Source organism: Prosopis cineraria, unplaced genomic scaffold (genome assembly GCF_029017545.1).
Source record: "Prosopis cineraria cultivar Desert tree isolate PC_DT_omini unplaced genomic scaffold, ASM2901754v1 PC417, whole genome shotgun sequence".
Lineage (NCBI taxonomy): Eukaryota > Viridiplantae > Streptophyta > Magnoliopsida > Fabales > Fabaceae > Prosopis > Prosopis cineraria.
In genome coordinates, this window is record NW_026555742.1 from 1 (window position 1) to 51,463 (window position 51,463).

General features: G+C 31.7%; 5 protein-coding genes and 4 pseudogenes across 6 annotated transcripts; 8 read left to right on the top strand and 1 right to left on the bottom strand.

The window, feature by feature from the left end:
• The first annotated feature begins 192 nt into the window (after positions 1 to 192).
• Positions 193 to 2,980, top strand: LOC129297016 (aspartic proteinase-like; annotated as a pseudogene).
• Positions 2,981 to 6,978: 3,998 nt separating this feature from the next.
• LOC129297018 (mitogen-activated protein kinase kinase kinase 18-like) lies at positions 6,979 to 8,333 on the top strand. Its single transcript, XM_054935409.1, has one exon. The coding sequence runs from the start codon at positions 7,041 to 7,043 to the stop codon at positions 8,331 to 8,333; it is 1,293 nt and encodes a 430-aa protein (XP_054791384.1). The 5' UTR covers positions 6,979 to 7,040.
• Positions 8,334 to 16,145: 7,812 nt separating this feature from the next.
• Positions 16,146 to 17,519, top strand: LOC129297019 (S-type anion channel SLAH1-like; annotated as a pseudogene).
• Positions 16,807 to 20,869, bottom strand: LOC129297015 (uncharacterized). Of its 2 annotated transcripts, XM_054935407.1 has the most exons (3): positions 20,696 to 20,869; positions 20,245 to 20,491; positions 16,807 to 18,959 (listed from the first exon to the last, which is right to left on the bottom strand). In XM_054935407.1, the coding sequence occupies exons 1-3, from the start codon at positions 20,777 to 20,779 to the stop codon at positions 18,562 to 18,564; spliced, it is 729 nt and encodes a 242-aa protein (XP_054791382.1). In that variant the 5' UTR covers positions 20,780 to 20,869; the 3' UTR covers positions 16,807 to 18,561. The 2 variants fall into 2 exon arrangements, with proteins under 2 accessions (XP_054791382.1, XP_054791383.1); XM_054935408.1 differs by having other exon boundaries at positions 20,245 to 20,869.
• Positions 20,870 to 23,104: 2,235 nt separating this feature from the next.
• Positions 23,105 to 24,502, top strand: LOC129297014 (probable F-box protein At4g22030). Its single transcript, XM_054935406.1, has one exon. It carries the CDS (start codon positions 23,124 to 23,126, stop codon positions 24,381 to 24,383), a length of 1,260 nt encoding a protein of 419 aa, XP_054791381.1. The 5' UTR covers positions 23,105 to 23,123; the 3' UTR covers positions 24,384 to 24,502.
• A 4,090-nt stretch (positions 24,503 to 28,592) lies between these two features.
• Positions 28,593 to 30,003, top strand: LOC129297011 (probable F-box protein At4g22030). The gene has a single exon (XM_054935404.1). The coding sequence runs from the start codon at positions 28,637 to 28,639 to the stop codon at positions 29,888 to 29,890; it is 1,254 nt and encodes a 417-aa protein (XP_054791379.1). The 5' UTR covers positions 28,593 to 28,636; the 3' UTR covers positions 29,891 to 30,003.
• A 7,126-nt stretch (positions 30,004 to 37,129) lies between these two features.
• On the top strand, positions 37,130 to 38,600 carry LOC129297013 (probable F-box protein At4g22030). Its single transcript, XM_054935405.1, has one exon. It carries the CDS (start codon positions 37,171 to 37,173, stop codon positions 38,449 to 38,451), a length of 1,281 nt encoding a protein of 426 aa, XP_054791380.1. The 5' UTR covers positions 37,130 to 37,170; the 3' UTR covers positions 38,452 to 38,600.
• A 3,746-nt stretch (positions 38,601 to 42,346) lies between these two features.
• On the top strand, positions 42,347 to 43,845 carry LOC129297012 (probable F-box protein At4g22030; annotated as a pseudogene).
• Positions 43,846 to 50,257: 6,412 nt separating this feature from the next.
• On the top strand, positions 50,258 to 51,396 carry LOC129297020 (probable F-box protein At4g22030; annotated as a pseudogene).
• The last annotated feature ends 67 nt before the right edge of the window (positions 51,397 to 51,463 follow it).

Here is a 51,463-nt window from a genome sequence, read left to right on the forward strand (position 1 = left end):
CATTAATCGGGAGGCCTCATCCAGGTTCTATTAATTTATGAGACCAATTTACAGAGTGGCCTGACTATATATATATATATATATATATATCCAGAAACGGAATAAGTGGAAAACAAAACACATCAGATGATCAGATGCAAAAATCAAAGGTATTGCACACATTGCTTCAATTCTAGTTCTTTGTATTCCGGCATGGTTGTAACTTGGTTTGGACACATAACATCTGTTTATTTTGTTTTTATAATTTGGGCCACTGACATTTTTGAAACTTTACAAGGGCTTGTCGCGAATTTTCTCCTTGCAGGGACTTCTGCTTCAATTCGATATGGTAGTGGATCCATATATGGTTTCTTCAGTTATGACAATGTCCCCAAGTGCTGACGTAATTGTAAAGAACCAGGTAATGCCTTTATAAGTACTTTCACTCTTATGTTTTCTCTGCTTTAATGAATTTTTCATCGTACTTTAATTATTACCTTGATAAAGTTAACCTTTTGCTTCCAATCAGGAATTCATTGAAGCAACTCAGAGCCTGGCCTTGCATTTGTGGCGGCCAAGTTCGATGGTTTAGTAGGACTTGGTTTCCAAGAGATATCTGTTGGAAATTCTGTTCCTCTGTGGTGGGTTTCAACACTCGAACTCTTTGCCGAAGTGCAATGGCCTAAAATTGAAACCTGGTTCTTGAAATGCATGCTTATGAAACACTTATTTGTTTCAGGTACAATATGATCAATCAAGGTCTGATGGAGGAGCCATTAGTTTCGTTCTGGCTCAATCGAAACACAGCGGATGAGAGAGGGGGCGAGATTGTCTTTGGTGGCGTTGATCCTGCTCACTTCCAGGGTGAGCACACGTTATGTTCCTGTGACGCGAAAAGGCTATTGGCAGGTTAATCATTAGCCCTTCTCTCTCTCTCTCTCTCTCTCTCTCTCTCTCTCTCTCTCTCTGTGTGTTATTATCTCTTATCATGTTTCTATACTCTTCTTTCGATCTCTTGTTGATTGTAATTTTTCTGTATTATTAACAGTTTGACATGGTGATGTGCTGATTGCTGGTAAACCAATTGGTATGTTTAGAAAATGAATCAGTACAAGTACATATTTGCTCATAGTAGTGCTTCCTTACATGGCTTGTGGTATCATAATTGATGGTTCTGACTTTGAACATATTGTGAATCACAGGAGATTGTGCTAATGGCTGTGCTGCAATAGCAGATTCAGGGACTTCTTTGATCACAGGTCCCACGGATGACCAACTGCTCGTATAATTGTTCGTTTTCATCACTTCATTTTAGAACTTAGTATTCCCTATGAAGTGTCGATGTGTTCAGAAAAAGTTATTCAAGGTCTTACACTTGTTGAAACTCATGTACCTTAATGAACTTCAGTGGACAACGTTTGTGAATATTTGGTTTCTATTATCAAAAAAGTGGTTTGTTCTCGTAGGATGCAATTAATGCTATAAATGAGGCTATTGGAGCTAATGGAGATGAAGTTGCAAGCCAAGAATGCATGACTGTTGTTAATCTCCATGGACCAACAATCCTGGACTTGCTTTTAGCTAAAGTAAGATCCCATTCTGATTTATTCATTCATAGCGTAGTCTACCAAAAAGAAAGTTCTTCATCTCGCAGAGAATGAACTTTGTTATGGTTTTATCTTTTCCTCATGTAGGCACAGTCAAATAAGATATGCTCCCAAATTGGATTGTGTGCATTTGATGGGACTCGTGGAGTTAGGTAAATCTCAAAGTTAGTACACTTTAGGGAAGTAGTATCATTTAATATGATTCATATTATATTGAAGAGTCTATATATTGTGTTCAGCATGGGTATTGAGAGAGTTGTGGATAAGAATGTAAGAAAATCTTCTGGTGATGCTACTTGTTCTGCTTGTGAGATGGCTGTTGTTTGGATGGAAAACCAGCTGAGGCACAATCAGACACAATATCAGATACTAAGCAACGTCAATAAGGTGAATATGACTTAAGTGATGAGTCTCATGATATCTGTAGGATCATGTGATGATGACTTCATTTTTATTTTAGTGTGATAATTTTTTTTTTTTTGAAAAGTTGAATGAATTTAAATTTGGATTGAGTTCTCTGCCTTGTGTGATATTGCAGGCTTGTGGTAAACTGGGAGAAGCACTTGTTGACTGTGAAAAGATACCTTCAATGCCTACTATTTCCTTCACTATTGGTGGAAAAACTTTTGACCTTTCCCCAATGAAGTAATAATATATTCTCAATCCTTTTATACTCAAAACTAAAATATTTTACTGTCAATTCTCATTCATCACTACAAGATGGAAGAGACTCATCATATTTGTTTTCCTAATAAGAAAATGAAACATCAGGAAATAAATCAGAATGAGGTTGACCAAATTTCTAATCTCATAGCCTCCAATTTCTTGCCATACCAAAATTTATCTGTTGTACTTACAAATCTCTATTTTACATGTGTTTATTTGTGTGGTGTATTCAGTATATTCTCAAGGATGAAGAAGGTTCTCAAGTTCAATGCATCAGTGGCTTTTCTGCTTGGATGTGCCTCCTCCTCGGGGCCCTATCTGGTACATACCCCATAACTATACCTCCGTCCATTCTGTCAATTTTGTCTTCAGAAGATTACTCCCAAAAAAAAAAAAATTATGAAATTGAAAACATATGAACATGATTCTGATATTAAGAATTTGATCAGATTCTGACATGATGATTGGTGTCTGCATAATGCAGGATCCTTGGGGATGTTTTCATGGGCCCCTATCACACAGTGTTTGATCTTGGTAACTTGAGAGTGGGATTTGCCAGAGCTGCATGAAGAATATATATAGATATACGTACATACTTGTCATGTTCATTTGGTATTGGTTTATGTGTGTATCTCAACCATATATGTGTAATTACTGATTAATATTCATTGAATACAAGGAACATCATTATTTTAAAAATTAATAAAAGATACAACCACTTTGAGTTAGGATTACTTGTCAGGACCTTAACTAGCCCTTTTGATTTTATTTATAATTTACTTTCAACTTATTTTCATCAGAATGGAATCAAAAAAAACTTTAAAATACATACTTTAATAACCAATATTTTTTCTCACATTTAATGGGTTAAAAAAGAAAACTTATGATAAAAAGTTAATGAGATGTCTTATAAATAAATAAATAAAACCTTCTCTCTGATCTTTGTTGAGGAAGTTAATGGCAATGCTTTGAAATCTGAGCAAATTTTGGGATATTCCCTTTTTCTAATAGAAGATTCTGAACCAAAAAAAAAAAAAAGCAGGTCTTAGAAACAAATGACTTTAAATAACATTGCATCGTCCATCGATAATGGCTAAAAATAGGACAAACTCTAAATATGATGGTTGTAACTAAAGAGGACCTTGTTCCCAATAGTCTGCAAGAACAAGGTGTAGCTGAAAACAGGAAAAGCACTTGATCTGAATTTACCCAACTTAGTTTGATTCCTTAGACTGCTCAACTTAGTTTGATTCCTTAGACTTCGAACTGTGTCCATCTTTTTTTCTTTCCAAGTCTAGCTGGCATGGCGATGAAATTAAAAGTTCAAGAATAGTTACTAAGCTTGCTGGATAAGTCATTGAGTGGGAAAGCAAGATCGTGTTTCTGGAGAATCATCAGATGACGATGAGCGATGATAATATATAAAATTATAAGTTACTTTTGAAGATCCAAATTAAAATTTAATTAAAAGAAAAAAAGGTGGATGCTGCATTTGCTTGCATGTTACAGCACGCTTCCTTGGTTACGGATTCATGAATGGATTACTCATCAGAAAAAGTAAAAAGGAAAAACAAATAAAAGAAACTATAATAAGCCACTTTGCCTTTGCGGGAGGCACGTGATGGCATTTTCTTTGGATTCTACTTTCAACGTCCACGTTCTCTCACTCAAGCACAGTACATATTGTCAAAACATTCAATTTACGGCCAAAAAAAAAAATCTAGCTAGCTTCCATAAAATGTTGAAGATTGTGACATCTTCCCCATTTTCTATCCCTAATTATCATGTTCAAATTTCAAAACGCTGGATGGCTTATTAGCTTCCTTCTCATGGTCTTCATTAATTACTTAAATTTTACATCTTCTCATGGATTAAGCACACTCCTTCTATCCCTCATTATAAAACATTTCTAACTATCTCACTAAAATTAAAAAAATATAATTAAATTATTAACTACATCTAGAAATAGAATAAATTTTTAATTTTATCTCTATTCATCAAATGAATAATTTTTAAATTTGTATTATATTCTTTCTCATAATTAATGAGTTTAACTAAGAGTAATATTAAAACAACGTAATTAATATACCCAATCAAGTATCTTATATTAAAATAAAAGAATTTTTTTAAAAAAATATCCTATAACAGAGGCTGAAAATAGTACTTGAGTGCAGATACATGTAAAAGTGGGCATTGTGTGAAAGAGGTTAATTAGTTGGGTTTGCTCGCTTCCAACTATGCTCCAACTGTCATAAGCTTCTTTACACTCATCACAAGGCCACTCCAACTATTCCTGCCTTCCCTTTCTTCAACATTTCCTTCCGTATCGCCTCATCCAATTCCACTACACAATATCAATCCCTACTTCAAATACAATGCATAGTTGAGACATATTGCCTCTGGTTACTATTTAAGTGCAGAAAAAGGAGTAGTAGGTAGGTGTAAGCCTTCTATTTTCTTTCACTGCTTCTCTTCATTTTTGTCTTTCTCATATAATCCATTTACAATGTGAATCATCCCTTAAAATTTGGTAAATGATTGAAAAGTAAGTCTTATTATCATAAAAAAAAAAAAACACGTGATTTATAAAAGTAGCCCCTAGAACTATCTAACTTTCAGCGTGCTAAGAACAGTTGAAAATTCAACATTTTGAATTAGAAGTGCATTCCTTTCATTGTTAATGAGCCAAAAAACTAGGATAAAATTAAAGCATAGTAATTTGGCCAAGTGATAAGGCTAACTCAAATAAATTCAAATAATTTTAGAGTTGAGGTTTGAAGTTTAGAGGATTTTTTTTTATTCCAGGCTTATTTGAACCACCAAGCTCAAATTTTAATAAACTTAACTAGATACTCGAATTTTTATTATTATTTATAAAATAAGATAAAAATTAAAAATATTACTTTTTAAAAAATTAAAATTAAAATTACATAAAAAATAATAAAATAATATTTAATAATTCAAGTATTTAAGTTAGCCTAAATAAATTCTAAAGCTTGAGGGGTTAAGATAAAGCTTTGTTATATAAGTTTTTTTATATGTTAAAATATTTTAAACTTAATTCAAATAAATTTAACCTAACTTGAGCTTGATTTAGATAAATCCAACCCTGTTCAAAATGCCAGTTGTACATAAAATATATGCAAATCCTTTGAACTAAACTCGTAGTCACAAATTGACATGTTCCTGTGCACCTACGTACGCACCATTTTATCCATCCAGAGTACGGAAATAATTAGGCAGTCAAAAGTCAAACACAGTTTAATTTATCACTGCACTCTTGCCTAATTCTATCTAGTGAATTGAATCCTCCCTCTCTTTTACTCTTATCAATGCCAATCATCTACGTTGCTTTCCTTCCTAACAACATTCTCTTCATTTGAACTTCTTTCACACAAAAAAAGAAAAATAATAAATAAATAAAAAATTCTCTTCTTATCGCCATCAGGATTCAAGTTCATTATTGCAAGTACACAGCCATTATATTATCAGAAAATGACAGTTAAGTCTTAAAAAAAATAATACCAATTAATAATATAATCAAAGAAAAATATAATCTTATTTTTCTGTACTTTGTTTATATTTTGTTGTTGATTCCTATACTTTTTTTTTGATATTTTTAATTATTATATTTTTATTTTTTATTATTTTAGATCCTTCCATGAACAAAGTATGAGAATTTCGAAAAAATTTAAAACAATAAAAAATAAAAGTATAGAAAATAAAAACACAAAAAAGAAGAAGCACAAGGATGAATAGCTCCTGAAAGTTATCTTTTTCAGAAACTCCATTTTTGGGAAGAAAAAAAAAATCACTCAAATACCTCCATTTTTTCAGAAACTCTGTTTAGACTCTCTGAAATTCTATCATGGCAGAAACTATTTGAAGCTCCATCTATTGGATAATCAATTATTTTAAAATCTATTTAATAATTAGTTTTTTATAACCGACTTTACTTAACTGAAATCCAAATACACGCATGGCAAACGAAATATACTCGCCGGATAGGGACACTGAATCCTCTTATCTTCCCTAAAAGCCATATAAATTTAATTTCCCATGCTTCCCCATATATAGGTGTGTATATTAGAGGAATTAATACGCTATTAAATCTTCTGGTACATTGCATGAACTTGTTCTCATGAGCCATCCCCTGATGCATCAGCACATGCCTCCATGTGCACCATTCTCCTATATATTTATATATGACTCTAGTTTTAAACCCAAAGTCAACTTAAAAAAAATGAACACAATAAACTACATTAATCTATTAAATTTGATTATAATTTAAGCGAGTCAAATCATTTTTTTTAAAGTTTCTAAGGGTACTTTAACTTAACTAGGCGCGTCTAATTTGAAAACAATTCATTTTAATTGGGTAGTACGGTTCTAATTAATTAAAAATTGCGAGGCTATGTGCCTTGGGAACAAATTAATTTATCTGACTTCTTGTGTGCATCGCCGGCTGATTAACGAAGTTCCTAGCCCCACACACTCTTGTTTTGACACGTGGATCTCACCCAGCACAGGAGTGTGAGAAGATGTGAACACAACCAAAAACTAAAGACTCTAGAATCTTAAATCTCACAACTCGCGTACTACATATTCCTTTGCTTGAAGCCAACCGTACCAAACCAAACTTTTCAAGTTTTAACCTTTGCATGTATAAATATGGGTAACGCAGAATGGTAGCTCCTAACAAACAAACCCACCTTCTCATTTCACATTTTATAGTCCAAACCATTTTTAGAGCTCCAAATTAAACTCTAAGCTTTAGAGCTCTCTTCTATGGACTGGTCTAGGGGTCCCACCGTCGGCCGGGGTGCCACCGCCACTGTTTCAATTGCCCGTGATTGCCGGTCCGGTCGCTTGTTCGCTGTCAAGTCGGCGGAGCTGAACCGATCGGAGTTGCTTCAAAGGGAACAGAAAATTCTGTCCACATTGAAATCTGCTCACATTGTAGCGTACCAAGGTTTTGACATTACGTCGGAGAGAAACGTACTTTGGTACAATCTGTTCATGGAGTATGCACCTTATGGTACGCTAGCCGACATGACTCGCCGGCGAGACGGACTAGATGAGGCAGTGGTTCGAACCTATGCGCGCCAAATCTTGCTGGGGCTTGACCATCTTCATTCAAATGGCATAGTGCATTGTGATATTAAAGGTAAGAATGTTTTGATCACGGAGGAAGGGGCTAAAATCGCAGACTTGGGTTGTGCTCGGAGGGGCGCTGATGCGGTGGATTGCGGCGGGTTGGTTGCCGGTACACCGTTGTTCATGGCGCCAGAGGTGGCGCGTGGGGAGCAACAGGGTTTCGCTGCCGACGTGTGGTCTCTGGGGTGTACTGTGTTGGAGATGATCACCGGGAAGGCTCCCTGGCCAGATGTAGCCGACCCGCTAAGTGCGGTTTATCGGATCGGGTTCTCAGGCGATGTGCCAGAGATTCCAGGGTTCATGTCGGAGAAAGGGAGGGACTTCGTGAGCAAGTGTCTGAAGAGAGACCCGAATGAGAGGTGGTCCGTGGCCGAGCTCCTCAGGCACGCGTTTGTGGAAGAATCAACTTCATCTAAATCATCCATGGAAGAATTTGAAAGCTCTAAGCTGGATACTCCGACGAGTGTAATAGATGGATCCATTTGGGATTCGTGGGAGACCACCCAAGACCCGACCCGTGTTCGTTCCAGCAATCCTGGCAGAGACCGGATCCGTAGGTTGTGTGCAGAAGCTACGACGTCGTTTGATTGCAATGAGCCCAACTGGGGATGGGATGATGAAGAGTGGGTCACAGTGAGAAATAGCAATGAGACAAGTGAGAATTACAATGTTGACCTAGGACATGAGGGAAGTTTAGTGCACTGTTATGAACCCAAAACGGTAATTACAATTGGGTTGTGGCTATGTAATAATGTGAATTGTAAGGTTTGTTGTAATGGCAGCAACTACATTAGTTGTAACAAAGGATTAATGTTAGGCTATGATGATTGGTCATATGTAAGGATGATTGTTCTCAAGAGGGAAATTGAATCTCAAAATAAGGAAAGAATTTTTCACGGTTTGCTTCTGTCTCTCACTCTATAGTGGCATTATGGGTTATAATGGTTTCACATGTGGCCAACATAATAGCTAAGTAGGTCAAATTTCGAGGCGATATATATACACAGACACACATGATTACTTGGGAAAACTAGGCTGTCTTTGTAAAATCACAAGCGGATTTGGCTTTCTTTTTTGGTTCACGAGAAACTAGATGAGATGAAGACTTTGGAGCACGTCCCTGATTGGAATTACTTGATGGATTTGTTTCATGTGTTTCATAGGTAATTTGATTTTCACCAAATTCAATACAAAGAGAGATTGTTAGCAATTCTGAATGGGAAAGTAATAATTTCCTGAATCTTTTCATCTTCAAATCCTTTCCAAACAAATTAAACTTGCCTTCCAAATTTGCGGATGAACGTGGAATAATCAAGTATGAGACATGTTGAAGAGTAGGGAAGATGTGTCTTCCAAATAAAATACATGCATATACCCATATAACTTCAATGATCCCAAACTTTCTAAAGATAATGAGGCATGGTATTAAAATTGTGTGATCATTACCGCTGTATAATAATGAGGCATGATCCCATTACTGCTGCAGAACTAATGGTATCTTTGAAGGAATTAAAATATGTTAGAATGACACGTTTGATAAAATTAAACATTCATTCTTACTTTTTTAAAGCTTTCATAATCATTTAATATGAATTCTTTGATAACAAACCCTTATTAAAATTATCAGAAAAATCAGGAAATTTGTCATAAGAGGCTGAATAATTGCATTTGATTATGTTTTTAAAAAAGTTAATAAATACATTAATTGGCTTGCACATCCAACCTCAAATGATAATTTAGATATTAAGATTTTTTACATCTCACCCAATGTGAGAATTTTTTGTACTCTAATATAATTTGATTTGCTTTTGTTTTGCAGGAATTTTTCCATTAACTTATATTCAAAAAAAAAAATTGTGTGTTTGGAGAGGTACTCCATTCGATTTTGAAAAAGGAACAAATAATTATCTTATCAATATTAAAAAATGATTTTAAAAATTAAGTACATTTATCTATCCCTCTATGACAATTTTGTTTGAATCATACTCAAGTATAGAATATAAACACATCTTTCAATAAAAATTCATCTCTTGATTCATCAAAGATTATCATTTTTCACTAAATCTAACTCCTGTTGGTAAAATGATTATTATTTTTAAATGTGTCAAAAATTGAAAATAATATAAACTTCTACCATATACTATATTTCATTATTCTTAATTACCATTCACAATTTAATCATTGGTATAATTAAAATAATATAATTCATGCAAAGATAATTAGATAATAAGCTCTTTATTTCTTATAATTTAAACTGAAACAAGTTTCCTAATTAAAATTATCTTATATTCAAAACCAGAGGAAGCATATGCCTACCTTAAAAATTATATGTAGCTTTGCTTGTGTTGTTATGTTATCTACTAGAAAGTAGAAACTGGAATCTAGCATCATAAAATTTCCTAAATCACAAAAATTGTAATTATTATGAGCCCATAACAAGAAACGTTGTATGCAAGTAAAAGAGAGAAGGAAAGAAACTTTGCCAAAGGTGAAAATCAAAAGACATTATTGGCTCCACAAAAGCAAGGGATAATGGCAATTAAAAATCTCATAAGATCATTAATTACAATTAGAGATTTTGAATTATTGATATTTTAATAATAAACTATGATTTTTACTTGGAATTAAAAATATATATGAGTTTATAAAATTTTCCTCACTTGAAAAATACAAAAAAAAAAGATGTTATTGAAATTATTATAATGAGTTGGGACTATTGTTAATTTTAGTTAAAAAAATCACGATCCATACTTGAGAATATGTTGTTTCTCAACATAAAATTAAAATTCACTTGTGAAACTCTCAAAAGATGCTTATGAATATACGATAATCACTTAAAAATTTATCAAAGTTATTGCTGAATATAAAGTCAATTATTTGTAAATTTTTGTCTATCAATATATAGGCAAACTACTTGAAAAATTAAAAATAGATTGAAATTAATATCATAGGTTGGAACCATTGTTAATCTCAATTGAAAAAACTAGAATTTCGAGTGTTATGAATTGGAACTACTTAAATTACTATTACGAGTTGGGATTGCTATTAATCTCATTCGCAAGAGTGAATTCTTGTTTTTTCAACTAAGATTACTAATAATCTCAACTCATGATAGAAATTTTAGCACTCAAATGTTATTTTATAAACTCACATATTTTTATTACCAAGTAATAACTATAATTCATTATTAAAATATCAATAATTTGATGTTCTTAATTGTAATAAATGAATTGGTGGGGTCCTTAATTGTCCTTTTCCCCAAAAGGAAACCAAAGTGTCTTATGGTTAGGCAAATGCATAATGCATCGACCATGGAGATATTTTTGTCTCAAATCAAGAGGCGCTTAGTGAATCCAACGAAAATAATAATAAAAAAAAAACAAAGGCGCTAAAATTCTTTTAAGTTTTAACACCAAAAGTCATTTAGTACTTTGAAATTTTTTTATATTTATATTTAAAAAATTTCAATTATGTTTTAAAAAAATTAAATTAATGACAATTAGATCTTTAATAATTTTTTAAAAAAATAAGTTGTAAATATGAATTCAATAATTATAAACAGAAATCCTAGTTATAATCTAAGTTTATATTTAAAACTTAAATATTTTATTTATAATTAAAATTAAAAAGCTTGATTCTATAATTTTTTAAATTGATATTTACAAGTTATTTTTTAAAAAAAATTTATTGAGGAGCTAGTTATTATTATTTTTTTTTTTGGAGAATTAACTATCATTCTCATTCATCATCATCATAATGAGCTTACCTAAAGTCACTAACCTGACTTTTCCCTCCATAGTTAATGCAAACTAAGAAAAAAAGAGAGAGAAAAAGTTTGGTATTTATATAGCCTTAAAAAAACACCATATGTTTCATTTATCAACTAAATAATTAATTAATATGTTTCCCTATTTACTTTTTTGCCTCCACTCCCACCGAACTTCCAATTCCTCCTATCAGCTCCCCCCTACCGCCAAAAGGAAACAGTTCGTGAAAAACTTTTAATGGACGCCACGTGGATGGTGGTTTACACAGCACAGTACTCCCTCAGTTTTTTGTTTACAGTAGAAACTATTGCTTTTGGTTTTTTTTAATAAAAAAATCATTTTTTGGCAAACATTTATTGTAAACTTCTTAAATTTTTATTTAAAATTTTATCATTCATACTGATAAAAAAATAATTAATAAATATTTGATTAGCATAATTAATAAAAAATATTATAATCTAATTCTTTTATTTTTAGGTATAATTAATATAATTAATTAATTTTTTAAACTGTATGATATAATTTTTTTATAAATAAAAACAAAGGGAGTATATATTTTGATTGTTCACATATACTTTGGACGATCTTTATTATAAGGCACATTTATTTAACTATCTTGCTTAAATTAAAAAGATGTGGAATAGTTATTAATTTGGACTAAAAATAGAATATACTTTTAATTTTGCCCTATTTAAATGAAGAATTTTTTAATTTACATTACATTTTTCTTATAATTAATAAATTTAAATAGAAATAATATTAAAAATATAATTAATATTTCATCAAGTGTCTTGTGTTAAGGACCAATGAATTTTTCTAAAAAGTGCCTTATAATAGGACCTGGAAGGAGTACTTATGAGTACGATCATGCACTAAATGTGAGTATTTTTTCAAATGATAATGATGGTGTATATATTTTTTAAGATTGTCTAAATTTTTATTCCTTTTATTCTAAAAAATTGAAAAATATTTTTAATTTAGTAATTTAAGAAAATCAATTATTTAATTAGCTAAATTTTAAATAAAAAATAAACACTTCTAAACAATAAATATACAAATAAACAGATAAATTCCCTATGTTGATCCCTCTAATTAACTATTGCCAATAATTCAGACGAAACCCAAAAAATTTTAAGGTAAAGCTTAGAGAAATTGTAACTTTTTTACACAAAATGTTCTTGCTGTAATGTATACAGATAACTGAGTTAGGAAGAGAATGATTGAGTTGTTTCCCTTGGATTCGTTGGGTATATCTTATCTATTTATAATGGTATATATAGGACTAATGTCTTATAAATTAGGTATTAGGCTTACTTTTTTTTTAAAAAAGAATGTAAAGTATTTTTAATTAAATATTATCCTTCAATAAAGTAATTACTCATTTCAAACTAACCCTATCTTTTCATCTTTACTCCTAAACACCCTATAATAAATATAAAGTTATTATTAATAGGGATATTTTTGAAAAGAAAATAATGATTACTCTCGAAAGATTAAAAATACTTTACATTTTTTAATATTCAACTTCTTAAAAAATATTTTATACTTTTAATTGGAATGAATATTTCACATTTCTATTTATTTTTTTAACCCACCTGCCCTCTATATATATTTTTTTAAAAAGGCACTAGCATGATTATAATTCCCATCTTATCCAGACCCTTATTTGCTTTTATTTTATCTGCCCGCCCAATTAGGCGATGGTGACAGTGAGAGGAGGAAAAAAAACAAAACAGAGAGAGGGAGAGCACATCATCACCTAACTTGGTCCACTTCAGCTTTCAGAATGAAGTCAATGAACATTTCCCTTCTGACTCATTACTGAAAGCATAGATCACCAAACTTCACTTGGGCTTTCAAAATGAAGTCAATGGATTTCCCCCGACTCAATGCTTTCTCATAAAGACAACTGCAGCTAATTCTGTTCAGAGTGAATGCAATATTTTGGTTTGATTAAAAGCATTCTATGAAGGTATGGGGCAAAAATGCCTAAGTTTTCTGCACAAGATATTTCTATCTTTTAATTAGAGTAACGTCATCTCAAAATTTTTTAAAAATGTGCAATATTTTCTCACAAATAAAGTTAAAAACGTTAATCGTTAAAAATAAAGTTTGACCGAAGATTTTTTTGACCCTTCTTCTTCTTTTTTTGCTTCTTCCAAAAAATTGCTTTTTAGATCAAGGAACAACAACTTTGTGGTCATGTTGAATTTTTTAAAAACATATATATGGAGGGAAAATTAAGGAATTAATTTATCCTAAGGTACAACTCCCATTTAGCGGGTAAATTAGATATTTTTTCTACTATAAATCAAAGAATGAACCAAGATAAGCAATTGACATAAAATCTTAAAAAGGTGAAGGCGAAGGGGCTATACAGCCTACAGAACAAAGAGGTGATGAAAGGCATCACGACAGGGTTCACAGACGAAAGAGGCATACTTTATCATCCTTCTCGGCTGCTCTCAATTTTAGAAGTCTTAAAAGGTTAGGTGAGTTCAATCATAAAAAAGAGTTTAGGTGAGTTCAGTGTTAAAGGTTTATTAAAGCATAGGCAAGCCTTAAATGTTTACTTATCCTAATGGGATATGAGTTGCATCTTTGTCAACTTGACCAATTTTCATTGGCCATTTTATTAATATGAACAAAATTTTGATTGAATTATATTTATGTCAGAGACTTCATCTTTAAAATTTATTTTTGGCAAATGTTCTATGTAATTTTTTTTTCATTTTTTAAAAACAAAATTGCTGATACACCTGTGAGGAAAATGTCCTGAACAGTTAGTTTGACATCAAAAGAAGGGTAAGTCAACAGAATAATTAACAGTTGCTTGAATGCAATATGAGTCAGTTTTGGCAATATGTGAATTAGAGGCCAAGACAACTAATTAGCAGCCTCTGAAGGACATGAAAGATCCGATATACCCTATTAGCTAACTTACGAAGTGGAATCCACAACCAGAAAACCTGTGCTGAGTTAGGAAAAGCAGAAAAAGATATCATGATCATCAGCATTTTTTGGCCACTGCATGTGGAAAGAGGTTGAAGAAAAAAGGACTATATATATATATAAATGATGAATGAATTGAATGAATGAAAATATAGATTAGTGAAGTGCTACAAAAACATCACTGCTTCTTTTGCTCTCTACCCCCTTCAACCATCCATTTTGTCCACTACTCTTTTTTTTTTTTTTTGATACACTTGTCCACTACTTCTTTGGTTCAACATTCATTCTGATTTTTCCCCCTTAATAATATAGAACTGATATCTCAGTAATTTAATGTTTTAAAAAAAATATGTCAGAAGGAATAAAACTCATCTGTAGGTCAAAGTCTCACTTCTCTTCCTTTCCTCCACTCATGGTAGAAGATTCAAATTGAAAAATTAGGTAAGACAGTTATCAAGTATAATTTATACATAATATATATATATATATATATATAGTAAAGCAAACACATTTCATGTTCTTTCTGATGCTTGAGCTAGAAAGATAAAAATGGATGTGTGCCAAAAGAGCATCCAAACTGCTTACAACTTGAATTGATGGTCATCGTCAAATAAACTTTAACCATGTGCTATACTTTGGCATCTAAATCTATAATATTCATCCAGCCATGGGGATTCTTGATTCTTTGTCCCCAGAAACTTTAGATCCGACAAGGAGATATGAGATATCAAGATATAATTACCACAAAAGTTCTCGCACGCTCGAGGGAGGGTACTATTACTATCCTTTCGGATTTGTTCTACACTTCTAGTACAGCTAAAACATGGTTGATTGAAAGTACAAGGTAGAGAATGGATCATGGAGGTTTATACTATACAATAGTGGAAGCCATAAGATTATATGTATGCAAGGGGGTTCAAACTAATTAAGTGACATGTACTGTGAGTCCAAGTGTGAGCTAATTATAAAGTGAAATCAATAGCATAATAACAAAGAATTTGGATTCCAAAGTTAGATTATACTCATTCATGTTTTGTATCATTACCTATTACCTCTTATACTTCAAAGATACTTTGGGCCTGTTTAGTTTTTATTTTCATTTTTTTATTTTTAAAACTGTTTTGCAATTTTTAAAATTGTTTTTTAAAACAAAACAAAAAAAATGTTTGGTTGTGTTAAATTAAAAATAGTTTTAGAATTAAGAAATTGGTAGATTGTAAAGGTCATTAATAGTTAATGATGATGACTTATAATAATTATCAGTCAAGATAATTATAGTTTTCAATAATCAAATGTAATGCATTTTGAAAATAAGAAAAATAAAATGAAAATAGTTTGAGATATTCCTCTTTTTTTAAAAAAATAAAATATAAACATTTTTTTTATTTAAAGCACTCTTCTAAACAAGTTTTTTTAATATTTTTTATTTTTAAACACAAAAAAGTGAAAATAGAAAACAAACAAGCCCTTTAGAGCTTCTTTGTTTTATGTTTTTAAAACCGTTTCCCATTTTTTTAAAAAATAAAAATAACATTTTTTTGGATATGTGTTTTGGATTTAACTATTTTAAAAAATATTCTCATTTTTGTGTTTTAAAAAAATGAAATATTTTAAATTTATTTTCATTTTATTTTTTCTGTTTTTAAATATACTACATTTGACTATTGAAAAATATTATTAGTTGGACTAATTTTTATTATAAATCACTGTCATTAATCACTTGCAATAATCACTATTAGCTTATTTTTAAATTAACATAATCAAATAAATTTTTATTTTGTTTTGTTTTGACAAATAATTCTGAAAATTGTATTACTTTTTTTTAAAAAAATAGGAATAGAAATCAAACAGGCTCAGACTGACTTTCTTTCTTTCCTTTCACTTTGCCTTATTTCTAACATCAAGTGGTCCAAATCCATCGTTATTTTATGTTGGCTGAAATTGACTGGGAAATATTTGCTTCAATGTTATTGCCCCCCAAAGTACTCAGGATCCTCTTATAGCTTCACACCTACATATGATGAAATCACCACACCCATTTGTGACAGAGATTAGGGTATGGACTACCAAGACAGAACCTAAGAATCACCCAAAAACCGCGGATGAATCTCACAAAAGTAATCACTTACACAAGCTCCTAGAACTGAGAGATTCAAACATCGTACAGCATGAGCGATATTCAGATTTGGGTTCCACCACATAACTTTTCCAGCCTTTCAAAGACTCTAGAAATTTCATTTAAATCTATCACGGAATCTAGGTCCTAAATGTGATTTCTTAATAGGTATTGTCTTTTATTATCCTAATCAAACGTGGCAGGGGACTTAACGCAACCTTATGCAGGCTACTTCTCCATATGCATATTCCCTTGATGCACAAGCTTTATTATGGAAGAGTTTGAGTGAACACAAGAGGGACTCACAAGCTCTCTGGCATGCATTTAATGTACTACCTTCCTTTGCTTTTATCCTGTTATGGGGTCTCTGTATTCACTGCAGCTTCTCTATCTTTTCTTTACATTCTCAGGTGCTCCTTTCACTTTGATCTGGTGAAGACCGAGTTCTTACATCACATAGGAGGGAATTACATGAATGCTCCTTGGATTTGTTGGCTTCTCATTCTTTAATCTGCACCCATGACTGTTCCTAGATCTTTCTATTAAGTTCTTTGATGGACACTTTCAGTTCCAATATTGGTGCTTGATGTGAAATTCTAGGGACAATGGCTTACAACTGATAAACGGTTTCTGTCGGTGGTAGCGAACCCAGTACGCCAGATATTAGTCAAAGGAAACTGCTCAAGTCATGGCGCAGAGATGGGTTGGAAAGACAGTGCAATCTCAATGTTCCTACTTGGATATGCATATTAGCTGATTCTGTTTGTAACACTGTATCAGCATCTAAACAGTAGCAATCGGTTTCCCACAGCGCTGAGGCCATGTTACTTTCTGTTCTTTGCAGCTCCAAGCATGGCAAATCTAGCCTGGAAGTCATTCTCAGGGTGTTTTCTTACCCATCTAAGATGCTGTTTTTCTTATCTTTGTTCCTCTTTGTGTCTATGGTAGGTTCCCAGCTGACTCAAATTCCATATTTGAATTGAAAATTATTTGTTTGTTCTTCCTGTAGCATTGTAACATGGCAATCTCTCTGGTTTAAAACAGGGTTGCAGGCCAACTCTCTTCAAGAAATCAATGAGAAGGTGGATTTACTCATATTAACCTTCATTGGTCTAGCCTCTGTTGAATATGCTCGAGGTAAAAGTTAGCACAGCTTCCGGGTTAATGTTGCCAACATGCGTGCTTTCAGTGTTGGTTTTCATTGGCTTGATGCTGATCACCGCACTCAAAATTGAGAGGCTGCTTTGTAAAAATGCTTCAATTATCTGTTGCTAATAATAATAAAAAAAAGTAAGAAATCTCAAGCCTAATCTTCTGCTCACTCACATAAAAGTAGTAAAATAACAAATTAAGAAGCAAAACAATGAAATAACTCTGATAAGAAAAAAGGGAATGACATCATGAGCTTCGAATTGACCGATATTAAGCAATAATTTTGTTCTTCTCGTTGTAAGGAAAATAAATGGAAGGGAGCCAATGCATGGTTAAAAGCTAGCCCAGGTACATTAGTCGACTTCCATTCTTTTCTTGTTTTTCTTAATCCTCTAAACCAAACACTCCAAAAAATTAAAATAAATGAATGGGAAAAGAATGCAGCACCGCTCTGATATAAACAATTTTCAATTATTTTCCTTAGATTAATTCATAATTCGGCTAAAAAATATTAAAGCGAGTATTTGAACTTATCTTTAATCATATGATAAAAAAGATTAAGATGGTTGTACCTGTTTAACACAAAAATTGAACTGTCAGGAAGAGAGCACCCTCCTAAGAGGGGAGCCCAACAAAAAGGCAATGACAAGTGCAGAAGAGTTAAGGGGAAAATGGATCCCTTGAAGTACTTCCCTCCCAAATGATGAGAAAGATAGAGAGGGAGCAAGGTGGACTCGTGGGCAGAGGCAAGACCCATTGGCATATTGCTATCTCCCTTTCTCTCTCATTATTTCACCTGGATCCTTACTTCAGAGAATCCAAGTTTGATCTCTGGCATAACATGTATATACCACCAAGCACTAGTTCTAGTCACTTCCCTCCTTTCAACATGAAGTGGTGAAACATGAGTAATAAAATTTTCGATTAAAAAAAAATCACCTATACATCTGGCAAAAAACAAAAATTTACAGAGACAGTACAGGACAGCACTATATTTATCTTATCAATTTAAAAAAAAATCACAGTTTACCAGGGCAAAATTGATCCAAATTCTCTCCACCTCATCAAAAAAGCTAAAATTTGAAAGCCTATTCCTCAAGGAACATCTTAAAAAGGATTTATGGCAGGCAATTGGAAAACCACCTCCATCCTGCAAAAATGTTTCTTACATATTCTTCTTACTAGCTGAGCGTGACAATTTCTGGTAGTCCAATGATTGCAGTTGGCCACGCAGGTCTTGCTTTTCCTTGAGTACACGATCGTATTCAACAAGGAATCCCTCAGATTGTTTCCTTAGAGCAACTGCATTGACTTTTGCAGTACTTACACTTTTAATTTTGGCCTGAAGTTCAAATTCCAGCTGATTTAGTTCTTCGCTCAATCTGGCCTTTTCTTTTTCCAAGGCTTTGATTTCTTCAGCCTTACGAGCTTTAAATTCTTGGGCTTCTTTCTTCAATTCTTCGGATTCTTTCTTCATAGCCTCCATGTTATTTCTTCGGATTTGGAGTTCTTTTATGTAATGGTGTAGTCTGTCTACCATAAGTGCAAGAAAAAGGACAGCACCTGCAAAATAACAAAGCAAAATGATGCTCAAATGCCAACAAGACACTGTCTAAACAATCGATTACTAAGAAACAACAGGCCCTGAAACTAAAATTAGTATTTTGGCTTAAATGCATATGTTAATTATCAGATATTCTTGCTTAGACGCACACTTTTGCTGGGTATTTTGATGGGTTTTGTAGTGAATTTAACTTGGAAAATAAAAGAAAACGAGTGTGCTAGGACTTCAGATAATAAAATGCAAAAATATGTGATTTTTGGCCCAATTGTATTGAATCTCTGCAGATTTTATGTCCTAACGTAAGTTACAATACGTTTACAGGGTATTAGGAAGATGGAATTGAAGTATTTGGAGATTGAACGATATGAATAGTGCTTGGACAATTTTGAAACCCTCTGGTATTTTGACCTTAACTTTCAACTCAAGCCCAATTGAGGTGATTTAACATGTATTCAAAACTAAGACCGGCTAGAGCAACCATGTTTGAAATTAGGCTCTATGCATTTGCACATAAACTGTTGACCGGCTAGAGCAACCATGTGAGAATAAATTAGAGTAATAAAGCGGAAGGGTCAAGAAGTGGGAAAGCTACTACAGAGGTGACACCATGAAGACATTAAATTTCCCAAAGAACAGAGCCTAACAGAATGTTAAGCCTAGTTTATTGACAAATACTGGGCATATTGGACCTCATGTTTAGTTTCCTCCTTGTTTCCCCCCTTCATCACTTCCTTTCGAGAGCAGAAAGACCACTCTACTGCACGCAGAGCAAAGTGAAATCATTGTGAACAAACATCACCAGCGTTACCAGAACTACCAACCAATAATTTAAGAAAACAACTCACGAGACATGTCTTTGAAGTGATTGATTTAAACCATAGCGAAAAATGAGCCACAGCTGAAACTTAACACATTGAATAAGCCAATAATGAAGCAAACGCACATAATGTTAGAAATGATTACACCCATCAAGCCTCACATTTCACTCAATGTCGTCTACTCCCTAAGCCCCATTTTGATGAAAGTCAATATCAAGTTATTACCCTAAAGATTATCCGTATCATCATGTCAAAGTACAATTTTATTTTGCCAACCTCATCCCTCGAACTGTACTAAAATGATCAATGCAAGATTTCCAGGATAAGTATTCTATGGGTTCAAACAAAATCGTACTTTCGGAAAATAGAGTGATACAAGTCATTACGAGCATCATATTGATGTCAACACCGTGTTTTAAGAATGATTCAGTGGAAATTGACACAGAAGAATTCAAGGAAGAAATACCCATAAGAGTTGCTTCAACAAGGTGCTTAGCCACAATAACCTGATAAGTGGGATTGATGGCGCCGTCCTCAATCCTTCGTTTCTGAATCTTCAGAATGCTGTGGACACTAGATAACAGCATCACAAGAACCGTCCCTCCCATGGTCTTCGCCATCACGGGTCCCCGACCGCGCTTGACCCGATCCAAGCCCATGATCACCAGCTTCCTCAAGGGGGTTTTAAAAAGGATCATCATTATCGCCACCGCCTCCAAGAATATGACAGTGAACAATGATTGGATCATCTCTTGTGGCAACAATATTCAGAGAGATTGATTGACGCGTGGCAATATAGGGTCAATGAGAGAGGTATTGTTTTGCAGGACCCAAAAGGGTAATAAAGAGTCACATTCACAGAATCAAAATGGGAGCTTGGAAGAAGAAATTGACAAAGGGATGATGGAGGAAGATACCGGAGAAACTTTCAAAGCTGAAGAATTGAAGATGGAAGGCGAAAGCTGGTGTTTTCTCTCGCGACTTCTCGGAGCCATTTCCATCAGACCATCACGACGGTCCACGGCGGGTTGCGATGAGGTGCCACCGCCGCTGGCTATTTTATCCTATTTTTGTATGCTTTCCAAATAAGTTCATCCCATGGTCCTTTTTAGCAATTTCCCCTTGTTTTTATAAATTTACTACTTTAATTTACTTTGATAATAATTATTAATAATTTAATGATCAGTTAACTCAATTATTATATATTTTTCAAAATATAATTTTTTAGAAATGATAACTTTAAAATTATTTTTATTTTAGATTTTATACCATTAAAATACTTTCAAGTGATCAAGTCATTTGGAGCTTTGTTATAATTAATTTTTCATATGAAATAACACAAATAATTTTTTTTTACAACAACGCAAATGTTCTTATACTCATTCCTTTTGACCACTGGCCAGCAATAATTGACCAACAACTTGTTGATCAATCAAAGTATATAATTTTTTTTAAAATACATGCATACATACATACATATACATATATATATATATATATATTAAAATATTAACAATTTGATATTTACATGTCAAGCATTGTGAAGTTACAAGTAAAAGTTCTTGAATTCATAAACAAATATCTAAAAAATAAATACATTAATATTTTCAAGTCCATCTATTTATTTAGACGTCAATCTTGTAGATTTATAAGTAAGTTAACAAATTAATTTTTTTCAAATAATTAATATTTAAATTTACAAGTGGGACTATATCATGTCACAAGATCTCTTATATTTAAGAGAATGATAAGTAAATAGTTTCTAAATTTTGAAGAACCAATGAAAAATTTATATAAAATCACTTATTTATTTATTTATGAGGTTGACCTGTAAATATTAATGTATTAATCTTTTTAGAGAGTTATCTGTAAACTTAAAATTTTGACTTGTAAATATGCAAAGTTTGATTTGTAAATATTATATTATTAATATTGTAAGAGGTTGGGTTGTAAATTTAAGAAGTTTATCACTTGTCTCTCTTAAAAATTTAGTAAATTTGTAATGTTTGACTTATAAATATTAAGTTTTAAATATTTATTTAGTCAAAAAATGTTAATATTTAAATAATTTTCTAAAAAATTATTGTTTGACTAGTCGATGGTCGTTGGCGATCAGTCAACATCAAACTAAAGGTTTGAGCTCAAGAATATTTTTATCGTTTTACATAAAAAAATTAATTACAATCAAATTTTAAGAGAATTAAAAGTTTTTTTATAAATTGATGAGATTTATTTGTAATTAATAAGTTTCTTAACATGGGGAGTTATTTGCAAGTTGCCCAAAATCTTTAACATTGAGCCAAACCCAATTCAGACGTTCATGGAACCAGTCAGACATGGCCCAACCCATAAGATGGCAAGGTAAGTGGCTCATGACAATGATGAACGCTAGGCGATACTGTTTGGATCAATACTTGTGGCTCGAGCGAGTATATTTTAAATTTAACATGAGTATCATAAATAAAAAAAATTAATTATTTAATTTTTTTATAATTTTAACTTAATTATAACTCAATTTTTAAAATTTGACTTGTTATAATTTAATTCTTAAAATTTTAATTTAACTGTAATTTAATATCTAAACTTTAACTCTTACAATTTAGTTTGTATAGTTTTAACCACTTGAATATTAGTTCATATATCTTAAGAAATAAAATTATAAAGATTAAAATTATTTTAAAATTTATTACTGATATTTCAAATTACTAAACCATTTTAAACATATAAATATTATAAATATTAAAAGTTTAAGATATTTTTAATATTTATAATTTTATTTTTAAAAATGTAGAGATCAATATTTAAATGGTTAAAACTATAAATATTAAATTGTAAGAGGTAAAGTTTAGAAACTGAACTACAACCAGGTTAAAATTATAAAAATTTAATTATAATGAGTAAAAATTTAAAAATTAAGTTATAATTGAATTAAAAATATAGGAACCAAAAAATTATTATTTTTTCATAAATAATTTGTAAGAATTTTTTTAGATGAATAGTGCTTTGCGGAACAATGTAACATTTTATGATACATGCATATAAATTTATATACAGTTTGCTATCACCACAGAATTTAAATATATAGAACAAGTCTATGTTGAAAAGTCTCAAAAGCGCATGCTTTGCTTGAAGCTGATTGGGTTAAACTGTTGAAGTCTCGAGGCTCCATATTCATACCGTTAAAGCAGACAGAGAGGCTGAAAAGTCAGCCACAGGCCAAGTCCACTTGTCTAACTTTTCCTTCATCTCTCTATCTCTATTTATATGTCACCTCTCTCGTACGTTCTTCCCATTCGTGTAACTGTATCCCAACAAATTCTTAACCTTCAATTTCCAATAAACTTCATGTCTTCTCTACATATCTCAACTCTTTCTTCTTCTTCTTCTTCTTCTTTAAGGAGAGTTAGCGCTGCCATTGGTGTCCCGAAACTCCCACGAGTTCCTCTCTCGCTTCCGAAAATGCCCACTACATCAACTTCAAAGTTGCTTCATGAATCCAATGATGGATCCTTGCACACAGTAACTCCAACAGAAAATAAACATGTCACCAACACATACATGCTCCAAGATTTCTGCCATCTCAACAAATCTAAGGCCACCGTTCAACTGTATGCAATCTTAGAGGCTGTGGCTGACAGAGTTGAGACGCACAAAAATATTGGGGACCAACGAAACAATTGGAACTCTCTTCTTCTGAACTCTGTCAATATGATGACCCTCACTGCCACAACCATGGTTGGTCTCAACACCGCCATTGACAACACTGCTCTCAAATTTTCGTCCACTTTTTTGTTCACTGCAGCCACGGGTCTGCTATTGGTGATGAACAAGATTCAGCCATCACAGCTCACGGAGGAACAGCGAAACGCGACTAGATTGTTCAAGCAGCTTCAGACTGAAATCCAAACCACATTAGCTCTTGGAAATCCTACTGAGGAAGATGTCAAGAGTGCCATGGAGAAGGTTTTGGCTCTTGACAAGGCTTACCCTCTTCCCCTCTTGGGAGCCATGCTTGAAAAATTCCCTTCAAAGTTTGAACCAGCTGTTTGGTGGCCTGAAACTAAAACTAATGAAGTCGTGAAATCCCAGGCCAAAATGAATAATGGATGGAGTGCAGAACTAGAAATGGAGATGAGGCAGATTGTTGAAGTGGCGAAGAGAAAAGACGTGGAGGACTACGAGAGGCTGGGAAACTTGGCTCTGAAGGTCAACAAAACATTGGCCGTATCAGGTCCTTTGCTCACTGGGATTGCAGCTTTAGGTTCTGCATTGTCGAGCCATGGCTCGTCATGGCCAGGCATTGTGGCGGCCATGGCTGGGTCATTGGCGGCTTCCACGAATGCTTTGGAGCATGGAGGTCAAGTGGGGATGGTGTTTGAGATGTACAGAAACTGTGGTGGATTCTTCAGGTTGCTCCAAGACACCATTGAAACCACACTTGAAGAGAAAGACTGCGAGAAGAGGGAAAACGGCGAGCTTTTTGAAATGAAGGCGGCGATGAAATTGGGAAGAAGCGTTTCGCAGCTCAGACAATTTGCCTCGAAATTTGCTGCCTACGACTCCGAAGGAATCGCTATGGATGAATTTGCGAGCAAGCTTTTTTGATTTGGAAGATAGACTAATATATATATATATATTTTTTCAGTTCGTTGATTCGATTCAATTCTTTTAATCCTATTATATAGGAGCATTCTTTGATTCTTTATGTATAGTGTCCTGATATAGAGAACATTAACCTGGTTACCAATTGGTCCAAAACAAAACCTGGTTACTAATCAGAGAGTGCATTTGCCAGGTTGACTCGGTAAATTTGATCCAGTTCAAAGAACTCGGATTGCGCTCATTTTGGGCTGAAACAAAATAAAAAATGTCTACTTTTTATTTAGCGGAGTTTTATTAGAATGAGAAATCTATATGATATTTGGGTCGGTGTTACGTTGCTTATTCAGCAATCACATAACTGATCTGTTACTTGATTCAAATATTTTCCATTGTATTGAAATATTGATGCACCTATACAATGAAGGTTATGTTTTCCGACAGCTCGCCGGGAATTTTTATTCAAATTGTGAATCCAGACTCTCCAGCCAAATTACTAAGAAAAAGTCAAAAGATATTTGGAACATGGGGTGATAAATAACGTAAAGGATTTTTTGAACATATCTTGTAGGGTTCGTTTGGATTTCAGTTGAGTATAATATATTATGAAAATAATTGATTAAATGATATATTTTAATCATAATTGATCATGTTATAACGCAATCTGTTTGGATATTATTTTTTTAAAATTGATTTTAACAGAATTGAAGATGTTTGGATAATTTAATCAAAATTAATTTTAGCTATATAAATTACTATATAATTTAATTCTAAAATACTAAATATTAATTTTTTTTGAGGATACAAAGTTTGAATTTTATTAAGGAAAAAAAAAATAGAGAAGAGAAGGGAGTTTGATTTTATTTTTATTAAATTATGTGCTTTGTTTATAATTTTTTTTGGACTTTTTTTTTGTATTTTTCTCCAACGGTTTTGGTTAGCTTCTCCGTAAACACTCGGCTTCTCAGCTTCAGAAGAAAATCAATTTTTTGCCCAAAAATTGATTAACCCATAAAATGAGTGTTTGGATAGTTTTAGCAGAAATTAATTTTTTGCCTCAAATAATCAATTAAAACGCTACCTAAATAGGCACTTAGTGGTAAGCGTTTGCAAGCCAGGCGATAAGGCCCCACACGACGTCGTGGTTCTGTTAGCGGTTCCCTGCTAGTTGCGGTAACTGAAGACGATGATTGGGAAATTTCAATCCGCCTGGCATCTGCAGCCATCTCAGCCATGTGTGCTCAGTCAGCCTGCATCTCATCAAATCTAACCATTATTGTAATATCTTAACTTCAATTGAAACTCTTTAAATTAATAGTTTTAATTTTATAATAATTTAAATTAATATTATTTATTTATTTTTTAAAATTTTGTTGAGACCCAACTGTCATTATTTCAAGTTGTGGTGCCTGACTTTTATTTTTTCATTAAATTTTTAAAAAATAATTACATAATACTCTCTTTGATATTATTTATAAGTTACTTCTAATATGTTTCACTAGCACTAAGAAAAACTTTAAATTTTATTAATTTTATTTTAAAATTTAACAAGTTTTTACTTTTATCCCTAATAAATATTCTTAAATCTTATTATTGATATTTTTATTCAAGTCATATAATAAGGGCAAAAATATAAAGAGGAGTATTGGAAATTGGAAAATATTCTATAAATAAGACTAAATTTTTTTTCTCTTTCTCTACTCTCTAAATAGAACCAACGGAGTAAGTGTTTGCCAAAAAAGGAAAAATATTGTTATAGACCTTGTAAAGACATCAATGACAATTGTAAACTTTGTAAATGTTATAGAAGAACCATGGTCTTTATTTGTAATTAAAAATAAATAATTATTAAAATAAATAATGAAATGTGACTCATAAATTTAAGTGTAGTTAGTTGTGAATTTAAGTAATTTTACTTGTAAATCAATAGATTACTTATGAATTTGAAGATAGTAACTACTCACTTGTGAAGTTTACAAAGGTTGCTAATGAATAGATAGTTTCATAAATTTATATATCACTTGTGATTTATAAATAGTTAATTAGTTGTGAATTTAGATAATGTCACTTGTGAATAAAACTGAGAATATGGGTCAAGTTATATGAATTGGTCCAATTAATTAATTTTAAGAATTGGGCTGGGTTAGAAAAAAACTAACCCAAATAAAATGCGTTTTCTTTAGCTTGAACTAGATAACTCGTGAATTATATAGGCTAATTCTGATAGGTTAAAGTTGGCATGTTTAAGCCATAGCATTTAAAAAAAATAAAAGAAAAAAGGGTTGAGGCAGGCCACATGATTTTTGATAAATTGACCATGGGTATGGCTTCACTTAGCTAGCTCAATTCATACATTTTGTACAAATATCATGGTTTAATATTTTAGTGTATGTAGAATGGCTGATAAAGGAATATCATGTTGGAACTCATCAAATCATTTTGGTGTATTTTAATTTTAAATTAATGAAAAAATAAATTGGGAAAAAATAAATAAGTTGGCGGGTTAACTCATTTTACTAGTTAACTCTCAAAAGTTAGGTTAGGTTATGATTTTCTAACTCATAAAAAAATGAGTTAAATTGAAGTCAACTCATATTTTTTCAAACCCATATGGGCCAACTCATAGTTCAAATTGATCCATATTTTCAGCTTTATTTGTGAATATATATAATGTCAATTGTAAATGAATATAAATAGTCTTAATTATAAATCAATAATCTAGGAACCTTATCATGTTTTAAAATATCCATTCATAATTTCCTTTTTCATAAGTTTGCAAGTAATTTTTTAAAAATTTATAAGTGGTTATTTTAAAATTTACAAGTGAGATGATGTATGTATTGATGAAATTATCTATCTATATACAATTGACTTTCTATATATTCACAAGTGATATTTCTTAAATTCACAATATCAACTTAATTTCCTTAATCATGAGTGACATTCTATTATTATTTCAATAATTATAAATATTTTAATTACAAATAAAAAGACCATCGTCCCTTCTTTAACATTTCAAGATTTTGAGGTCTTCAATTTTCATTAATATTCTTATGGGTTCATAACTATCATTCTCTCAAAAAATTAATTACATTATTCAAAATGACTGCAAATGTTTTTAATAAAAAACAATAGTTATATAGTTTCTTACAGAACCTTCTAAGCATTTAATTAAAATTAACTAGAAACTGCAAGTACCTAGATGGGTAAATAAATATTACTAAATCCGTCTCCTGTTAAATACAAATCAGCCTGTCACGTTTGGCCCAAAACCAAAAAAGAAAAAGGGGAAAACGATTGCTAACGCTATGCAGATATGTCAGGCTTGGTCATGGCCATGGCCAACAGGTCTACCAATTTTCTATTTTTGCTCAACGCTGTGCAGATAGTACTTTTTTAATTTTATACTTGTTGTACTTTTATTCACTTTAACATCTGATAACATTAAATAATGTTAAAACCATATATTTTCATCATCGACACATTTATTTTATATACTAACTTCTAAATTTTTAATTTTAAATCTTATAGTATATTCTTTTACATAATAAAATAAGATTCAATAGATTACCTCATTTAAAAAAAAACGTATTGTCTATTAATTTAAATTAAATCAAAAAATTAAAACATAAAATGAAAAAAAAAAAAACTCAAATGTTGCTGTTGCTGACTACATAGCAAGCATAATGTTGATGTGATAACCTCAGCCTACATATATCAAACAAGATTACATTTCACTTTCATACACGTCATCACTAACATTTTGTTCAGGTCTTTTTAGGGAATTAATAAATTAATTATTAATTAGATTGTGGGTCCAAACTTCATTTTACGCTGATTTCATATTGACATATTTGATATATAGAATTGCACAGTACGTATACCCACACGTAGTTAGTTAAATTTAAATAGAACGAGTCTATCTTCAAAATTTTGAACGAAGCATGCTTAAAAATTATGACCTCTGGCATGGCTTGATTTTATATTGAAACGGACAAATTACAAAGCTGACATTTTGGAGCTTGAAATTGCAAGGTATTGATATATAAAGTATAGAAAATGTCAGCGGCAAGAGAAGGCCAGGTCCACTTTTTAATGCGTCAAGAGTCAAGATTCTCTTCTCTGACTTTGATCCTTCGTTCCTTCTTCCTTCTTCCTCTCAATATATATCACCCCTCGTCCTTCTCATTTTTCATCCAAAAATCTCAACCTCGATCTGCTCTAACACACCAAACAGAAAACTTTTCCAAATCATTCTCATGTCTTCTTTACAAACCCCTATTCTATCTTCTTCTTCTTCTTCTTCTATAAAGAGGGTTCATGCTGCTATCAGTGTCCCAAAACTCCCGCGAGTTCCTATCTCACTTCCAAAACTGCCTCCATCATCTACGAAACTGGTTCAGGAATTCAAAGCTTCCATACATACAATAATTCCAGCAGACAAAGATGCAATGTCCACCACACAAACGTTTCAGGATTCCTGTTATCCAAACAAGTCCAAGGCCACCATTCAACTGTATGCAATCTTAGAGGTTGTGGCTGACAGAGTTGAGATGCACAAAAATATTGGGGACCAACGAAACAATTGGAACTCTCTTCTTCTGAACTCTGTCAATATGATGACCCTCACTGCCACAACCATGGTTGGTCTCAACACTGCCATTGACAACACTGCTCTCAAATTATCCTCCACTCTCTTGTTCACTGCGGCCACGGGCATGCTTCTCATCATGAACAAGATTCAGCCCTCACAGCTTACCGAGGAACAGAGAAACGCAACTAGATTGTTCAAGCAGCTTCAGACTGAAATCCAAACCATATTAGCTCTTGGAAATCCTACTGAGGAAGATGTCAAGAGTGCCATGGAGAAGGTTTTGGCTCTTGACAAGGCTTACCCTCTTCCCCTCTTGGGAGCCATGCTTGAAAAATTCCCTTCAAAGTTTGAACCAGCTGTTTGGTGGCCTGAAACTAAAACTAATGAAGTCGTGAAATCCCAGGCCAAAATGAATAATGGATGGAGTGCAGAACTAGAAATGGAGATGAGGCAGATTGTTGAAGTGGCGAAGAGAAAAGACGTGGAGGACTACGAGAGGCTGGGAAACTTGGCTCTGAAGGTCAACAAAACCTTGGCCATATCAGGTCCTTTGCTCACTGGGATTGCAGCTTTAGGTTCTGCATTAGCGAGCCATGGCTCGTCTTGGCCAGGCATTGTGGCGGCCATGGCTGGGTCATTGGCGGCTTCCACGAATGCTTTGGAGCATGGAGGTCAAGTGGGGATGGTGTTTGAGATGTACAGAAACTGTGGTGGATTCTTCAGGTTGCTCCAAGACACCATTGAAACCACACTTGAAGAGAATGACTGCGAGAAAAGGGAAAACGGCGAGCTTTTTGAAATGAAAGTGGCAATGAAATTGGGAAGAAGCGTTTCTCAGCTCAGACAACTTGCCACTAAATTTGCTGCCTATGACTCCGAAGGAATTGCCGTGGATGAGTTTGCTTGCAAGCTCTTCTGAGAGAATTAAGACTAATTATTTTTTTCATAATTCGTTGATTCAATTTAATTCTGTAAATTTTTGTATATATGAGGGGATTCTTTTATTCTTTATGCATGTAGTCTCTTGACTATTGACAAATAGTAAATATTCTTATATTTACATGTTATACAGAATTTGTATTTATATGGAAGTTTTTATTATATATAAAACATTGAATTTTAATTTAAAATGAAATTTGAGATCTAAAGACTTCCTTTTTTGTCTTCTTTATTGCTTTCTTAAGGGACTTGAATTTTAGCATTTGCTCCGATTATTTTATATAAGTGTCAAAGTTTAAGTACTTGGGATATGGGTGATACAAAAATGAAGATAAAATTGATGAAAATCATGCATAAGATACAAATTGGATAGTTAAAATAGAGAAAGGCATCAAGAACCATTTGTGACGGTAAAGTACTTACCAATCTGATCTTAAAGGGAATGTTCACAGGATGCTATATAATAGTGAGTATTGTATATCAAAATGTTGAGATAGATATGTGGTAAAAAAAAAAAAGACAAGACATGATTTGGTACTTATTCCTAATCCTGATTTATTTAATATTATAATGCATTTTTAACCCAATTATACTTCCTAATGGATTAATTAATTATCTTTAAAATTATACACTCTTTTCATGTATAATTATTCTTATTTAATAGAGTGCTTTAATTGAAAACCTTATTAATTACACTCTTTAATTAATGGTATTTAAAAAACATCATTAATTGTATCTTGAAAGACTTAAAATATCTTATATTTTGTTAATTTTTAACTTAAAAATGCCTAAAATATTTTTTGAACGAATGGAGTATATTTAATGTTAGATCATATCTTAAAATTGATTTTTTTCTAATATAAAGATAGTTGTGTGTAATAAAAGAAAGGACAAGACAAGATTTATACCATATTTAGTTTCACATTAAAAACCTCCAACATGCATGAAACCGAACACATCTTTCAAATGGTTGTGCAAAGTAGACCAGTAAAGGTGCCCAAGAAAAGTTGATCAGACCAAGAAAGTATTAAAGGAGGTTATGAAAATGGGATCTCACGCCGAATGATATATTTGAATAGAGCCAACTATTAATCTAATAACATTAATTCACAATAATAATAATAATAATAATAATAATAATAATAATAATAATAATAATTTAAGTTAAAAATAAAAATATGAAATCAAAATCAATTAGGTTAAATGTGAATACTTTAAATCTTATTTAGAAAAAAAAATTAAAAATAGAATATCTTAGATGGCCGCCAAATCTGAATCGATAGATTAAGAATCAATACCCATTGTATCTTTCCAAATAGAAATCGTGCCATAATGCAAGAATCATCACATATTAGGGAACCAAGTCAATTAAGATTTGAAGGTAAAAATTGGATAAGACATAACATATTTCAATTGTCAATTTGAGGGAGATGTACGTGAATGCATAAAATATATACAAGATGATTAAAATGAAAACATGCATTAGGAGTTATCTGTGTCTACAAATTACTTACCCATCAAAAGAAAGTTTTACTGCATTCCTATGATAGTGTTGGGTAATGGAAAAACAATAAGAACAAGAAATTATGATAGTAGATTTGAGAATATTAAGATATAAATATAAAATGAGATTTTATGATAAATGATATGTATCTGAACATTTTTCTTTGAATAGAGCCCAATTAATTAGTATCCTGCAAGAAAACGCTAAACTGTTAATATAATTAACAACTATTAATTTACAGAAAAAATAACTTTGAAGTTAAAAAATGAAAATAAAAAATGAAACTTAAATAATCTAATAAGTTAAATGTGAAAACTTTAAATCTCATTTTAAAATTAAATAGAATATATATCCTTTATCCTAAGATGGCCACCAAATCTAAATCCATAAATTAGAGAGCAATACGTACATTGTACCTTTACAAACAAAAATCGTGCCCCTTGCAATGAAAGGCTCGAAGAATCATCACAAAACAGGAAACCAAGTCAATTAAGATATAAGATTATCAAAAAGCAACATCAATATCAAAACTTGTTAATAAATTTAATAAAAAAATTCCGCGATAAAAAGGCCCGAGTGTACCTATATATATGGAGGATCATTTGGGTTTGCAACACTCAAGTCACTCGCCCACCACCAGTTTCACCATCAAACTTGAAGCTATATATAAATCATGAAGCTTGGACCTCTTATCTCTCTATTAATTTTAGCTATCCTTTCTCTCTTTGGCATCCATGCTCAAGCGCAAGGTACGATGTAAATATAAACTTTTCTCTCTACTAGGCTTTGATATAAACATACTCTTGAGTCTTATCTTTATTATAAGATATCTTTTAGAAGAGATTGATAGCCCTTAATATAAAATACTTAATGGTGTATTAATTATATTTTTTTAATATTATCCTACTCATTAACTATATAAGGGAAAATGTAATGAAAATTTGAATTTTTTTTCACTTAAATATGAGTAAAATTGAAAGTTTGTTCTTTTTTCAAATAAAGTTAATTACTCAACCATCTCTCTTTGATTTTAATGAAATGGTAAGTATCTTATAATAGAGACTAGAGGAAGTATATATTATAATGCACCCCTAGCCACCTCATCATTAGAATCGGCGAAAGATGGTTAGGTCATTAATTTCATTTGAAAAGAAAATTAATTTTTAATTTTATTCATATTTAAATAAAAAAATTAAATTTGCATTACATTCCATTTCATAGTTAACGAATTTGAATAAAAATAATATTAAAGACCAATAATTTTTCCTCGAAGGTGACTTATAATAAAAATCAAAGAAAGAGAGTGTGTGTGTGTGATGAGTGAGTTTAATCTCTGGTGGAGAGCACTGTAACCCCATTTTTTCAAAAAAAAAATTTATAAAAAGAAGATTTTATGAAAATATATTTTAAAATAAAATTAGAATATGTCTTATTATAACTTAAAAAAATATTTTTAATAATATATTTTTGTAAACGGCATATTAATGAGGTTTTATCACTATATATTTTGGTTTAATGGTTCATTGGTTCACTGTTGTTCTACAATATATTTGGGATGTTAACAATTTTTTTTGTATAAAAAATGTTAATTATTTTATACTCTACCCACTAAAATCATCCTCAGTGCACCAATGAAAAAAATATAGTCACATATTTTTTTATGTTTTAGCAATAAATTTATAATTATTTAGACAATTATGTTTTATGCCTTCTAAACACTATTTTTTGTACTATAATTATCAACTTTAATATTTATTCAATATTCATCTTTTAATAATTTTTAATATTCCTGTCTTAATTTTCCAATGCATTGCACATGTATAAAATCTACTTCTTAAGTACTGATTGATTAATAGTAGCTTTGATTTGAATAATGAAAATGTGTTTAGGAGGTGGCAAGTTGTGTCCAAAGGAGATGACGTTGGATGGGTCATGTGGAGGCACCAGTGGAGGCTTCAACTGTGCAATTGAATTCCTGGGAAAGTATGGAGCAAGTGCCATGCCACAGCACTGCACTTGCACTGACCTTAATCAACAACGTCTCTGCAAATGTGACATTGTTTGTCAATGATCAACAATCCTATGTTATAATCATCATATATATGTGTGTATTCCAATAAAATACATCAAACATTGGCCTATGTTTAATTATAAGGAACCATATATGTTGGTTATTATTAATATGATAGAATAAAAGAGTTGGTTCTTTCTAACATGAGAAATTAATTTTTGAATTCACCCTAGAAGAAGCATTGTCTATGTTTATGGAATTTTTACCACATGAGAAGTATTTTTTTTTAAAAAAAGAGAGAAATGTATCTCGAAAAAAATGTGATAGATAAACTTCCCATTTCTTTTTTTGAAAATTTTTTTCTATCATTACAAAAAAAATGACTTTTGGTGACGACTTTTAGCAGTAACAATTAGAAGTCGACAATAAAAGTAGACCTTTGGCTAAAAGTCATCACCAAAAGTTAATTTTTAGCAGTGACATTTAATTGTTTTCACCAAAGGCCCTTTTTTAGCAGCAATATTTAATTGTTGTCACTAAAAATCACTTTTAACACCAACAAATCTTCACTATCAAAAGTATTTTCATAAAAAAGTTTAAAAATAAAAAATTATGTGATTACTTTTTAGTGGTGACAAATTGTCGCCATCAAAAGTGTTTTCATAAAAAGTAATTAAAAAATAAAAAAATATTTTTTGTAATGGCTTGTTGTCAAAAGTATTTTCATAAAAAAATAAAAAATAATTTATCTAATTACTTTTAGCAGCCATAAACCCTAGCCGCCAAAAGCATTTTTATAAAAAAATAATTAAAAAATTAAAAATAATTTATGTAATTTGTCACAATTAAAAGCATTTTCATAAAAAAATAATTAAAAAATTAAAAATAATTCATGTGATTGCTTTTAGTGGCTACAAACAGTCACCACCAAAAGTATTTTTATAAAAAAATAATTAAAAAATTAAAAATAATTTATATAATTACTTTTCACAGTTACAGTTTGTCACCACCAAAAGTATTTTCATAAAAAATAATTTAAAAACTAAAAAATATTTTATAAATACTTTTTGTGGCAAAATTTGTTGCCACTAAAGCTATTTATATATAGAATGAGAAATAAATAATATTAAAATGTTAAAGTTATATATAAACATTAAAATGTTAAAGCTATATAGTTGTTGTAAGATGTATATGGCATTGCAAATTACTTAACACATTATGCATTTGATACTTGATTTGATATACAAATGGTGCCTATTTCATTTGTTAAGCTTTATTTTTCACTACCACAGAATTATTTAAATAGGATGCCCCATATTTAATGGTTATTTAAAATAAGCAATAAATAAAATAGGTTGAGAATACTTGATGGTATTTTAAATTATGGATAAAATTAAGTATAAACTTATTAAAGTTTGTTTATATTAAATTGTAAAGTTATTAGAAAGTATTCCCTATTAACTTTAGGTTGACTCTGTTAAAGATATTTTAATGAAAGTTTAACCTAATTTAGATCAAGTCAAGATAAGATTCCTTCTAGTTTAATTATAAAATATTCACTTAGATTTTTAACTAGGAGTTTTTTATGTTTAGCATCTACTTTGAGTTATCACATGTCAACCCATTTCCTATTTCAAAGATAATAAAGAATAATTGTCCAAAATGACTATTAACAAAATTTATATGATTAAAATAAATTTTTCATTAAAATATTTTTAAGATAATTGAAAAATTATAGATAAAATTTATTTTTAATAAAAGAAGGGGAAGTATTTAACTTGGGAGAAGATAAACGTTTGATAAATTATTTATTAATTTTTGAGAAAAAATATGAAAAAAAAGCGAAATATATTTAACATAAACTAATATAATACATACTTATAGATAAATTATATTCTTAATTATTTTCATTTAAAATTTAAAAATTGGTAAAAATGTTTATAAGAAAATTATTTAATATTTAAAAATTATTTCATTTTAAGTTCATTTTCCTAAAAATATAATATATATACACATTCATAGAAATTATTTTAACATTTTAATAAATGAAAATAAAATAAAATATATATGTATATTTTTTTAATAATATATTATTTGATATATGTGTATGTAATTAAATAATATATATTTAATTTCACATATAATAATTACAGGTGCATTTTAACTCAACTAACAACAAAAAAAGACTTAAGGCTTGGGAGGTGAAAATCAAGGGTTTAAATTCTAGCTTAAGCATATTTCACAATAAATATGTGACGTGGCGCACACATGGTAAGGGGAGGCACACACGTGGCAAGTGATGTGACATAAGGTGTTAGATGATGTAGTACAAGAAAGCGTTAGTGTGGCATGTGATGGCCTTATTTTTTTTTTTAAAAAAGTTGTCTTTTGGTGGTGACAAAAAGTCATTGCTAAAGTTTTTTAGCGGTAACTTTTCACTGCCAAAAGTATATCTTTGGCAGCGACAACGACAACTTTTGAATTTTTGACGGTGATAAAAGTCATATTTTTTATAATGTATCTACTAAATGATTACTTCTAACAAAACCCATTCACATTAAATACATGAACATTGGTTTATATTAAAGTGTGAATTAAGACAATGTTTTGAAATATGCATGAATAAAAGTTATTCAGAAAGAAAATGGGATGGTATACATTTTTCATTACTTTTCTAGTATTGTTCCATCTATCAAACATTCTATGTATTTAGAGAATCTGGCTGTTAAGTAGTTAAGTTTTTCATGGCAAGTGGAATGAAGATCTAAGAATGAAATATATATTAAGGCATCTATATGAGTGACTTTTAATTGACTCCTAGAAATCTTGATTCTTAAATAATTGTTCGATGTACCTATTCATCGTGCACCCCGAATAATTATAATTATTCATCTAATAAAAACCTCATATTGAAACTCGAATGTTAGATTTTAACCGTATTCGATTCAAGCCACCAATTAATCAGCTCACTTGTATAATGGCTATGCATTTGATGGGTTGACCCAGCTCACCAAAAAAAAAGGGGGGGGGGGATTTGAGCAGTTATAATAAGTTTATAGCCTACCATCCACCTTAAGCCCCTTTGAATTTATTTTGGAACAATGTAGATGGCTGACCTAATTTCTAGGTCAGCTCTTGGACCATCTTCTTTGAATTATTTTTAATAATAAATAAATATTCTCATAATTAGATGTATGTTTAAAGTCCCAAGCGTGGAATGCTAGAGTGTAGAAAAATATCCACTCACTACACATCTATTAAAAAAAATTCGATAAAAGAGTCATGTAAATCAGACCTGCCTTTTATAAATATTATTTTATTTGAATATTACTTAAATGAAATTTGTTCTTCTTCAAATCCAAAAAATAAATTTTAAATTTAAATAAGAGATTTTGGAAAAAATAATGCACGAAATCATGAGATAAAATTTATAGTCCATATTAATGCAAAAGCAATCAAATACATCAGCTATAAAATTAAGCCTCCGTATAGCCTCGGGTTTGAAGTTTGAACTATAGGGACTTTTTCAAAATGAAAGGTATGAGTCAAATGTAAGGCCTGGTCCATTATTCAATGCGTCGATGGTCAACAACATCCTGATATGACTCATTCGCCTTCCATTTTTGGTTCCTTGTTCTGTCTCCTATAAATATCACAACCCAGCCTCTCAGCCCCATCCTCATTCTCAACCTTCCAAACTCAAGCAAAACCAACTAGAAAATCCATTTCAGTTATATCAATCTCAATGTCTTCTTTACGAATCTTATCAGCCTCATTTTGTTCTTCCCCCTTTTCATGTTCGTCTTTAAAGAGAGTCAACGCCGCCATCCACGTTCCCAAGCTCCCATCAGTTCCTTTCTCGCTTCCAAAAATACCCCCAACAACAGCCAAGCTGATTCAGGAACTCAATGGATCCATACACACAGTAATTCCATCAGACAACAAAGATGCTACAACCACTCAAACCTATGTTGATTTGTGCCAACCCAGCAAGTCCAAGGCTACAATTCAACTGCATGCAATCTTAGAGGCTGTGGCTGACAGAGTTGAAATGCATAGAAACATTGGCGAGCAACGCAACAACTGGAATTCCCTACTTCTGAATTCAATCAATGCGATGACCCTCGCCGCCACAACCATGATTGGTCTCACCACTACTATTGACGACACAACCGCACCAACGTTAGCACTCAAATTGTCGTCTACCCTTTTGTTCTCTGCGGCCACAGGGATGCTTCTCATCATGAGCAAGATTCAGCCCTCACAGCTTACCGAAGAACAACGAAATGCCACTAGGTTGTTCAAGCAGCTTCAGACTGAAATCCAAACCACCTTAGCTGTTGGAAATCCTACTGAGGAAGACGTCAAGATTGCAATGGATAAGGTTTTGGCTCTTGACAAGGCTTATCCTCTTCCACTCTTGGGAACCATGCTTGAAAAATTCCCTCTCAAATTCAAGCCTGCTGTCTGGTGGCCTGAATCTAAAACTAACGAAGTCGTCAAATCCCACACCAAAACGACTAATGGATGGAGTCCAGAACTGGAAACGGAAATGAGGCAGATTCTTGAGGTGATGAAGAGAAAAGACATGGAGGACTACGAGAGGCTAGGAAACTTGGCTCTCAAGGTCAACAAAACCTTGGCCGTATCAGGTCCTTTGCTCACTGGGATTGCAGCTTTAGGTTCTGCTTTAGCGAGCCATGGCTCGTCCTGGCCAGGCATTCTGGCGGCCATGGCTGGGTCCTTGGCGGCTTCTGTGAATGCTTTGGAGCACGGTGGCCAAGTGGGGATGGTGATTGAGATGTACAGAAACTGTGGTGGATTCTTCAAGTTGCTACGAGACACCATTGACACAACGCTTGAAGTGAAAGACTGCGCGAAAAGAGAGAATGGCGAGCTTTTTGAAATAAAGGTGGCGATGAAATTGGGAAGAAGCGTTTCGCAGCTCAGACAGCTTGCCTCCAAATCCGCTGCCTATGAGTCTGAAGGAATTGCTATGGATGAATTTGCTAGCAAGCTCTTCTAAGAAGACTTATTTTTTTTCATTATTTGATGTAGTCAACTTTATCCTATTGGATAAAAACATTATTTTATTCTTTATTGTATTATAGCTAGTCATCTAACTTAGGAATTTGACAAAGAAGAAAGAATTTGTATAAATCAATCTTCATGATATAGTCATTCAACCATTTTATTGTCCCACAATCCTGTTTTCATACAAAATGAATTACCAGTTCTTGCATGTAAAATGGTTCCAATTGTAGAAACAGCGTCGGAGACAATCTCATTTTTGTCATAGTTCGTTGTTGAGTTAGTTTTTTATTTTTTTGATGTAAAAGTCAATAAAAAATATTTACAATAAAATGAAAACTAAACTAAATATTAAAAGTCACAGCCTAGATTAATTGGATTCCGTTTATTTAGTTTAATTCTCTCAGTTTTTGTATACAAGGATTATTTTATTCTTTATGTATAGCCTCTTGACATATTGTAAAGTTCTTATATTTAGACATTATATGGAAATTTTTTTTATTTTGATTATAAAACCTGTCATATTTATTTAAATTGAATTTTGAAGTCTAAAAATATTACCAACATCGACTTCCCCCATTCCTAAATGTCAGAGTCAGTTAGAAAGGTTGTTTTGGTTACAGCAGTAAGATATTAATTTCTCTGTTTCTCTCATTTATTATTTTTTCCAAACTACGCCAATTAATTGCATACATTAATTAACTTAATGTGTGCAATAAGTATACTAGTTTTCAATTTAAAAGATTAAAATGAGGATATTTTAGAAAAATCAACATGCATGTTTAAATGAATAATAAATAAATAATTTACCTAATTTTTTAATTTATATGAATTTGTTCGCAATCTCCTATGGTTATTATCCGGACGGAATAATAAATAATATTATATTGCATCTGTAAGATAACATAATAATATATTCCATCCAGCTCCTATTATAATTACTTTTTTAAAATGATAGATGATCCTTATATTATGAATTATTTGACGGGATATTAATTAAGTTTTTTTAATACTACCCTTATTTAAAGTCATTAATTATGAAAAATAATATAATGCAAATATGTATATGTAAAAATTTTCCATTTAGATATGATAAAATAAGACATTTATTCTATTTTCAAAGAAAATTAATGATACAATCACATTACTGGTGATCAGGTGGTTAGATGTGCCTTAAAATTTTTAATGCATCTAGCACTTAATAAGTTGGTTCATGAATGAATGGCTAAGATAACATAAGATGTTTGACGAAAAGTCAAAAGAAGGTTGTTTGAATCTTAAAGGGTACTTCCTCTATTTTTATTTATAGAAAAAATTATCAATTTTAATTTACTTTTTATATAAACAAAATCACATTTTTAATAGGTATTTATTACAAATTCTTTAAATTATTCCTCATAATTTTATCATTTATAGTCATAAAAAATAATTAATGAAAGCTTGATTAACACATTTAATAAAGAGTATTGTAGTTAAATTTTTTTATTTTCAAACACAATTAATATAGTTAATATATTTTCTTAAATTATGTGATACATATTTTTTCTCTTATAAATAAAAACGAAAGGAGTAGTAATAAATGCCAACAAAAATATATTAACATTTAATCATCTTCCAATGCAGCGTACCTGCATGTGTGTGTATAAATATACACAACCATCAAACTTGAGATCAGCAAGTTTATATTTAGAAGAACATAAATCAATACAATCATGAAGCTTGGAACTATTTTCTCTCTATTTTTAATTCTGCCTCTCTTTATCCTCCACGCTCAAGCTCAAGGTACGACACATGCACATACACACGTACAAAGTGATTTTTTTAAATTTCTGACTAATTATTTGATTAATTAATGCAATTAGGTGGTGGCAAGTTGTGTCCCGAGGAGATGACTTTGGATGGAACGTGTGGGGCGAGAAGAGGGCACGACTGTGCAATTGAGTTCATGGCCAAGTACGGAGCAAGAGCCATGCCACAGCACTGCGCTTGCACTTATCTTACTATGTGTTTAATTTTCAGTTTATCAAAATTAATTTAATAAAAATTTATTTGATAAAAATTAATTTGATAAAAATCAGTTGTTGTAATGAAATTTGTATTTGAATAAATTTTTTTAAAAATTAATTTGACAAACTGAAAATTATTTGAATTAATAAAAATTTATACTTTTGAAATATACTTTTGAACATATAATGACCAAAAAAGATATTGATTTATGATAATTTATAATTGGACACATTTTATTGAAATTAAATATTTTTAATTTGAAAACTTAATTTCTTAACACATTTTATTACTTGGATAATTTTTGTTCTCATTTTTAATACTTTAGTTTATTCAATTAGATTAATTTAGCTTTTTTTGTGTTTTTAAGAAATTGGAGGGCCAATTTTGTAATTGACTCATTTTATTTAAATCAAATTTTTGACTTTTCAAAAGAAATGAGTGACAGAACACCAGATGAGAGCAGAGCATGGAGAAGAGAGAATAAAAGGTGAGTTCTGAACAACGAAATGCAGACTAGTTCAGGCAGGAGGAAAAGACAAACATGAAGTCAGGGGTATCATGGTCATTTTAAATAATAGGTATCACATCTTTCTTCAATTGACTTTTTAAAAGCCACAGATATTAGCTTTCAAATTTTGCTATTCAGCCCGATCCGAAAAGCACATTTAAAAAGTTAATTTTACACCATAAATAATACCCAAACACCATTTAATTTTCTCAAAATAAAAAATAACTTTTTAAATGTGAAAAGCAGCTTTCCCAAACGCACCCTTAATCAACAACGTCTCTGCAAATGTGACATTGTTTGTCCTTCACCATAATAATTAAACACATGTAACTAACTTTGGCTTATGGTTGATGTAGTAATTAACTAACAAACTTAATTAATTACTACAACTGCTTAAGGTTATATATTTTGATTAAACTTAATCAAGTTATTGTTTGATCGCCTTCTTCTTCCTTGCATCCTATTCAAACGCCTTTTATTTTCATGGACTCAGCTGGCTATTTCAACGGTGCTCTCCGCCAGCAACCTCATAACAAGTACAAGAAGAAATCTGGCATTCGTGTTTTTATTCTATTTTTATTTGTTTGTGCTTTTAAGTAGGTTTATGAGATATTTTTCAGAACAAGTCTTGGGTAATAATAAATTAAAAATCAATTTGAATGATTTAAATTGAAAAAGATGAATATCTCTTGCTAAAAAAAAAATCTGTGTGATTATATATTATTATATATAAAGAAGTCAGATGAACACTTTGAAAAATGCCAAATAATTTTCAACATGGCAACTAATATTATAAAGGATGTGAAAGTCTGCTACAACTTTTCCTTCATCCCCTCGCAAATAACAGTTCGCAAAAATTTTATAAAATAAAGGAGAGAAACATAATAATTGCTGTAAGAGAATGCACTAACTTCTTCTTTTTTTTAGTAGAAGGTCATATATTATAAATATTAAAAGGATATCAAATCAAATATACAATAACAAGTAACATTTGAATTTTTATATATATATTTAAGGAAAAATTAATCTGCCTTCCTTATAATTTTCGTCAATTTTGAATATTCAATTTTGTCCTGCAAACATAATTAACTTGAATAAAAAGAACACTTATGCTCAAAAAAAAAAAAATTACGCCAAACGTATCATGAAAATTAGGGTATATAATATATAAGGAATTTTAAAACTGAAAGGCATAACCGTATAAGCAGTAAGGCAAGGAAATGGTCGCAAGAAAGGCCTGGTCCACTATTCAATGCGTCATATGGTCAATATTTTCCTGACACGACCCATTCTTCTTCCATTTTGGTTCCTTGTTAAGTCCGCTATAAATACCAGAACGGCAACCCAGTCTCTCACCCCCATCCAAATTCTCAACCTTCCAAACTCAAGCAAAGCCAACTAGAAAATCCATTTCAGTTATATCAATCTCAATGTCTTCTTTACGAATCTTATCAGCCTCCTTCTGTTCTACCTCCTCATCCTCTTGTTCGTCTTTAAAGAGAGTCAACGCCGCCATTCACGTCCCCAAGCTCCCATCAGTTCCTTTCTCGCTTCCAAAATACCCCCAACAACAGCCAAGCTGATTCAGGAACTCAATGGATCCATACACACAATACTTCCATCAGACAATAAAGATGCTACAACCACTCAAACCTATGTTGATTTGTGCCAATCCAGCAAGTCCAAGGCTACAATTCAACTGCATGCAATCTTAGAGGCTGTGGCTGACAGAGTTGAAATGCATAGAAACATTGGCGAGCAACGCAACAACTGGAATTCCCTTCTTCTGAATTCCATCAATATGATGACTCTCGCCGCCACAACGATAGTTGGCGTCACCGCCGCCATTGACGACACTGCACCGATTTTGGCTCTCAAATTATCGTCTACCCTTTTGTTCTCTGCGGCCACTGGGATGCTTCTCATTATGAACAAGATTCAGCCCTCACAGCTCACTGAGGAACAACGAAATGCGACTAGATTGTTCAAGCAGCTTCAGACTGAAATCCAAACCACATTAGCTGTTGGAAATCCTACTGAGGAAGATGTCAAGATTGCAATGGAGAAGGTTTTGGCACTTGACAAGGCTTACCCACTTCCTCTCTTGGGAGCTATGCTTGAAAAATTCCCTGCAAAGTTCGAGCCTGCTGTCTGGTGGCCTCAAACTAAGACTAATCAGTTCCAAAGGCAAGTCGTGAAATCCCAGACCAAAATGAATAATGGATGGAGTCCAGAACTAGAAATGGAGATGGGGCAGATTCTTGAGGTGGTGAAGGGAAAAGACATGGAGGACTACGAGAGGCTAGGAAACTTGGCTCTCAAGGTCAACAAAACCTTGGCAGTATCAGGTCCTCTGCTCACTGGGATTGCAGCTTTAGGTTCTGCTTTAGTGAGCCATGGCTCGTCCTGGCCAGGCATTGTGGCGGCCATGGCTGGGTCGTTGGCGGCTTCAATGAATGCATTGGAACATGGAGGTCAAGTGGGAATGGTGTTTGAGATGTACAGAAACTGTGGTGGATTCTTCAAGTTGCTACAAGACACCATTGAAACCACACTTGAGAAAGACTACGAGAAAAGAGAGAATGGCGAGATTTTTGAGATAAAAATGGCGATGAAATTGGGAAGAAGCGTTTCGCAGCTCAGACAACTTGCCTCCAAATCTGCTACCTACGACTCAGAAGGAATTGCCTTGGATGAATTTGCCAGCAAGCTCTTCTGAGATCACTAATAATTTTTTTTCATTCGTTCATTCAATTCAATTCCCTCGACTTTTGTACAGAGGATTTCTTTTATTCTTTATGTGAAGTTTCTTATTTGGACATACATGATTGAATTACATCCACATACACAGAAAATATTTTGTTTTGATTACATTTTTTTAATATTATTGCAAATTAATGCGAAAAACACCAAAATTAATTTAGTTAAAACTCTTCCTGATTTCTGTTGTTGTTAAGGGTAAACGAAACTTAAATATTTTTTTGACACTAATATTAAATTGTAAGATCATATATGAGTAATCAGCTGAATAAGGCGGAGCTCTTGATATTTCTTTTCTCTATATTAAAAGTAATCACTAAGGTATTATATATCTTGCAAGCTTTTGCAGATTCATAAAATCACCTTCTGGGAAACCTTTAACTTCTGAATATATATTAATACAATTTGTGAAAATAGCAATTTACCCTATTAATTTCAATATGAGATATATTTACACAAAAGAAAAAGATCTATCAAGATCTAATAGAGAATAAAATAAAGATATATCAAAGAATAATATAATAACAAAAAATAAAATAGTTATAATCAAATTAGTTGTAACTAGCTACTTTAACTACACAGAATACTATATAAAATCAAAAATCTAATATTACCCTATGTTACCCCCTACAAGCTGAAAAATGTATGTCACATATGCTTAGCTTGGATAGAAGATCATTGAAAGAATTAGCTCCAAGAGGCTTAGTGTATATATCAACAACTTGATCCTTTGATCAAATAGGAAGCAAATGGATGATACCAACTTGAAGATTATTAGGAACAAGATGATAATCTAGCTCAATGTGCTTAGTGCGCTCATGAAAAGTAGGATTGGAGGCAATATGAAAAGCAAACTAATTATCACAAAAGACCAATATAAGAAAAAGATGAGAGATATGATGGTCTTTCGACAAAAATAGCAACCATTGTAACTCACAAGTCACATAACCAAGAGCTTAATATTCAACCTCAAAAGAGGAAAAATGAGAAATAATGGCTTGTTTCTTCGAGCACCAAGAAATCATATCTTTGCAAAGAAAAATACAAAAGCTAGTAATGGAAAGGCAAGAGTTAACACGACCGGCCCAATCAGAGTTAGAGAAATCATTCAATTGGATAACAAACTCAACAAGAAAAAATAAGCCTTGGCTAAGAGAAGAATTAAGATAACAAAGAATATGATGAATAGCTTACAGATAAGTACTACATAGATCATACAAAAATTGAGATAATTGGTAGATAGCAAAAGCAATGTTGGGCGAGTTGTTGTCAAATAGAGGAGACAGCTAATAACATGCTAATAAGCAAATGGATCATCAATAGGAGTACCATCATCTTTAAAGAGCTTGGCAGACTTGTCCATAGGGATAGAAGTTAGTTTCCAAGCAAGATAACCACAATAAAAAGAATGTCTAAAGTAAATTTTCATTGGCAAATGGATATACTAGAGGATGTTCAAGCTATTTCCAAACCAAGAAAATAGCGAAGCTGACCTAAATCCTTGTTTCTAAAAGACTAATCAAGAAGACTTTTAATATTGGCAATCTCAACAGAATCATTACCAGCTATGATAATGTCATCAACATCAACCAATAATACTGTAAATAAAGAATCGATCTTCTTGAAAAATAAAGAACAATCAACTTTAAACTGAAAATAACCATATGAAGTAAGAGCAGTTGTAATCTTAGCAAACTATTGGCAGTTAGCCTACTTCAAACCATAAAGAAACTTTTGAAGTTTGCCAATAGTATAGGGTGATGGAGAATTAAATTAGGAGGAAGAACCATATAAACTTCCTCACCCAAATCAATATGAAGGAAGGCATATTGGACATCTAACTACCCTAAGAGCTAAAAGTTAGCAGCTGCCAATGCCAAAATTATACGAACTATGGTTATTTTAGCTATAGGTGAAAAAGTATCAAAATAATCAATCCCCTCAGTTTATATATAACCTTTAGTGACTAAACAGGCTTTATACATATTAAGAGAATCGTCAGCCTTAAACTTTTTCTTAAACACCCATTTACAACTAATAAGATGTTTCCCAGGAAGGAGTTCAGTTAAAATCCATGTATTATTTTGCTAAAAAGCAAAAATTTTGGCTTGCATAGCTTCCCTTTATTCAGGATATTTCACTGCTTGATTATATGTCTTAGGCTCAAAGGAAATAGAAACAGAGAGAGAACAAAGTGTTTGTAGGAAGGAGAAAGGCAACTATAGGAAAGGACAGCAGATAAGGGATAACAAACACCTAGACTAAAGGGAAAAGATGGTGTTGATATGAGGAATGAACAATGATAATCATGCGAGTAGGATGGAGGGTTATGGGACTGAGAAGAACAACATAAAAGCAAAGAAGAAGGGACATCAGTAGAAAAATGATATGAAGAGGTAGGAGAAATGGGAGCTAAAGAATTTAGAGTAATAAAAACAGTAGAATTAGAGGCGGATTGGATGATAAAGGGATCATGATAATCAAGGTGAGGTGTAAATTGTGGCAAAGGAAAATCAATAGAAGAAGAAGTTGAAGATGAAGAAAAACGAAATTTTGTCTCATAGAAAATGACATGCTAACTAATGAAAATATTACAAGAATGCAAATCAAGACATACAAAACCGTTGGTGCCAAGGTGAAAATCAAGAAAAACACATTTCCTAGCTTGATGGTCAACTTTAGTGTGATGAGAAATAAAAGTAAAAGCAAAACAAAGAGAACTAAAGACACGAAAAATTAAAAAAAAATCAAAGGATGCATTATAAAGATTTGTAAGGTGTTTGTCGTTGCAAAACAAGGGTGGGAAGGCGATTAATGATGTGAACCACATGTAAAATAGCATAAGACTAATAAGCTAAAGGTAAATGACTTTGAAACAATAAAGCTTTAGCTAGCAACATTAAGAATATGCTGGTATTTATGTTTCACAACACTATTTTGTTCAGGTGTTTCATATAAGTTGTTTGATGAGAATGCCTTTTGAATCAAAGAAAAAATGAATGAGAAATTCAGGACAATTTGTCTAAGTGAATAATTTTTATAGCAAAAGAAAATTAATTTTTTAGAAATAGAATGGAGCGCTCCAAATGAGTTCTAGTTTTAGATTTTAATTTTATCAAAATGATCCAAATAAAGCGAGTAATTGACAATAGTCAAAAAATAATGATGACCATAAACAAAAGCGATATTAAATAGATCCTAGATATCAACATATAAAAGTTCAAGAGGATGAGTAGTGTGAAAAACACTAATAGTAAATGATAATTTTTTTTTTTTGCCAAACATCGCAACTTTTATTTAAAGTAGATTTACAAGTTATTGAAGATTATTTTTGACCTAAAATAATAATTGTAGTAGTGGAGGCATGTCCTAACCTAAGATGCCACAAATCAAAAGAAGGTATAGATTTAGAATGTAAAGTAACAGGAGAAATTAAAAAAGGTGAGAACCTATTTTATGATCTTGAAGAACATAGAGACTATTCTGAACCTCAGCTATACCAATCATCTTCTAAAACTCTATGGCTTGAATGAAATAATGAGTGACATTGAGGATTAAGAAACAATGAAGGTGAAAAATGAGTTTATAAGCACAAACAAAAGATAGTCAATATGAGGAATAAACAAAACATTGGTAAGATAAAAATTAGAAGAAAGATAAATGATTCTAGAATGATGAGCCGGAACAATAAAATCATTAGGTAACTAAATAGAAATAGGAAAAAATAAAACTAACTCAAAGAAACTATCAATAAAAATATATATATGATCAATTGCGGACGAAAGGTGTTTAGAGGAAAGTAAGTGAGATATACCTAATGTTAAAGATGCCTTGATAGAAAGAGGGGAATGAGAGGCAATCACAAGATTAATTTTTGCCGAAGGAGTTAATGAAGTAACAGGTGCAGGGGTTTGCATAAGAGTGAGAAGCTTGTTGTTTGATCCCAAATGAATGGAAGAGAGGCAGAAGAAGATGAGGAATGAGCAATTCCATTAGCAGGTATAGAAGGATCCAATCATAATGGTGGAAGGCAGAATGATGAGTTTGGGTGCCATAGGGTTTTAGAAGCATCAAATAAAGTAGAGAAGGAAAACAATGAACTAGCTCTAGTATCATGATACAATTTATACAAATGAAAAAGACCTATCAAGATCTAACGGAGAATAAAATAGAGATTTATCAAAAAATAATATAATAACAAAAAATAAAATAATTATAATCAAATTAATTATAACTACCGTAACTATACAAAATAATATATATAAAATGTATACAGTAGAATAAATCACGTTCCGAGTTGCTGCGGCCATGGACTCAAAGGGCAAAAATAATATCGAAGTTTTTTTGTAGAAATTTACAAGCCCACTTTAATTACAATGAATAATGAGAATCTAACCATTACGTACATTTTTCACTGCCAAAAAAGATTTAAGAATAAAAAAATTAAAGTCATATGTGACTGCTTTTAATTTTTAACTCTTGATCATGTGATTTCAAAATAATAACCGTTTGCTATAATTATTCGTCAAATTTTGCTAATTTTTCGTCAAATTTTTCTTGTGCGAGGTACGAAAACATTCTATTTTTCTTACTATTTTTTTTTGTTAGATGATATACTTCGCTGAATATATTATTTTAAAATGGAAAAGTACAATAAATTTTTTTTCCAAGGAAAAGTACAATAAGTTTACTTTAATTGATTTTGTATCAGAATCATCATGGGACTTTGATTTTCCATTTTGATGGTGTTGATTTTAATTTTAATTAAATTTTTACAGTATTGTTACAAATTAAAATGGGACAAAAGTTTAAAAGTGTAATATTCCCTTTAAATTATTGTTTGACGTAATTATTCATCAAATTAAAATCTGATAATTCAGAAATTAATAAAACAAATAAACTAATCAGCTCACTTGTTAAACGGCTATCGTTTGGTTTGTTGACCAAGCTCAGTCTCAAAGAAAATCTTACGTGTTACAGACAACCATTATTCAAATTAGGAACAAGTAGATGGCTTGACGATCTAATTTGTCCTACATGGAGAAGTTCAGCCCTGGCCCCCGTGACCCTTTCTACTCTTGACAAATCTAATTAGCGATAATATAATTTTCAATCTCTCAAGTTTTTCTTAATTATTAGTTTAGTCATTAAATTTCTATTTAGTTTAATTCAATTCTTACAGTTGATTGAATTAAGAAAATTATAACGATAAATTATATCAAACTAAAAAAATTATAAAAATCAAAGTATTCTGAATTAAGAAACTATAGACTGAAATTTTTTTATTAAATAAAGACGGGGTTATTTTTATTCAAAGTTTAGGAACTGGATTTATAATTGATAAAAGTTTAAGAATTCCGAGTTATATTTTTAAATTTCATTATTTTAGTCAATAATTACTACTTTCACTAATTAATATACGCATGTTGTTTACTTGTTCGTCCCCAAAAAGTTCGTAAATAAATTAAAGTCTTAGTCATGTAATTCAGTAGGGGGAAAAAAAAGACCTATTATGCTTTTATAATAATATGTAATTGATATAATAAAGTCATAAAAGTTAGACCTCATTTTTTAAAAAAAAAATAGAAACAAGAATTTAAATTACTTTTTCCATAATGTATATTAGTAACCATTTTAAACTACTCTAAACAGCCAATATGGCAATATTATATTACTTTTTTCTAAAATATATTTAAACATAATATTTTCAATAATTTTTATTATTAAAATAATACACTATATTTCTAAATAAACAACATTAACAATTTAAGATTGCATATTTTATTATTTTTTTCAAATATATGTTAAAATTCATAAATAATTAAAATATTAATAAGAATAATGAAGTCATTAATGTCCAATCATGCACAAATGTTTATTTCTTTCCATGACATGCTGCATAAAATTATCTGATCATACCCATATTTATAAAGTAGTGTTTGAGAAAATTTTCACATAAATTAGGAAAAATTATTATATTGTTTCGTTTGTTAAAATATGTCAATTTTTTATTATATCCTTACTAATTAAAAGGACATAAATATTATTATGAAAATTGTAGCTAATGAAACACACGACAAACGCTTTTTATTTGAGAAAGCTAAGGCTATATATCATGCTTTCTCAATTTTAATATTATCATTAAAATTAAAGTGTAAAAATGAATTATTATTATTATTATTATTATTATTATTATTATTTTATTATTTTTGTAATACACCTTATATTTTTTTTTATCTAAGCTTTTTTTGGCAAACAAATAATTCTGAGTTAAGACAAGGACAGAATCCTATCCCACAAGCGCGTATGCGTCAAATCATTAAGATGAAAAGACTAAAAAGGGCCAAAAATAACGAAGCAGAGATCTTAACATTTTCAACATCGCAACTTATACGTAGCACTGAACCATGCATGTCCTGTAGTGTTATACAGATGATCAAACTCAAAGTTAGACCATCGAAATTTCTGAAATTGAAAATTATAAGCTACTATGTGGTAAGGAACAAGTCAGATACATTACAATACAATGCCCGGTCCAGTATTCATCATATTATTCAATTACTGAGTCAACGTTCAACATTTTCTCCCCACCCTTGGCTTATTATTCCTTCCCTCCCATTTTGGTTCAATTCCCATTTCCTTATAAATATCACCCACCCATTTCATCCCCATCCTCATTCAAAATCCGAAAAACTGACCTTTTAATTTTCCTAGCTCCTCCCATCGTTCTGCAACTTATAATCTCATGTCTTCCTTACAAATCTCTGCGTCATTTTGTTCCTTTTCTTCTTCTTCTTCTTCTGTCAAGAAAGTTAACCGCCATTAATGTCCCTAAGCTCCCACGAGTTCATTTCTCGCATCCAAAAATGCACTCAACCAGCACTACAAAGCTGGTTCGGGAACTGCATGGATCCATAGACGCAACAGTCCCATCACAACTAGATGTCACCTCCACATCTACACAATATACGATGATCCCTACAAAGCTAATATTCAACTGCATGCAATTTTAGAGGCCGTGTCTGACAGAATTGAAATGCACAACAACATGGGAGAGCAACGAAACAACTGGAACACACTTCTTTTGAACTCCATCAATATGATGACCCTCACTGCCACAACCATGGTTGGTCTCAACACTGCCATTGACAACTCTGCCTCTCAAATTATCCTCCACTCTCTTGTTCACTGCAGCCACGGGCATGCTTCTCATCATGAACAAGATTCAACCCTCACAGCTCACCGAGGAACAACGAAATGCGACTAGATTGTTCAAGCAGCTTCACAATGAAATCCAAACCACGTTAGCTGTTGGAAATCCTACTGAGGAAGACGTCAAGAATGCCATGGAGAAGGTTTTGGCTCTTGACAAGGCTTACCCACTTCCTCTCTGGGAGCTATGCTCGAAAAATTCCCTTCGAAGTTCGAGCCTGCTGTCTGGTGGCCTCAAACTAAAACTAATGAAGTCGTTAAATCCCAGACCAAAATGAATATTAATGGATGGAGTCCAGAACTAGAAACGGAAATGAGGCAGATAGTTGAAGTGATGAAGAGAAAAGACGTGGAAGAGTATGAGAGGCTAGGAAACTTGGTTCTCAAGTTCAACAAACCTTGGCCGTATCAGGTCCTTTACTCACTGGGATTGCAGCTTTAGGTTCTGCTTTAGTGAGCCATGGCTCGTCCTGGCCAGGCCCATTGTGGCGGCCATGGCTGGGTCGTTGGCGGCTTCAAT

What these genes read in the sequence shown, in the direction of transcription:
- LOC129297014 (XM_054935406.1), top strand. Translation starts at nt 23,124, where the DNA reads ATGTCTTCTCTACATATCTCAACTCTTTCTTCTTCTTCTTCTTCTTCT.
- LOC129297018 (XM_054935409.1), top strand. Translation starts at nt 7,041, where the DNA reads ATGGACTGGTCTAGGGGTCCCACCGTCGGCCGGGGTGCCACCGCCACT.
- LOC129297013 (XM_054935405.1), top strand. Translation starts at nt 37,171, where the DNA reads ATGTCTTCTTTACGAATCTTATCAGCCTCATTTTGTTCTTCCCCCTTT.
- LOC129297011 (XM_054935404.1), top strand. Translation starts at nt 28,637, where the DNA reads ATGTCTTCTTTACAAACCCCTATTCTATCTTCTTCTTCTTCTTCTTCT.
- LOC129297015 (XM_054935407.1), bottom strand. Translation starts at nt 20,779, where the DNA reads ATGGAAATGGCTCCGAGAAGTCGCGAGAGAAAACACCAGCTTTCGCCT. An exon ending in CAGCTTTGAAAGTTTCTCCG is followed by an intron (nt 20,492 to 20,695) that starts GTATCTTCCTCC and finishes ATATTCTTGGAG; the next exon opens with GCGGTGGCGATAATGATGAT. An exon ending in TGTTGAAGCAACTCTTATGG is followed by an intron (nt 18,960 to 20,244) that starts GTATTTCTTCCT and finishes GTTATTTTGCAG; the next exon opens with GTGCTGTCCTTTTTCTTGCA.